Source organism: Labrus bergylta, chromosome 16, assembly GCF_963930695.1.
Source record: "Labrus bergylta chromosome 16, fLabBer1.1, whole genome shotgun sequence".
NCBI lineage: Eukaryota > Metazoa > Chordata > Actinopteri > Labriformes > Labridae > Labrus > Labrus bergylta.
Genome location: NC_089210.1, coordinates 23,824,719 through 23,890,905, shown reverse-complemented (window position 1 = coordinate 23,890,905; position 66,187 = coordinate 23,824,719). Strand labels below are relative to the sequence as shown.

Here is a 66,187-nt window from a genome sequence, read left to right as displayed (position 1 = left end):
TGGAGAGCTGTAGCCTGGTTGTTCAAAGTAAAACAAATATTTGCTTCTTCGATGTCAGCAGGCCAGTATGTTCCTACGACCAAAACCAAATCAATTGATGGCCAACGAGCTTTATCCCTGGAGGATATGAAAGTGGCAGAAAGAAGATCATTTCCCATGAGCGACAGCATTTCTTTCATTTTAAACTTATTAACTTAATGAAAGGCTTTAAAGTAGACAACTCCATCTGTAAACTGGAGAAGAAATAAATTGCTTATATGTGACACGTTCCAAATGATGGAGCAGGTCACATATGAGCACAGCTGTGATGATCGTTGACATGGCTGAATCACAGGCGTGCTGATATTCAGAACAACAGCACTCCCTCCCGTGTTATATTGCTTAACTGTATAAAGTACTGTATTACACTGAGCAATGTTGGTGAGAATGTTTTACACTGATAAGAAAAAACAATCACTTTCTAACTCAGGGGCTCACTCATCCTCACCTTCTGATCATCTGTATATTCTTCTAGAGTTTTATTTCTTGAGTTTATGAAGAGAAGATTTTACACTCACAATATGAGACACCAACACATGTCACAAGAAAGTCAAATATTCCATCAATTACAAGAATTTGCTTTGAGATATCAACTTTTCTAGCTTGATTTGTTGCCACTAAGGCTGCACGGTGGTGCAGTGGTTATCACTGTTGCCTCACAGTGAGGAGGTCCTTGGTTTGAATCCCTGTCAGACAGGAGTTTTTCTGTGTAAAGTCTGCATGTTCTCCCTGTGCATGTGTTGGTTGTCTCCGGGTACTCCAGCTACCTCCCCTCTGTTCAAATGACAGAACCAGATGGATAAAGCACCCAAAATTGCAGGATCACACAAGTGAGAATTCAGTAAAAGCAAAGTCTGATAACCAGTCTATGTCAGTACACAGGTAGGAGTAAAGAGGAGTAGACTAATCCAAAAATGACAGGCAACAGACAAAAATGAGATGGTAGGCAAGGTAAATAAAAACACTACAAGGCTCACTGGAAGAAAAAGGCTGGTACTAGGTGACACAAGGAACACACTACGAGCTGGCAACATGATGGAGGAAACAGAGATTATATCTCACTTTTATAGACTTGCTTTTATGTGATTTCTCCTTTAGATCTATCTCTTCCTTTTATTAATTGTATTGCTTTTAACCTTTTTATCTTCCTCTTCTTTAAATGGTTTAGCCTTTAAATGTATCCCTTCCTGTATTCATTTACTGCTCTTATTCTTTTTAAATTCCTACTCCATTTATCGTTTAACTCTTCAGCTCTCTGTTGCTTTATTCATTTAACCAATGTCCTGTTTAGCCCTTCTTTTTATCTTCATTCTGTGTTTACAGCCTGTGATGTGATGTCGTCCCACTCTCCCTCAATTTTAATTTTGTTCTCTCCTGGTTGATTTTAAACTCATTTTTCCTTCATTGTACTGAACTGCCTCTCCATACCTGCCTGTTGAATCTGTCTTATTCCTGTTATTTGCATCTTTAAAATGTTGCTCTCTTTGTTTGGCCCCTCTGTTGATCTCTGTTCTGTTGTTGTGTTTCTGTATTTGCTTTGTCTGTCACAGCACTTTGTAAACATTTTTTTAAAAAGTGCTATATAAATGAAGCTATTATTATTATTATTATTATTATTATTATTATGTCAGACACAGGTGAGCACAATCAGGACAGGGAGGCACAAGGTGGGAAAACACGAGGAGCAGGATCTAGAAGGCAGAGACAGTATGTACAAACTAAAACAGGAACTGACAATAATACTAAATAAATGGGTAGAAACAAAACATGACCTAGGTAGCTATACGGGTTGTGTCACCAAAGACATGCTCGTTAGGTTAACTTGTGATTCTAAATTGCCTAAAAGGTGTTCATGTGAGTGTGGCTGGTTGTCGGTTGTAACACACCTCTCGCCTAATGACAGCTGGATCGTCTCCCGCCCCCCGAGACCCCTAATGGGAAAAGCATTAAAAGATAATGGATGGATGGATTTGTTGCCACATTCTTGAAGAGAAGTAAACTTTAGTGTGTACTGTAAGTGTATACAATTCCTGAAAATGTATTTTACCTCTATCCATGAAGTCATTTTGTTCTAATTCAGGCTTGAAAGGCAAATATAAGTGAGTACTGAGTATCAACACAGTGTGATAGATTCATTAAGGACACCACTTAATAGAACTCTACTTACATCAATTAAGGATGAAAAAGGAGTTTGAAATGATTCAGTCGATTATTGATTCATTTGGTTGTTTGATGAAAAATGAACAAAGGAATCAATTCTGATGCAGCTCAATAACAGATATGAATTAGTTGATAAGGAATCATATGATGACACAAGTTGAAATGACAAGCATGATGATTGAAATAAGTGTTGAGTGTGTAAACTCCTCTTCTTCTTCTCCTCTGTCTTTAATGATGTGTTTCCAATTAATTATTCTCAAGAGTCATTATAAATATGCAACATGCTGTCTTAGTCAGAAGTCATTTCATAAGAATAAAACATTTCATGATATATACAATGAGAAATATTAAGAGATTAAAAAAAAACATGAACCCTGTAGTAAATGATAAGATCTGAGTGTGTAAACTCCTCTTCGTCCTGTTCCTCCTCCTCCTCCTCCTCCTCCTCCTCCTCTTCCTCCTCTTCCTTCTCCTCCTCAGTGTCTTTATAAGCTTCAGTGTCTCTTCTCCTCACACTCCAACCCTGCTCACCTCTCAGCTGGACAGTAAGGGACGTTTACAGCACACACTGACAACATGCTGGGGACCCTGTGCACTCTCATCACTGCTCTAACATGTAAGAGATTCTTCTCAGTCCTTTCACACACCATCATTTCACACACAAACCTTTCACTCATGTCTTTTTCTCTGTGTGTGTGTTACAGATGTTGATGCAGTGATAGTGCTGACCCAGACGCCTGCTGTCCACACAGTTTCTACAGGACAACAAGTTGATCTTCAATGTAACATCCAGAGAGCTGATGGATATTATGTCTCCTGGTACAAACAGGTTCCTGGTGAAGCTCCTCAGTATGTTCTGAGATTTTACCACTCTCAAAACTCACCTGACTTTGGATCAGGATTCTCCTCAGACAGATTCAACTCTAAATCTTCATCAAACATAGATGATCAGTTCATCAATATAATAACAGAAGATGATTTCTTAGAGAGAGAACATTTCATGAGAAGTGTGATGAAAGTAAGATAACCTAAGAAATGTTCAATCTGAAACATTCTTTATACTCAACCTGTTTACTGCACAAACTCAAATACACAAGTGTGAGAACACATTACACTTCAAATCATGTAGACTTTATTTCTTCATTAGATTATGAACACTGATCTCAAAGACATGAGGAGGCCTCTAAAGACAACAGGAACAACAACATGACAAACAGGAACAAACAGACATAAATCCTGTCTGTTATTAATGAATGAAAACAGTGCTGAGTGTGTAAACTCCTCCTCCTCTTCCTCCTCCTCTTCCTCCTCCTCCTCCTCCTCCTCTCCTCAGTGTCTTTATAAGCTTCAGTGTCTCTTCTCCTCACACTCCAACCCTGCTCACCTCTCAGCTGGACAGTAAGGGACGTTTACAGCACACACTGACAACATGCTGGGGACCCTGTGCACTCTCATCACTGCTCTAACATGTAAGGAGGCTGACTTACTGCAGCTTTGAGCTCATGTTGGATTCATCAGTCTGTGTGTTTCTCTTGACTCCATGTCATCTTGTTGTTTCCAGGTGTGAGTGCTGTGACGCTGGTGACACAGAAGCCTCCTGTTGTGACTCTGAGGAGAGGAGAGACAGCCACCATGGACTGTAACCTGGGGACTGTGACTGGTAGTGCTGCTCGTTGGTACAAACAGATTCCAGGAGGAGTTCCTCAGTTTATTCTGAGCAACTATGACAGCTGGAGCTCTCCAACCTATGGCTCTGGTTTCTCCTCTCCAAAGTTCACATCCACTCATCAGTCACAAACAGATTATCGTTTGATCATCAGCACTGTGGAGGAGAGAGACTCAGCAGTTTATTACTGTAGCACATGGGACACCTCTGTCAATGAGTACGTATCACAGTGATTTACACCGTGACAAAAACCTCCTCACTGAACACTTTGAGTCTCTAAGAATATCTACTAATTCTCCCTGTAACTACACAAGACTTTAGGATGATCACTCAGTGTCCTTAATGTTTTTACTTATCAATTAATTAAAATTAACTACAATACAATAACATGATAATGCAAAGAAGAGTTGATTAAATCCCACTAGGGGCTTGTAAAGTGGGGTTCTCTACAAAGACTATAAAAAGACTAAACAATGCTTATTTTTCAACTAATATTTAAGAAATTCCATAAAGATCAACAAAATGCATTGAGGTAGCCTTTTGTAAATACCGAGCTATTGCAGGAGTGTATTGAAACAAAAGTGTATTGAAAGTCATCAAACAGAATTAAAACCTTCTTTCAAAGGTTGAAGAAGTTACAAACACTGAGATTAATATCAGAACCAGATAGAGACAGGGACTCAAAAGCAGACTCACATGTAGATGAGTTCAGAAAAAGGCAGAGTTTAATTACGGTCCAGGTCAGTACACAGGAAGGCAAATCTTCAAGGCAAACAAAGCCAAAGGGAGCAGGCAAAAGGCAAAACGGTAAGGCAGACACAGTCAAAAATCACTATAAAGCTACAAGGAAACATGCTGGAACAAGGTGACACACAGGAACACACTGCGAACTAGCAACATGAGGGAGGAAACACAGGGATATATACACACAGACAATCAGGGGATAACGAGACACAGGTGAGCACAATCAGGACAGGGAGGCTCAAGGCAGGAAAACATGAGGAGCAGGATCTGAAAGACAGAGACAAGGGTAAGTACAAAATAAAACAGGAACAGACAATAATACTAAATAAATGATTAAAAAACAAAACATGACACTAGGTAACTTTACGGATCCTGTCAGTGTCACATGACTTTGGAAACCTGCTGCTGACATGAGAAGCGAAGGCCAAGCAGCAGGGCGGATGCACACACACAGACGGCATACCGCATTTCAGCAACAAACTACATGTGAGAGAGAGACTTTGAGAACACGAGTAACCTATTCATAGCTTTCAGTGACGTCATCAGCACGGAGGGCTGGAGGGCAAAAAAACACTCAGGGAAGTAATGGCCATCGTTGAAAACCCTGTAGAACTGCATCACTGGCTTTTAATTTAACATCTCCTAAAACGACACATGTTTACATCACCTGACAACCATAGCAAAACCATATTAAGATAAACTTTTTTTTGGGCACTTGCGATACTTTAACGATACTTTAACGATACTTTGCGATACGGGACACTATTTATATCGCTCGAAACGGCAAAGTCTGTGCCGGTGTAACGTTTAAAAGAGTTACCATGATAACTGGTGACTGTCAGCCGAGTGAGTCTGGTTGTCGTACGTTACGTGTCCTATCAAAAGCCTATTTGTTTGGCTTTCATTTAAACATATCTCATAAACAATTTTGACATTATGCTAATACAAAAACGGAACAAAGAGGTATTTGTTAGGACACTTTCAGTCGCGTTTGTCTGAATGTCATCAGTTAACATGGTCACTCTTTTAACCCGTAACACCAGAACGTCACTTCAGTGATATTGCTGATAAATAGAGGAGAATCCCTCCCCTTACATCACTGTACAAACATACAGGCAGCTTTATGTATTATTGATCGGGGTCGATAATGCTGCTGTTTGAGAAGTGAAGGGCAAGAAGTTCCTTATCATTCAAGCATCGTGAGTGCTACATAGCTAACATTAGTTAGTTAGCTAGCGATAGTATCAGGATAGTATCAGCTGTCAATCTTAGTGTTCTGGGGCAGTAATTTGAGTTAAGGGTAGGAATATTTAGAATTAGTCAACACTATAATTGATTTCAGGATGAGGAGAAGTCTGATGTTTCCCCCCACAGGGGCTGTGGAGGGTCTAACTTAATTAATCCACAAATGTCCTCCTTTCTGTTTTTTTCTCAGATTAAATTCTGTAAAAGCAAAACTCGGGCTCGTCTCCTCACCAGTTAGTGTATCTATTAGACAACACTTGTATTTAATTTGAAAAAATGTCAAATAAAACAGATAGAAACACGTAGGGGGCCACTGAGACCAGTAACTTCTCAGTAGCGTACTGTGGTAGAGAGACTTTCTTGCCCTCCAGGTGGGCGGTTCCATACGAGTGTGACGTCACGTGAAAGCTATGAATATAACATACCAGGTCTCAATCAAACAACCAATCAGGATTAGCCTGCATGTAATTAGCCAATCACAGCAACTCTATGAAGAGATTATTTGCATTGCAAACATGTTGTCATGACAACAGTTGACTACATTCTATGAGAATGTCCATGTTGTTTGTTTCAACTTTAAATTTCAAATCAAAATAAAATAAAGACCAAAGGAATGGAATGTAATGATGTCACATATAATTTAGACTATAGACCAGAGGATTCGATTATACAAAAGGATTAGTGTTTTGGAAACTGTTTTACAAACCTTATTCATTTTCACTTCAAATTGCAACCAATAATGACTTGCAACAATACAACCATGAGACTTGGATTCAGTCGTGAAGCCCCAAAGAACCACACTGGTGCTCGTCGCTACCGCACAGTAGCTCCTACCTCTCAGGTAGATGAATCCCTGTTTGGGAACAAAATCATGCTTGACAGACGTGGTAAATCAAATTCTTCTAGAGAGTCCATCGTCTTGTCATCATCTGAGTGGCAGCCGATTCTCTCAGCATCCAAGATTACTGCCAAGGTTGAAATGAATGCTCATCAGAGGAAGAGGGAGGAGGAGTATAAAGCAGCAGAATCCATCAGGCATAGATTAATTGAGGTAAATAATATCCGCAAGCAGAACATGCCACCTTCTCAGATGGAGATTCAGGCCCAGGACCGTTCAAAGAAGACGTTGGAGCGGGCCAATACTCTCATTATGATGCAAGAAGATGAGATCAAGGAGCTCAACAAGGTGATTCTGGCTACTCAGTGTCAAGAGATACGTGAGGTCCAGATCATGGAGAAGAGACGGATCCAGGCCGAGTTGGCAGAAGAGGAGAAGCTCCTGAATGTCACGGTAGAGATGGAGCGCCTCAAAGCCATAGAGGCCATTGAGCAAGCTGATGCACTCCACAAACAAAAGCTAAACAGAGTGATGAAGCATAATCTCAACCAAGTATCACAAAACATTCATTCAAACAAGCAGGTGCAGGATGAGATGAAAAGACAGGAGGAACAGACAGTACAAGAGAGAGAGAAGAAATGGAAACTGGAGGACCTCAAAGCCCTGGAGCAGAAAAGAGAGGCACAACAGCATCTACACGAAGAGCGTAAGCACATCAAAGCAATGAAAATGCTCGCCAAGACGCAGAGGATGGAGGAGGAGAAGCTGGCTGACATTGAAAACGCAGAGTTCATCCAGAAAAAAATGAAGCAGGAGGCTGAACAGAAAGCAGCGCAGAAACGCAAAAAGAAAGAGAGGGAGTTGGAGCATGCTAAGATGTTTGCTCGGCAGAAAGAAGTTAGAGACAACAAGGCAAAGCAGGATGAGATCCACACTAAGAGGATCAAAGAAATGGAAGACATCAAATGGAGGAGAAAAGAGAAAGATCTGGCTGCAAAGACAGTACAAGAGGAAGCAAAGATGCGCACCGATCGCTTGGAGCAGTCGCACTCCAAACAGTACTACCAGAGTAGAGAGGTCATGCTTCAGAAAGAAGAGTTTGAGCGGGTGTTAAAGGCGTCACAGTACAGCCTCAGTAAAGAGAAGGAGGAAGAGGAGAAGAAGCGTAAGAACGCAGCAAACTACTTAGAGGCCTTACAACATCAGAAAAAGGAACAGGATCACTCGGCCATTGCAAATCGCGAAAAGATCATGAAAGAGGCTCATGATTTGATTGAAGCAAATAAGCTGAAACGTGTGCAAGTTGATGAGACTAAACAACACAAGCTGAAGGAGTTAAAGGCTACAGGACTCTCTGAAAAATACTGCAGTGTGGTGGAAAGGAAAGTTAACAACAAGAAGACACTAAAAGACCAAAGAGCCAGTGATAAGACACACAGTACAGAGGGAACACTCCTTAATACCATGGGGCAGATGACGCAGGGTGGAAAAGGAAGTGAGAGGCAATATAAGAAACATTTAAATTTGCTTGCTGCTGAGGAGGTAGAAAGTGAGAGACAGGACAGACAGCAAAACAACATAGCCATTATCCAGCATCAGAATGATAAGGAACAACATCAGAAAAAGGAACGGGATCACTCAGCCATTGCAAATCGCGAAAGACTCCCAAGACAACATCAAAGACAACAAGCTGAGGCCAAGAAAATCAATCAAATTCAGCTCACTTCTAGAGATGACCTTGTCCAGAAGCCCTTCCACCTCCCACCTATTCATAATGCTGTTGAACACCCTGTCAGAGGAAGGGTCAGTCCCATTTTTTGCAAGCAGGATCACAACAAGACGGGGCTCGGATATGAAGAGACCAGGATTAGTGATCTGCGACCGACCCGCTTCTCAACTGCACCCTCTCTCTCTAAGGGCCGGCTGACCTCTGCAGGGCAACCAAACTTCCGCCTTCCCCCTATCCACAGATAGTTCAAGGAGAGAAGCCTGAACTACAAAATTCCTTTCCTGTCCCACCCACCTCATTCCTCACCATTTCTCTCCAACATTCCCCTTTCCTCCTAACTTTGCTCCATCTACTTCATCTCTTCTTATTCTACTTGTACTTTTCTTCTTCTGTTGCACGTGGGTTTTCTCCGGGTACTCTGGTTTGTCCCAACAATACAATATTAGATATAACAATTAGGACCTTAAATTAGTAAAACTTAAATAATAATATATAATAATAAATAAATAAAAGAACAAAAATATTGTTATTGACTTGAAGCTGTATGAAATAAAATCCTTGTCAATTATTCTTTTGGTCTGCTGTGACTTTATTCATTCTAGTTTGTTTTATTGTTCTGCATTTCTTTATGATCGTGCCTTAACAATGGCAAGGTATTGAAAAATAAATTCATTATTTTTAGCTTCCGATACACCAGTCCCTGATCCAATGGTTCTCATCTGATGACACCTCAATAAAGGTTTTTGACAAAACACACTTTGATACATATTTTGTAAATTGCTAAATGTTTTTTCTAAGAAAAATAATGAAGAAATTAAGATTTAAGTTTGATATGTTTGCTACATTACTTTATTGCTTTATTTATGTTTTAACTCAGTGCTGATTTGCCTTTTCAGAATATTGATAGCATTTACATTTTTAAAACATGGTATGTGATTCATTATCTTTGTAGAAATAAGGGGGAACTTGTTGCAGATCATTGCTGAAAACAAAGTATCTTTCAGAGGCAGAGTTCTGAGGAGTTCCTCAATATATTCTGAAGAACCATCATTCATATATCGTTATGATATATGAATGACGATATACCATATATATCGTTTGATCATCAGCACTGTGGAGGAGAGAGACTCAGCAGTTTATCACTGTAGCACATGGGACAGCTCTGTCAGTGAGTACGTATCACAGTGATTTACACCGTGACAAAAACCTCCTCACTGAACACTTCTGCTTTTGAATCTCTTTCACATTTAACGCTCCTTGAAACTGTTCTACTCAAGAATTTGTAATGACATCAAACAAGTGTCCTAAATGTATTCTGGACAGAAAACCTCATCTCATTTATTACTACACATAAGAAGAAAAACTTTAGTCAACCAAGAGGAGCTTGTATTTAGAATATAAATCACACAAGTGAAGAGAAAAGAAAAGAAACCATCTTGTGATGTTTGTGTTTTAAAATAATGACAAACACTATCACCTCCAAATGAATGTGACATGAATATGATATTAGTGTGTGCAGAGTGAAGGGAACTTTAATAGGATGCAGAAGAAGATCATGTTTGTGTCTCATTATGAGTTTCTGTTGATTTTTATGACTAATAACAGAAATAACAGGACAGATTTACAGCTCAGAAAAAAGATTATGAAACATTTTAATCAGCTCAACTAACAGAGATGGACTTTATGTTTTATACATAAACTTTTGTTGGACCCTCAGGTTATTTACTAGATTCAGAACTCCAAAGACAACAACAACATGACAAACAGGAACAAACAGACATAAATCCTGTCTGTTATGAATGAATGAAAACAGTGCTGAGTGTGTAAACTCCTCCTCCTCCTCCTCCTCCTCCTCCTCTTCCTCTTCCTCCTCCTCCTCCTCCTCCTCCTCCTCAGTGTCTTTATAAGCTTCAGTGTCTCTTCTCCTCACACTCCAACCCTGCTCACCTCTCAGCTGGACAGTAAGGGACGTTTACAGCACACACTGACAACATGCTGGGGACCCTGTGCACTCTCATCACTGCTCTAACATGTAAGGAGGCTGACTTACTGCAGCTTTGAGCTCATGTTGGATTCATCAGTCTGTGTGTTTCTCTTGACTCCATGTCATCTTGTTGTTTCCAGGTGTGAGTGCTGTGACGCTGGTGACACAGAAGCCTCCTGTTGTGACTCTGAGGAGAGGAGAGACAGCCACCATGGACTGTAACCTGGGGACTGTGACTAACAGTGCTGCTCATTGGTACAAACAGATTCCAGGAGGAGTTCCTCAGTATATTCTGAGCAACTATCACAGCTGGAGCTCTCCAAGCTATGGCTCTGGTTTCTCCTCTCCAAAGTTCACATCCACTCATCAGTCACAATCAGATTATCGTTTGATCATCAGCACTGTGGAGGAGAGAGACTCAGCAGTTTATTACTGTAAGACATGGGACACCTCTGTCAAAGAGTGGGTATCACAGTGATTTACACCGTGACAAAAACCTCCTCACTAAACACTTCTGCTTTTTGTCACTGCACTTAACTTTGACCACAATGAAGCCACAAAAGAAATTCAACGCTATTAATATTACAATGCATACATTTCAATACACTATTATTCATCTTGTGTGATTTTTTCAATGTTGGTTAAATATTCTCTGGTTAAAGAATTATCATGTTGTGTCTCCAGTTCTTTGAGTCAGCTCTTGTCTCACATGTTCATCAACAGGTCCAGAACTGATGCACAAACACAACATGTCTACATTCCCTGAGCAGATAGATTCAAAGGAACACTTGCTGTGTTTTTCTTAACTTCTCAAGTGTGCTTCTCTTATCTGACAAACAAACTGTCTGTAACCTTGTAATCAAAAAGAAGAGGTGTCATCTCTTCTTTTTACCCGTCCTGTCTGCTGTCTTATAAGATCAGGGGGAGTTTCAGTCCATCAACCTGACTGGAGTTTGTCCAGTATATCTATTTGAATAAAATATACTCTCCATCACATCCAGCTTACTGCTCAGTATAGACTGCAGCTTGTTGCATGTTGCACAGAGCCTAGACATCTACCAGTTCTCCTGACACAGGGTCTGTGTGAGTCAGGCTGGGACCACAGGATCACATACGAGGTTTCATTTGAAGTATTATAGTAGAGGAGCTCTGGAGCAGCAGACAGTTTGCTTCCACCTTCACATGTGCTGCAGTCTTCAGTCACTGTCTGTCCAAAGAGAGGAATTGTGATACTGACATGTTCTCTCTGTATGTTCTGTCTAATTCACAGGCATACAATCACTGGGTTAGTGACAGTGTTTCACATTGATTGGGAAACAATTGATTTAATACACACAAACACACACACATTCTCACCTTGTCATTGTGTGTGTTTGTGTGTTCTTTACTATGGTGTTGTATTTTCTGTAGCAGCAGCCTCTTCGTTATGTCTTGTGTTCATGCAGAGAAGATTTTACACTTCACAGAATATGAGACACCAACACATGTAGAAAGTAAGTCGATAAACCACCTTTACAAGAATCTCTTTAAACATTTCTCTTGTTTGATTTGTTGTGTTTAAGAAAAGTAACCCTTTTTTGTACTCAACATACCATTTTATGAAAATGCACTTTACCTTTATCCATGAAGACAGATGAAAACTACTGGCAATGTGGAGTCACCAATTGACCTATTGAGCATGTCTGGACTGTGGGAGGAATCCAGAGTACCTGGAGAGAGCCCACGCATGCACAGGAGCAAACTCCAAACAGAGAGGCCCTGTCCAACATACAATTCAGACTTGAAAAGCTCCTGTTTCTAGATTATGAATTTCATAGCAACAAAATTGATTCATTATCAACGGCCACCTCTTCATAGAACTCTATTCACATTTACATCGTGTTATAAAGGTTTCTTTTTGGTACAATCATGAAGAAACTTGAACAAAACAAGAAAGGATACTAAACAAAGTGTTCTTCAGGGTGAAAAGAGTTTGATAAAAGTCCATCAGTGTTGTTGTAATGTGAGCAGACTGATGAAAGAATGACATGTTGACAGTGAAAGTTGCTCTCAACAGGATGTTTCAGTTCCACTCCCCTCGAGTCAGGAGGTTTTTGTACAGCCATGTATACAAACTGAATCACTGTGGTATTCGGACAAGGCACCAAGCTGATTGTGACGAGTAAGTACTTTGAAACTCATCATGAAATGAGAGAGATTTGATCATTCTTATTCAAACTGATCAGTAATCATCATTTGTTATTTAACTCATTGTTCAGATATATTTTTGTGTGAACAACACACATTTATATTTAGTTCTCTTTCTGACACCAGACTATGTCTTGGAATGAAACGGAAAGCTTTCAAAAAGGTTTCAACATTTGTATGAAATAGTTTCTGTCAATTCTGAAGTATGTTGATGTTTGAGGAATGTTGAACAGTTCAGATCAAATTACAAAATGTGACAATTCATGTCCAAATATAAACGGCATGTTTGATCCTTTCTAAACCTTTGTTGAATCATCTCTAAAATGTTTCTTACAATGTGATATGAAGAATTCAAACTTCTAAACTTCTCGTGTTTCAAATGTTTAAAGTTTTTGATGAGTTAGTTTTTTTAATTAAAAACATGCTCTGGATTATTTCCTCATTTCTAAGTGTTAGATAGTTGGTTAGAAAAAAGAATTGAATTGTTATTTCAGGACAGTTGTTTCATATTTCACAAAGTATTTTTCATGGCACACAAAGTGTCTTTATGATATTGTTACTGTCATAACAAATGATCCTGGTTGATGAATGACTCATCATTTTGATCATCATTTCATGATGTTTTTACATGTGATGACAACATTCTTTACTGCAGCCTGTTTGTCAAACTCTGAACAAAACTAATGAGTTGATGGTCTCTGTCATACTTTGTATTGAATGACTTCACTTGTACTCATGTGTTCAATGTCCTGTGTGTGTGTGTGTGTGTGTGTGTGTGTGTGTGTGTGTGTGTGTTTCAGGCTCCAGCCTCTCTCCTCCTGTCCTCACAGTCTTCCCTCCGTCCAGTGCTGAGCTCCAGTCCAACAAAGCCTCTCTGGTCTGTCTGTCCTCTCAGTCTGTGCCTTTTGCAGATGTGAGCTGGTCTGCTGCTGGGAGTCCAGTGAGCAGTGGGATCTCTACCAGCACGGCCGTTCAGCAACCAGACCAGACTTTCCAAATCAGCAGCTATCTGTCCATCCAGACGTCAGACTGGAACATGGACAAGGTCTACACATGTCGAGTGTCTTTGGGCTCCCAGACTTCAGAGAAAACCATCAACAAGTCCCACTGTTCCACTGAAGACCAGTAGAGGAGCAGAGGGACCATTTCTAATCTGCTTCTTGACTCTTTGTGCTGTTTGCTCATTACAAGGTTCACATCTTACAGTATATGTCTGCATGCTTGTAATACATGTTGTGGCCTTTAGGTGGAGGTGATGGATCAGCTTTGCAACGTGCTACAGATTCATTAATTATGCAATACAAAATGTGATTAATGAAGAATTTTCTTTAATTGAACTCATGAATAAAAATAACAAAAAAATAAAAAATGATTGAACTGTTTATTTCCTCATTACTGATGTTTGTCTTATCAACAGGTTATTAATCAACACAAAAACATTTCATTGATTCAGTCTTTAAATAATAAAACAGTATTTGAAGATGTTTCTATTTTAAATAGGTCAACCTGTGCATCAACAAAGAGCTTTTTCAGTTTATTGTATATTTGCCTCGTTTTAGTTTCTTGCATAGGAAGTGTTATTAGAATAATCAGATAAAATGAACAAATGAAACTGAGATTTCATCCTCCATCAGTGAAGCATCACCTCTCTGCTCCTCCCTCTCCTCCTCCTCAGGATGCACCTGCAGGCCTCCTCTCCTTATTCATAGCTGCATGCAAATGAAGAGGTCAAAGGTCAGCTCACTGTAAAACTGTCTCTGACCTGAAATACACTGATGTTTCATTTGTGATCAATTGGTTAATCAGACAAATACCTTAACAATGTCCTTAAATGTAGAAACTTGTAGGATCGGTTAAAATGTAAAAATAATAAATAATAATTTTGATCATCTTTACATATTTAAATCCTTTAAAGATTTAGTTTTGAGTGGCTGCACCATACTGATGCTGATTATAAGGCACCATAAGGCTGTGTATATTTAATCATAGCTTAATCTTTTTTGCAGGACCTGCCTTGAAGTAGATTCTGACAAATGAAATCCAGAAACATAGATACTTGTGCAAAGATAATTGTTTTCTTTTAAAGGGTTAAAAATAATGCACAGACAAACAGTAAGTGGATGACAAGTACTTCAATACATCACATTCTGTCATCACTTACAGATTGGTTTTCTTAAACATAACATATGGAAGAAAAAAACTCTAAGGCTTGACTTCAACCACAAGGGGGAGACAACTCTTGATGCATTTATGTGTGCATGTTTGAAAAGAGTCAGTTAAAGTGCAGTCAATTATCTTAAGATTCATATTTGATTGATTTAGAGGTTTTTGTATCAGCTATAAGTTTATACAAAAGACAAAGACAAAGCGTCTTGTGCACTGCAGGGGTTAAATATACCAGAAATGTATTTCACCAGTGTGACATTTTGATCACGACTATACTCCTCATCAGACGGTCTGATTTGTCTTCAGTGATTTTTTTGGGTCGACTCTGCACCTGCCCTATTGATTTGTATGTGTGTATTTTCCTGATTGTTTTGAGTATATACATACAAACATTTTACCTAAGACAAAATAAACTCAACAGATTTGTATCTAATTAAGAATGCTTTTATTTCAAATAATCCATGCACAATAAAGCAAAGCTGTGTTCACACCAACAGTTATGCATAAAAAAAATGCTGATCAATCTATTCATCGTCTTTGGTCAAATTCTTCTCTGAGGTGTGGGAGCCCAGAGGAACTTAACACTTGAGAAGGTTTAATGGACAGATAGACACAACATGTATTACAAGCATGCAGACATATACTGTAAGATGTGAACCTTGTAATGAGCAAACAGCACAAAGAGTCAAGAAGCAGATTAGAAATGGTCCCTCTGCTCCTCTACTGGTCTTCAGTGGAACAGTGGGACTTGTTGATGGTTTTCTCTGAAGTCTGGGAGCCCAAAGACACTCGACATGTGTAGACCTTGTCCATGTTCCAGTCTGACGTCTGGATGGACAGATAGCTGCTGATTTGGAAAGTCTGGTCTGGTTGCTGAACGGCCGTGCTGGTAGAGATCCCACTGCTCACTGGACTCCCAGCAGCAGACCAGCTCACATCTGCAAAAGGCACAGACTGAGAGGACAGACAGACCAGAGAGGCTTTGTTGGACTGGAGCTCAGCACTGGACGGAGGGAAGACTGTGAGGACAGGAGGAGAGAGGCTGGAGCCTGAAACACACACACACACACACACACACACACACACACACACACACACACACACACACACACACACACACACACACACACACACACACACACACACAGGACATTGAACACATGAGTACAAGTGAAGTCATTCAATACAAAGTATGACAGAGACCATCAACTCATTAGTTTTGTTCACAGTTTGACAAACAGGCTGCAGTAAAGAATGTTGTCATCACATGTAAAAACATCATGAAATGATGATCAAAATGATGAGTCATTCATCAATCAGGATCATTTTTTATGACAGTAACAATATCATAAAGACACTTTGTGTGCCATGAAAAATACTTTGTGAAATATGAAACAACTGTCCTGAAATAACAATTCAATTCTTTTTTCTAACCAACTATCTAACACTTAGAAATGAGGAAATAATCCAGAGCATGTTTTTAATTTAAAAAACTAACTCATCAAAAACTTTAAACATTTGAAACACGAGAAGTTTAGAAGTTTGAATTCTTCATATCACATTGTAAGAAACATTTTAGAGATGATTCAACAAAGGTTTAGAAAGGATCAAACATGCCGTTTATATTTGGACATGAATTGTCACATTTTGTAATTTGATCTGAACTGTTCAACATTCCTCAAACATCAACATACTTCAGAATTGACAGAAACTATTTCATACAAATGTTGAAATCTTTTTGAAAGCTTTCTGTTTCATTCCAAGACATAGTCTGGTGTCAGAAAGAGAACTAAATATAAATGTGTGTTGTTCACACAAAAATATATCTGAACAATGAGTTAAATAACAAATGATGATTACTGATCAGTTTGAATAAGAATGATCAAATCTCTCTCATTTCATGATGAGTTTCAAAGTACTTACTCGTCACAATCAGCTTGGTGCCTTGTCCGAATACCACAGTGATTCAGTTTGTATACATGGCTGTACAAAAACCTCCTGACTCTCACTAATGAGGGGAGTGGAACTGAAACATCCTGTTGAGAGCAACTTTCACTGTCAACATGTCATTGTTTCATCAGTCTGCTCACAATACAACAACACTGATGGACTTTTATCAAACTCTTTTCACCCTGAAGAACACTTTGTTTAGTATCCTTTCTTGTTTTGTTCAAGTTATTCTGCTTTTCTTGGATTGACTTAGTCAACATCTCATGTATGCAGCAGTCAGTCTGTCACTGAAGTTTTTGTCACAGTGTGAATCACTGTGATACAGCTTGAGAAGCAGAGTCGTCCCATGTCTGACAGAAATACTGAGCAGAGTCTCCTGTCTCTGCTCTCTTTATGATGAACTGATAATCTATGTTTGATGAAGATTTAGAGTTGAATCTGTCTGAGGAGAATCCTGATCCAAAGTCAGGTGAGCTGTCAGAGTGGTGAAATCTCAGAACATACTGAGGAGCTTCACCAGGAACCTGTTTGTACCAGGAGACATAATTACTATCATCTCTCTGGATGTTACATTGAAGAACAGCTTGTTGTCCTGTAGAAACTGTGTGGACAGCAGGCGTCTGGGTCAACACTATCACTGCATCAACATCTGTAACACACACACACAGAGAAAAAGACATGAGTGAAAGGTTGGTGTGTGAAATGATGGTGTGTGAAAGGACTGAGAAGAATCTCTTACATGTTAGAGCAGTGATGAGAGTGCACAGGGTCCCCAGCATGTTGTCAGTGTGTGCTGTAAACGTCCCTTACTGTCCAGCTGAGAGGTGAGCAGGGTTGGAGTGTGAGGAGAAGAGACACTGAAGCTTATAAAGACACTGAGGAGAGGAGAGGAGGAGGAAGAGGAAGAGGAGGAGGAGTTTACACACTCAGCACTGTTTTCATTCATTAATAACAGACAGGATTTATGTCTGTTTGTTCCTGTTTGTCATGTTGTTGTTGTCTTTGGAGTTCTGATGATCTTCTTTGAATCTAGTAAATAACCTGAGGGTCCAACAAAAGTTTATGTATAAAACATAAAGTCCATCTCTGTTAGTTGAGCGGATTAAAATGTTTCATAATCTTTTTTATGAGCTGTAAATCTGTCCTGTTATTTGTGTTATTAGTCATAAAAATCAACAGAAACTCATAATGAGACACAAACATGATCTTCTTCTGCATCGTATTAAAGTTCCCTTCACTCTGTACACACTAATATCATATTCATGTCACATTCATTTGGAGGTGATAGTGTTTGTCATGATTTTAAAACACAAACATCACAAGATGGTTTCTTTTCTTTTCTCTTCACTTGTGTGATTTATATTCTAAATACAAGCTCCTCTTGGTTTTCAATGTTTCCAGAGATAAAGAATGAATCTGTGTGTTTAGTTTTGTATCTTTTCCATTATGTATTACAATCAAAGCTATTTTTTCATCGATAAAAATATAGTTTTAGTAGCTTTAACCAACTTAACTTCAGTCCAACTGTTTATATCAACATGCAGAAAAGATGAACATAGACACTGACTAAAGTTTTTTCTTGTTATGTGTAATAATAAATGAGACGAGGTTTCTGTCCTTTAAGAATACATTTAGGACACTTATTGGATGTCACATTCTAGAGTAGAGCAGTTACAAGGAGCGTTAAATGTGAAAGAGACTCAATGCAATATTTTAAGATAGTTTGAGGCTTAGGTGTCATTTTGATAACCTTTCTGGCGACAAATGTACATTGTATCTTCATAATCTTCGTTCAGTTTATGTTTATGATCTTTAGTTTGTTCGTTTCTACTAAGATTCTTTCAGGTCTCGCTTGAAAATCGTTGGACTGTTACGTTTTCTACTGTTGCTATGGTGGTAGCTATGGATGCTATCAACAACGAACCTGAAGGAAGTGGACGTTCGGTTTGCGGCTCATAAAACGGGTTACATCAGACCAGAGACATCAAACTAAGCTCCTATGCAATAACTAATGATTTCTGTTACATTTTCATGGATGTCTTACATTACAACCAAATTTAATAAAACGATTGGAACAGATCGATGCATATTAGCAACATTATAAACTATAACATGTAACAATACATAAAGACAATACTATACAGTTTGTGTGATTTATATGATTTCATTGTTTCATGGAACAACTGTTAGCAGGTTATCCATGTTCAGTTATCGTCGACGACGTCATCATCGGAGGTTGTGATGTAGCTGAGCATGATGCTAACTTAAAGAGAGTGCTTGAAAGAGTAAAAGAAATAAACCTCAGGCTTAATCCAGCAAAATGCAAATTTCACCTGGACCACGTTGGCTATGTAGGTCACGTCTTCACAAGTGGAGGACTTAAAGCAGACCCTGCTAAAACTGCAGCCATCACAGACATTCCAGTCCCCACAGACGTCACCTCACTACAGCGTTTCCTTGGTATGGTCAACTACCTTGGCAAGTTCATCCCGAACTTCAGTGACATTGCCTCACCACTGAGAAAACTGACTCACAAAGAAACTGCATGGTGCTGGTTCCAGCAGCATCAGGAAGCATTTGAACGTCTCAAGTCGTGTCTGTCAAGCCCACCTGTACTGTCATATTATGATGTTACTAACATGCGATGCATCTTGTTATGGACTAGGAGCTGCATGCCTTCAAAACGGCAAACCCGTTGCCTTTGCATCACGTACCCTCACGGACACAGAGACTCGTTATGCTCAAATTGAGGAGGAGCTGCTAGCTGTCGTGTTTGCCTGCACAAAGTTCAGAGACTATGTTTATGGTAAGCCCATAACGGTGGAAACAGACCACCAACCTTTGGTGACAATCCTAAAGAAGCCGATCAACTCTGCCCCTGCCCATCTCCAAAGAATGATGCTACACTTGCAAAGCTATGACATCACCTTAGTCTACAAAAAAGGTAAACACATGTACCTCGCAGACACCCTCTCACGAGCCCCGACTACAAAAGTTCCCCAGAGCCCTGCTGAAAATGACACTTTTGAAGTTATGTCTGTTAGTTACATTTCCACAGCCCGCCTGGAAGAACTTAGAAAGCACACAGCGGAGGATGAGGTGCTACAGACTCTCACTGCAGGCATTCAGTGAGGTTGGCCCTCAAGAGAGAGCCAGCTCCTGCCTGCTGTGCGTCCCTTCTTCCCCTACAGAGATGAGCTGACAGTCGAGGGTGGAATCATCATAAAAGGACACAAAACTGTCATTCCCCAGTCCCTGCACAGAGAGTACATTAACATTGTGCACAAAGGACACCCCGGTGCTGAAGCAACAAAACGCAGAGCTAGAAGCGTCATATTTTGGCCAACAATGTCAAAACACATCACTGAAGAGTTGCTTTCATGTGCAGTGTGCAACAGCACCAGATCTCATCAGCAAAAGGAGCCTCTTAAGCTTCATCCAGTTCCAAGCCTCCCATGGTCCACAGTGGCAACAGACATTTTCGATTGGCATGGTAAACATTACCAAGTGCTGGTCGACTCTTATTCAGGTTGGTTTGAAATTGACCTTATCCACAACATGACGTCATCAGCTGTGATCACAAAATTAAAAAGACACTTTTCAGTGCATGGCACACCTCACACCCTGCTCTCTGACAATGCCAGACAATACACCAGTCAGCAGTTTAAGGATTTTGCAAGACAATGGGATTTTGAACATCTCACAAGCAGCCCTGAGTACCCTCAATCAAACGGACTTGCAGAGAGAGCTGTCCGCAGTGCCAAGCAACTGCTGGAACAATCTTACAGAGACGATTCTGATGTGTTTCTTAACCTTCTAAACCTCAGGAACATCTCCCGTGATCCTACACTTGGTTCTCCAGCTGAACGCCTGATGTCACGTCAGACACGTACAGCTATTCCTGTGAGCACCAAACTGTTGCAGCCTACCCCAAAAAATACCCAGCAAATGAATGCCCATCTTCTCAACAAAAGGCTCACTTTAAAGCGCCACTATGACACTTCAAGTCGCCCTCTCAGACCTTTGTCAGAAGGACAAGTTGTCAGAATGCAGGCTCCCAAAGGCTACAATTAACTTGGAATCGTGAAAATGGTGAGCAAAGAGCCTCGTTCCTACATCATCCAGTCCAACGGAAGAACATACAGGAGAAATCGCCGCCACATCCTTCCTGTTGCAGAGCCACCACCGCCACGTATACAGAGGACTTCGAGCCCCAGAACACGAACCACTCTGCATTGGATAATGTTCCCTCCACAGCTGACAGAGTCATACACACTGAGACCTCATCACAAATCCCCTCGAAGGCCACTTCACACAGACAGAGAACCCCCTCAGTAATTACAGTAACACCCCTTACATCTCACGCTCAGGACGCATTTGCAGACCAACTCCAAAATACATTCAGTAAAATGAACTAAAAAAAAAGAAAGAAGTAAAAGGGACAGTAAAATGTGTGTTTCATTTTGTTGAGTATTTTGAAAAAGAGAAAACTTAACAGAAATGTCATGATTCTGTGATAGTTACAAGTTAAATGTGGAAATGTTATTGAAAAGTCCATAAGTTTCTACAAAGCTGTATGATGTACATGTTAGCAGTACAGTAAGACAGAATAGTTTTATGTTGATTTTGCAAAGTGTTTTTTTGCTTCTGATAGAGCTAAAAGCAAAATGTAAGGATGTAGATCATTCGCTAAATGATCGTTCTGTTTGTTTACTACAGGCCACCGTAGCAGGCGCGTGTTTATCCTGATCAGCACCACTAGAATGCGCAGTTATAACATGTCATGCCTGATGAATGACACATGTCTACTCTCGGTTAATAAATGAACCACTGGCAATTAATAAATTGTCTTCTTATTCACATGCACGCACTGGATGCAACAAAGACAATTCAACAACAGGCAAAAGAAAATGTAGGCATGTCACAATTTTAAAGCCCTTACTGTGAAACTACTACGTTTTGCGCTGTGGACAAACATAGGTATTACACATTTTGACATGAGACTGGGTTGGCAAATTCCCATGCCCCCCCAAGAAGCTCTGCGAGGGTAAAGAGCTGATCCACTGTCCCACGACCAGGACGGAATCACCATTGTTCTTCCTGTATCCGAGGCTCAACAATCGGCTAGAGCCTCCTTTCCAGCATATAACAGAAAACTATTTGAATGGTGGCTTCATGGTTTTCAAAATGAAGTGTCATGAAAATGAAAGAAAAAGAGTCTGAAAACACTGAAATATGTTATGTCTTCATGTTTACTGATGGTTAATAAATGGTTAATGTTTTTTTGTTTTTTTACATCAAAGTGGTCTATCAAGAATACACTGAGGACACTGGCTGGTAGTTACAGGGGGCTTTAGTTAATGTGTCAGAGAGTCAAAAAGCAGAAGTGTTCAGTGAGGAGGTTTTTGTCACGGTGTAAATCACTGTGATACGTTCTCATTGACAGAGCTGTCCCATGTCTGACAGTAATAAACTGCTGAGTCTCTCTCCTCCACAGTGCTGATGATCAAACGATAATCTGATTGTGACTGATGAGTGGATGTGAACTTTGGAGAGGAGAAACCAGAGCCATACTCTGGAGAGCTGCTGTGATAGTTCCTGAGAATATACTGAGGAACTCCTCCTGGAATCTGTTTGTACCAAAGAGCATAACTGTTCGTCACAGTCCCCAGGTTACAGTCCATGGTGGCTGTCTCTCCTCTCCTCAGAGTCACAACAGGAGGCTTCTGTGTCACCAGCGTCACAGCACTCACACCTGGAAACAACAAGATGACATGGAGTCAAGAGAAACACACAGACTGATGAATCCAACATGAGCTCAAAGCTGCAGTAAGTCAGCCTCCTTACATGTTAGAGCAGTGATGAGAGTGCACAGGGTCCCCAGCATGTTGTCAGTGTGTGCTGTAAACGTCCCTTACTGTCCAGCTGAGAGGTGAGCAGGGTTGGAGTGTGAGGAGAAGAGACACTGAAGCTTATAAAGACACTGAGGAGAGGAGAAGAGGAGGAGGAGGAGGAGTTTACACACTCAGCACTGTTTTCATTCATTAATAACAGACAGGATTTATGTCTGTTTGTTCCTGTTTGTCATGTTGTTGTTGTCTTTGGAGTTCTGATGATCTTCTTTGAATCTAGTAAATAACCTGAGGGTCCAACAAAAGTTTATGTATAAAACATAAAGTCCATCTCTGTTAGTTGAGCTGATTAAAAATGTTTCATAATCTTTTTTATGAGCTGTAAATCTGTCCTGTTATTTCTGTTATTAGTTATAAAAATCAACAGAAACTCATAATGAGACACAAACATGATCTTCTTCTGCATCCTATTAAAGTTCCCTTAACTCTGTACACACTAATATCATATTCATGTCACATTCATTTGGAGGTGATAGTGTTTGTCATGATTTTAAAACACAAACATCACAAGATGGTTTCTTTTCTTTTCTCTTCACTTGTGTGATTTATATAACTCCAAGTCATTGAACCTTTCTTTAAAAAAAAAGACTCTGCGCCAAATGTTTATGTGAGTAAATATTTCACTTGTTCACTCGTAGGTGTCTTTTCTGAGATTTTGGACAAAAATGTGCTCTTTATAAACTTTCATCTTCTCTTAAGGGACTACCATGCTTTATGTCTGTTGTCCTGATGTTTCCTGCAGATGATGGGGCTGTTCCTCCTTAACAGCATGGCCTGACTTTCAAGTTGTCAACTTGACTTGGCTCTCCTTTGTCTTCTACCAGTAAACAATGTTCCAATTTAATGTGAGCTTATGGAAAATCAAAGTACCAAAGCTCTTTGACAGGTCATGCAGTCATTTAAAATAATTTAGTCATTTGTACTTTCCTTCATATCTCTACTTGTGTGAAGGATCCAGCCCCTGTCAGATGCTCTGGGAGATCTCTACAAGCACTTCAACGCTCTAAAAGATGAGCTGGCGAGGCTCTCTGCAAAGTTTGACAGCGTGGAGGGTTTTGTGGACGATCTAAGGAGCGGCAGATTCACTCTGCCTCGGCGGCCGGTGCAGAGGATTCCCCCCAGCGTTGGACTCAGGGCTCCACTGCGAGCACAGATGAGAGCTCCTGTACGGGGGATTATTAAGGGGCCGAGGAGGAGAGGGCCACAGACACCTTAGTCTTCTTGTCCAGAAATGCTGATGTATCAAAAAATGAGATGATATGATTGTATATTTTACAGAAAATGTTGGCTTATATTATTTGTACTATATGCATGGTGTATGAATATGATGGTTTTAAAGCTTTCAAATATTTATCTTTTTATACAAAGTTAATTTTAGCCACAAGGTGGCAGCATTTATCAAACCACCTGAATCTTCATCCTGCTGTTGTGAGTTGTGAGAAATATAAAGGAACATAATGGTTATAAAGCTGGTCTAGAACTCTGCTTTATTACAATATATACATTTATCACACTATGAATGGTGTTTTGGGGGAGTTTCCCCAACTTCATTCTGAACAGATTAATGAGCAAATCTTATGAATAAGCATATGGTGCACTATAATGAACTACACCTCTCGCTGTTATTTAAGGCAAAGCACCACATGTGGGCAACCAGTGGGAATCATTTGATCTTAAGAGTGTAAAGAATGTTAAAATCACAGTCCAACATGTGAACAGGACAACACGGGAGTCAAACCAGCAATGCTGGAAAACAAAATCCAATTTATCAATAATTCTATTCTCATAGTTCTACTTATTTATAGATTCAAATTCAAAATTGATTAAGGAAAATAAAATATTTAATTAAACCCTGTTTCTGCCATTTCCCTTTTCTTGTTCCAGCCAGTCTGTCACATATGAAAAACAAGGAACTGGAACCCAATTGAAGAAAACCAAAACAATATTTATGAACAAAAGATCAAACGCCCAAAACCAAAAACGTACTTTCTTAACAAAAAAATCCAAATGAAGAAAATAAGCCACGTAGACATCTGGCAAACTGACAAGGGGAACATCTGACTACAAAAAGGAAGGAACACTGAGACTAAATACACAGGGGTAATCAAACACAGGTGAGACAAAGCACACAGGTGAAGACAATGAGGGCAATCAGCACTGGAGGGAAACACACACAGAGGCAGGAAGAAATACAAGACAAGAACCACTGGGGACAAGAACTACAAAATAAAACAGGAAACACTAGAGAAGACTAGGAAGACACAGAGAACTCAATAATTTAACAATACTAGTACAGAGAAACACAAGGATAAGAAATTACAAAATAAAAACACCTACAGACTAAACTAGGAAACATTAAGATAACACACAAGGGAAACAAGCAACACCAGAAGAATGAGAACTAAAGCAAGAAAAATAAATCTAAACTCTGAAATACACAAAATACAAAACTAAACCAGACCAAATCATGACACAGTCAGAATAAAACAAAACACTTTGATTCATGTGGAAAACTATTTATACAATATTCTCTGTTTGATCTTATTCAGGACATGATAAAGTCTGTGGACTGAGCACTGACATGTAATTAATAACAGGTCACTAAGCATACTGATTGGTTGATTAAATGTAAGTGGGTAGTGGGTAGTAACAATGCCATGGCATTAAAACCAACCTTTTTACACATTGTTAAAACAAAGATTTATACACACACATTGAAGACAAAAGTAAAGAGACCCTGCATATTAAAGAAAAAGGAATAAAACTGTCACTCTCAGTTTATTATGAATTAGAAGTAGATAGACTAAAAGTGAACACACATAAACCAGGCTTACACACACACACACACACACGCACACACACGCGCACACCGTAATATTTACAGTCTATGGCGCACACACACGCGCACACACACACGCGCACACACACACACACACGCGCACACGCACACACACACACACACACACACACACACACACACACACACACACACACACACACACACACACACACACACACACACACATGCACAAACATGAACCTCTCAACATGCACTTATGGAGAGATACCAGAGTGAAGTGTTTGAACGAAAGCACAACCGAGCAGTTTTTGGGGTCCAGTGTCTTTTTGGTTGAGGAAAGTAAAACAACCTGGACTAACAACCTATATACAAGGGTAGAATATTTCTCTATGTATCCAGATAAAACTAAAGGTAAGCTCTGATTTAATATAACTGTTACTGATTTAAGAGACGAACCGAAACGTGAACGCAAACATCAACAACCAGCGGTGGTGTAATGTACCGTATTTTCCGCACTATAAGGCGCACTTAAAAGCCTTTAATTTTCTCAAAAACGACAGTGCGTCTTATAATCCGGAGCGCCTTATATATGGATCAATTGGTTAATTGGTTGATCCATACTGGTTGTACACGGCGCTCAGCGACACTGACTCGGATAATGACGAGAGGGAGCCGGGCATGTTGGATGCCGTACTCGCCCAACTGTTCAATTCGGATACTGAAGAAGAAGAATTCGAGGGATTCGTGGACGGGGAATGAACTGAAAAAGTGAGCTTTACGTGTTATACGTAACTGAACAATGTTGAGTTATGCACGTTTGAATTAGCGGTATCAGACTGTGTTTCTTTTACGTGTTTACAACTGAACAAGGCTGGGAGATATTGTGAATATGCACATTAACGTTTGAACAACGTTGAGTTATTGTGAATGCACTACGTATAAAACGTAGTGCATTCACAATAATACTTTCCTAATAATACCTGTACGTAGTTTTATACGTATTTATATTTATATATTCACAATATCTCCCAGCCTTGTTCAGTTGTAAACACGTTCTATTCTATGCGCCTTATAATCCGGTGCGCCCTATATATGAAAACAGTTCCAAAATAGGCCATTCATTGAAGGTGCGTCTTATAATCCAGTGCGCCTTATAGTGCGGAAAATACGGTAATATTAACCGAGCATCATGCTGCTTAAACGTGATAAATATTCTGCATTGTCTTCCACACATCATATTGATCATATTGTAAATTTAATGACGCTCATTGAGAATTTGTTCTAAAAATTGACAAAACCTGACAAACATTGCGGTGATTGTGACTGTGTCTGTATTTAACACCTTTGAAAGGAAGGTGTTAATGCAGGAGACCACTGTTACACACAACATGCTGCTGTTATTGTAGTTAAGAGGAGACACAGGCACAATAAAAGAAGACATAAAGATCACGTTTTTCCCCACACATGTTAATATGTTTTAAATGTCATGCATTTATTTTTGATTTCGCTTCAATAATGGTTAACGAAGAGAAACACCAGGATTAAACTACAGGCTGTTGTTGCCTTTTTATAGCCAAAGAAAACTGAACATCCACAGCCTCTGTATTCAAAAGAATTTTAACATTGACATTAATGTCTTCTTGTTTCCCTCTTTTCGCCAACATTATATTTTAAACAGGGATTTCCTTTTTCTCGGGTTGTGCGCCTCTCCCCCAGCTCGCCCCCTCTGGTGAGCTCCTCTCCATTAATGTGCTCGTCTCCTCCCTCTAAAGCTGCTGCTACTCTGTAGGACGCTTTGATTGGGCCACCTCACCAATAAAATACTATTTTATATTTTATAAGCAGTTTGTCACCACACTGCACAATTTTAACAAAGCTTTACCACACAGTCACACCATCCGCACAGCTGATCCAGGATTTACTGTAGCATCTTTTACAGCACTAAAAGGTCATGTACAGGCAAACAGAGAGAAGGGAAAAGAAACAATCTGTGCTCTCAAATAACAAAGCAGTCTCAAATCTTTGAGGAATTACAGCTAAAAAAATTCTACTTTGCATACAGTACATCCTCTGATAAATAAAGTGAAGTACTTTGATTGCATTTCTGTGGTGTTCCTGTAGGTGACCATGATGCAGCCAGACTGAAGCAGCAGGTTGTGAAGGTGGACGCCATCACCTTGTCTTTGCAGTGCTGATTCTGAAGAGAACGCCTTCACATAGCACTCAAAGGTAAAATGATCTCTCATATGATTGGACCGTGTTATTGTAACCGCTATCAGCATCAGAGTAATTTTAGTAACAATTTATAGTCCTTCTTAAAATGTAAGGAAGACTAGCAGAAGATTTTAACAGCCTCTATGGTTCTGCAAGAAGTCTAGTTCATGTTTAAATTGTTCTTCTTTCTGTCTTCAAGGAAATCAATGCCCAAAGAAAACAGCAGTCCAGAGTCTGATTCCAGCTCCGGTGAGGTTCTGCACACAAATTGGCTGTCTGATTATATGAAAATATTTAACATTAGTTTAATTTATCAGGCTGGCCCATGTGATGACAGTTTAAAATAATCTTCAGTAGAAAGTGACAGGAACACTTTTGTCTTAAAACATAAATTCATAAAGCTGATCATATTATTGGATTCATCATGTATTATTATTTAATTTGTTTTTCCTCTTAAATAGTTCTCCTGTCTTTAAAGTAAACTTTAGAACCTGAAGTTTAGCAGAACCTGAGGACAGATCTGATTTCAGGTCTGAAGCATAAACATCACAGTAAAATTCATTATACTTTACATTTAACTCCATGATTGTTTTTCTTTATTACAGAAGATGCCCTCAGATTCAGATCCATCAGCAACCCCTGACAACATGGAGGACTCGTCCCCTGAGCGTTTCCTGTCCTCTCTCGATGGAGTTCTTCTCTTTAGTCATTAACTCTTGAAAACAGCAGCACAACATGCCAGACTGTTTGACAAGTCTGTGATTGAATAAATTGAAATGGAATCTCATGCGTATCTTGCTATGCTTATTGGCTTTAAATGTTTAATATTAAATAAGTTTGAAGGCCATTTATCTCAGACGAGCCCGGCTGTGACAAGCTGAGCTCGTCTGTTAGCTTTGTTGTTGTTGGTCAAGAAGAAATGAATGTCAGTTCAAGGCCTTTTCAAATGTGAGCTATAAACTTAACTGCTAAATTATTTTACTGTGACCAACACGTTGTAGTGCTCCAGTTAATCAGAGACAGTCATGTCAGATTGAAAAAAACTTCAATAAACAACCCCTGGCTTCATTAACCATGTGGAAAAGAAGTAAGGGAGACCATCAGGTCAAACTGCTGGGACATCAAATAAAGTATAGAGATCCTGGATGATTTGACTGTTAAAATATGATGGAAAAGCAAATCCAACACAACCCTTCAGCATCTGGCCTTTCAAACACATGGCAACATCATGTAAAGAAAAATAGCACCATTGAACATTGACCAGGATCTCTGTGTTTTATCTGAGGATGACTGTGGTAGCCTTCTCACTGTTCACTGTCACAAAGCACCAGACTCTGTCCACCTTCTTCAGATGTCGATCAGCTCCTCTGGGTGATGGCAGAGAGGACTCTTCATCTGGGAGAGCTGCTGGTGTAAGGTCATTTCTACCACAGTGGATGAGCAGGGCATCTGGCACAGCTCTTAGTCCAAGCACAGGTGAAAAAAGGAGGAGGTTCCTTCAAACTATGTAACCCTAGCCTGACCTCTGTAACAGGTGTGCAGATGAAGGTTGAAATGAGTCATTTTTAGGTTCTGTTGATTGTAAAATGGAAAAGAAAACATCACCTTTCTATTTAACATTTAGCTGGTGTATGACTCAGTGTGATTTTTATTTTAGAAGACTGTATTGTTAACAATAGCTTGTTTTGACAATCCTCTTATGAAACTTCAAAAAAAGCTTGCGCTTTAACTTACGCTTCACCTCTGTGGAAGATGTCAGACTTGCTGCTTTTATCTCTTCTTTGCCTAAATGAAGATACATAAAACAATTGATTTACTGTTCACTTAAATATTTTAGAAAAGCAGACAGGTGATAAACCTCGAGGCTCGCTCACATTAAAATTGTTGGTCTCCCTGAAAAGATCGAGAATGGTCGCCTAACAGAGTTTATTCCTGAGCTTCTCGGTGCAGGTAACTTTCCAAAGCCACTTGAAGTTGATCGTGTGCACCGTATGGGTAAGCTACTCTCTGGTAAAGACGTGCAGCCGCGCGTAATGATTGCCTGGATCCATCATTTCCAGATGAAGGAGAAGATACTGCAATTGGCCCGTCAACAATTTCCTCTGTGCAACAATGGCAAAGCAATTCATATCTTTCCCGATTACCCGGCGGAGGCGATGAAGGAACGGCAGGCATTCGATGGTGTCCGTAGGAGTCTTCGGGATGCTGGTGTAAGGACAGGCTTCATTTAACCGTCAAGGCTGCATGTAACCCACGGTGACTTGGACAAGGTGTTTTCATCGCCGCAGGAAGCTGAGGGTTTTGCAAAAACTTTGATTTGAACATTGGCTGCCCATTTACTGACCTGGCATGGTATGACCTTCTGGTATGTGACTCTTACTGTGCAGTTATTTAGGCATGGACATTTTCATGACCACTACTATGTTTGTTTACATTGCTTGAGAGGGAGCCATGAGGTTACAATGTTAGCCTAGCTTTAGCTTGACGGTTCATATGGTCCGGCAACCCCTGTGTGAGTATTTTGGGTCTTTGCTCTCACTTTGTTTGGGAAAGTGAGGCGGGGCAAGGGGGGTAATGTTCTTAAGGTTCTGGTTTGCATTGTTTCTTTATTATTTTTGTTTTCTAAGGGCTGCATGTATGTATATTGACACAGTTTTAATTAGATATGCATCCTAGTTTACTTCATTTACTTTATTACTTTACATTACTTTTACCAGCTGGAATGTCCGGGGAATGGGGCACGTAATTAAACACGCATGTTCTCTCATTTAAAGGCCCTCTCTGCTGATATTGTTTACTTGCAGGAAACACATATTAATCCTATAAAAGATCAATTACTAAGGTGTACCTGGGTCAACCAGGTCTTCCAGTCAACGTTCTCCAGTAAGGCCCGGGGAGTGGCAATTTTGATTCGTAAAACTGTTCCATTTAGGCATGTTTGTGCTCTGAGTGACCCTAACGGCAGATATGTTCTGGTGACAGGCTACATTTATTCATTCCATGTTACACTTTTGAATATTTATGCCCCAAATTTTGATGACCCAACCTTCTCCAGAAAGATATTTGGTTTACTCTCCAACCCCTCAGATACGCATATTATAAGCGGTGGCGACTGTAATTGTGTGCTTGATAGTTTTTTGGACAGGTCGGCAAATACAACCCAATTACCTGCATCCTCCATGATGTTAAAGAATTTAATGTCTTCTATGAATCTAGTCGACATCTGGAGACTGCAGTATCCCACAAACAGGGATTATTCTTTTTTTTCCACCAAGACGTTTTCAAGGATAGATTTTTTTCTTACTAGACTCCAGTTTGATATCTAATGTGATCTCTACAAAGTATCAATATATTTTAATTTCAGACCATTCTCCAACCTCACTAGTCCTCGACCTTAACCATAAGAAACAACAGTACAACTAGCGCTTTCGCTGCTCTCGGATGCATCATTCGACCAGTTTATGTCTGCTAAAACTAGTTTCTGGAAACTAATGATAACTCTGAGGTTAGTGACTCTACCTTGTGGGAAACTTTTAAGGCAGTGAGCAGAGGGCATATCATTTCATTTGAAACTGCAATAAGAAGGGAAAAGCGAAAGCGACTATTAGAGATCGAAGGTCAACTATCGCAGTTGGAAACAACTTATAGGTCCTTCTCGAACCCTTCTATTCTACAGAATATCCTAAAGTTGAAGTATGAATATAACACTATTTTATCTGACCAAGTGCGGGACCAGCTGTTTAAATTAAGGCAAAAACATTTTGAACTAGGGGAAAAAATATTGTCCCGGCAGCTGAGAGGTTTACAGGCCAGTAGAGCCATTCATAAAATTAGATCAAAATCTGGGGAAATGGTTGTGGACCCAAAGGGCATTAATGATCGATTTAAGGAATATTACCAGCAATTATATATGTCAAAAGCAAATGGAGACGCCTCGAGTTGGCTGGGAGGTCTAGATCTCCCTAAGCTGAGCAAGGCTGCACATGATGCTATAAACTCAGACATCACCATTCAAGAAATTTTAGATGCTATAAGATCATTTCCTAATGGTAAGACTGCAGGCCCGGACGGTTTCAGCATTGAACAGTATAAAAAATACTCTGAGAAGATGTTCTCTCCTGTTGAGGCTGTTTACCCACTCATTTGAAGCACATACATTTCCAAACACTCTGTATGAGGCCAATATCTCATTAATACAAAAAGAGGGCAGGGATGAGACAGAACCTTCATCTTTTCGACCTATTTCCTTGTTAAACTCTGACATGAAGATTTTTACAAAATTATTAGCAAATAGGTTAAAAAATCATATAACTTCCATTGTCCATGCTGATCAAACGGCTTTGTCCCTAACAGGTTTTCTTTTTTCAAAGAATGATGGGTCGCATAAATGCTATTAAAATAGCATTCTCCCTTCCGAGATTTCTGTACCTTTTTCAAAATCTCCCCATTTTTCTGACAAGATCTTTTTTCAAATCATTAGATTCAATAATTATGCCTTTCATTTGGGGTTTTAAAGCTCACAGAATATCAAAAATACATCTACACAAGTCAAAAGAGAGAGGTGGGTTAGGATTGCCGTGCTTTCTGCATTATTACTGGGCGGCAAATCTGAGAGCCCTTGTATACTGGCAGGAAGGTTATGGGAGAGAAGTTTCAACAAACACCCCGGCTTGGGTTGCCATTGAAAAGAACAATGTTGAAAATAGCTCGCTTACAGCTCTTCTTTTCTCATCATCTGGACTGCCTGCAACAACAAAAGTCAATAACCGAATAATCCTTAACTGCCTGAAAATATGGCAGCAAATTAGGAGGAGCTGCAAATTGCCGGACACCTCTACTCATACGCCAGTTTATCGTAACCATGCATTCCTACCATCCATTTCAGATTCTACTTTTGACATTTGGAGACTAAAAGGTATAGTCACTTTAAAAGATCTGTATATTGATAAACAATTTGCCTCATTTACTCATCTTAAAAACAAGTTCTCTCTTCCTTCTACACATTTTTTACGTTATTTACAAATAAGGAACTATGTACATCAGTGTGTGCCTAACTTTGAGTCTCTCCCTGAAGAAAAAAGGATTTACAAGCTATTGCTGATCCCACCCAATTCAAGAAATTTAGTTTCTGAACAAGTAAATTCTGCCACTCTCCACCTGAAAAGTGCCTGGAAGGAGGGTCTGGAGATACAGATTGATGATGACGTGTGGGAGGAGAGCCTGAGCAGAATCCAATCATGTTCCATTAATGCTCGCACCAGTTAATTCAATTTAAAGTAATACACAGGCTCCATTATTCTAAATCTAAACTGCATAGGATTTTCCCCACAATCTCTTCTTTGTGTGATCGCTGTAAATCTGCTGAGGGCTCCCTGTCCCACCTTTTTTGGACATGTCAAAGGCTGTACACATTTTGGTGTGAGATATTCAACTGGTTTTCTGTAATGTGTGGCTGTGTGTTCAAACTTTTTTTGATTATCTTGCCCGACTGGACAGAGTTCCCGGACAATAACTGATTTTACTGCTCACCGCTTACCTCTTAAACGTTTGTCTTAAGAAATATTGTGCTAGTGATGCAATGTAGCATAATGTCCTGCAAAGTAAGCCCTGTTTTTTTTTTTTGGTTTGTTTTTCTGTCTGACTTTATTCTTTATATTCTGTAAAACTTGGTTTAAACACACACACACACACACACACACACACACACACACACACACACACACACACACACACACACACACACACACACACACATGATTTGCAAGTCTTGACTTCAGCAGAAGTGAGTCATCATTCTGTAATGTCTCCCTCTCTCATCTACAGGATGCACCTGCAAGCCTCGTGTCCTCATTTGACCTCATGTAAATTAGGGGTTGAGGACCTTTCTGTTACTTTATGCTTGACTGGAAACATGCTGATGTTTTAATGAATAATAATTCAAAAGTTTGGGTTTCTAATATTGTACATATTTACAGGCCACACATGTTAACATGTCACAAGTGATTCAGAGATATATTGGCAAACTACCTTTAAATATAGAACATATACATTTATAAGAGACAATACAGATTCACTCTCATTGTAAACTTGGCAGTAATACACTGTATATATTTGAGTTTTGAAGTGAGGCAGAAAAAAAAAAGCTAAAACAGTTAGATTGAATCAAAGCTCCTCCTCCTGTCACTCACTCTCAGTCTCTGTGCTGTATTAAATGGCTCCTCCAGCTCCTCCTCTCCTCATCCTCCAAAGCCTCTAATCTGTCAGCAGTGAGCTCACTTTCCAAGTTCCAAGGCCATTCTCAGCACACACTGACAACATGCTGGGGACCCTGTGCACTCTCATCACTGCTCTAACATGTAAGGAGGCTGACTTACTGCAGCTTTGAGCTCATGTTGGATTCATCAGTCTGTGTGTTTCTCTTGACTCCATGTCATCTTGTTGTTTCCAGGTGTGAGTGCTGTGACGCTGGTGACACAGAAGCCTCCTGTTGTGACTCTGAGGAGAGGAGAGACAGCCACCATGGACTGTAACCTGGGGACTGTGACTAACGATTATGCTCATTGGTACAAACAGATTCCAGGAGGAGTTCCTCAGTATATTCTCAGGAACTATCACAGCTGGAGCTCTCCAAGCTATGGCTCTGGTTTCTCCTCTCCAAAGTTCACATCCACTCATCAGTCACAATCAGATTATCGTTTGATCATCAGCACTGTGGAGGAGAGAGACTCAGCAGTTTATTACTGTAAGACATGGGACAGCTCTGTCAGTGAGTACGTATCACAGTGATTTACACCGTGACAAAAACCTCCTCACTGAACACTTCTGCTTTTTGAGTCTCTTTCATATCTAACGCTCCTTGTAACTGCTCTACTCTAGAATTTGTAATGACATCAAACAAGTGTCCTAAATGTATTCTTAAAGGACAGAAACCTCATCTCATTTATTACTACACATAAGAAGAAAAAACTTTGTGGTCAGATCTCTCATGATACTCCTGAAGTAAAATTGAACATCAATGTAAATATTTGAGCATGAACCTTGGTGCAACACAAACATAAGACAAATTGAGCTCTACTCCTTGTGGACATTATTGTGGAGAGCTGTAGCCTGGTTGTTCAAAGTAAAACAAATATTTGCTTCTTCGATGTCAGCAGGCCAGTATGTTCCCACGACCAAAACCAAATCAATTGATGGCCAACAAGCTTTATCCCTGGAGGATCTGAAAGTGGCAGAAAGAAGATCATTTCCCATGAGCGACAGCATTTCTTTCATTTTAAACTTATTAACTTAATGAAAGGCTTTAAAGTAGACAACTCCATCTGTAAACTGGAGAAGAAATAAATTGCTTATATGTGACATGTTCCAAATGATGGAGCAGGTCACATATGAGCACAGCTGTGATGATCGTTGACATGGCTGAATCACAGGCGTGCTGATATTCAGAACAACAGCACTCCCTCCCGTGTTATATTGCTTAACTGTATAAAGTACTGTATTACACTGAGCAATGTTGGTGAGAATGTTTTACACTGATAAGAAAAAACAATCACTTTCTAACTCAGGGGCTCACTCATCCTCACCTTCTGATCATCTGTATATTCTTCTAGAGTTTTATTTCTTGAGTTTATGAAGAGAAGATTTTACACTCACAATATGAGACACCAACACATGTCACAAGAAAGTCAAATATTCCATCAATTACAAGAATTTGCTTTGAGATATCAACTTTTCTTGTTTGATTTGTTGCCACTAAGGCTGCACGGTGGTGCAGTGGTTAGCACTGTTGCCTCACAGCAAGGAGGTCCTTGGTTTGAATCCCTGTCAGACAGGAGTTTTTCTGTGTGGAGTTTGCATGTTCTCCCTGTGCATGTGTTGGTTGTCTCCGGGTACTCCAGCTTCCTCCCCTCTGTTCAAATGACAGAACCAGATGGATAAAGCACCCAAAATTGCAGGATCACACAAGTGAGAATTCAGTAAAAGCAAAGTCTGATAACCAGTCTATGTCAGTACACAGGTAGGAGTAAAGAGGAGCAGACTAATCCAAAAATGACAGGCAACAGACAAAAATGAGATGGTAGGCAAGGTAAATAAAAACACTACAAGGCTCACTGGAAGAGAAAGGCTGGTACTAGGTGACACAAGGAACACACTACGAGCTGGCAACATGATGGAGGAAACAGAGATTATATCTCACTTTTATAGACTTGCTTTTATGTGATTTCTCCTTTAAAGATCTATCTCTTCCTTTTATTAATTGTATTGCTTTTAACCTTTTTATCTTCCTCTTCTTTAAATGGTTTAGCCTTTAAATGTATCCCTTCCTGTATTCATTTACTGCTCTTATTCTTTTTAAATTCCTACTCCATTTATCGTTTAACTCTTCAGCTCTCTGTTGCTTTATTCATTTAAACAATGTCCTGTTTAGCCCTTCTTTTTATCTTCATTCTGTGTTTACAGCCTGTGATGTGATGTCGTCCCACTCTCCCTCAATTTTAATTTTGTTCTCTCCTGGTTGATTTTAAACTCATTTTTCCTTCATTGTACTGAACTGCCTCTCCATACCTGCCTGTTGAATCTGTCTTATTCCTGATATTTGCATCTTTAAAATGTTGCTCTCTTTGTTTGGCCCCTCTGTTGATCTCTGTTCTGTTGTTGTGTTTCTGTATTTGCTTTGTCTGTCACAGCACTTTGTAAACATTTTTTTAAAAAGTGCTATATAAATAAAGCTATTATTATTATTATTATTATTATTATGTCAGACACAGGTGAGCACAATCAGGACAGGGAGGCACAAGGTGGGAAAACACGAGGAGCAGGATCTAGAAGGCAGAGACAGTATGTACAAACTAAAACAGGAACTGACAATAATACTAAATAAATGGGTAGAAACAAAACATGACCTAGGTAGCTATACGGGTTGTGTCACCAAAGACATGCTCGTTAGGTTAACTTGTGATTCTAAATTAAAAGGTGTTCATGTGAGTGTGGCTGGTTGTCGGTTGTAACACACCTCTCGCCTAATGACAGCTGGATCGTCTCCCGCCCCCCGAGACCCCTAATGGGAAAAGCATTAAAAGATAATGGATGGATGGATTTGTTGCCACATTCTTGAAGAGAAGTAAACTTTAGTGTGTACTATAAGTGTATACAATTCCTGAAAATGTATTTTACCTCTATCCATGAAGTCATTTTGTTCTAATTCAGGCTTGAAAGGCAAATATAAGTGAGTACTGAGTATCAACACAGTGTGATAGATTCATTAAGGACACCACTTAATAGAACTCTACTTACATCAATTAAGGATGAAAAAGGAGTTTGAAATGATTCAGTCGATTATTGATTCATTTGGTTGTTTGATGAAAAATGAACAAAGGAATCAATTCTGATGCAGCTCATTAACAGATATGAATTAGTTGATAAGGAATCATATGATGACACAAGTTGAAATGACAAGCATGATGATTGAAATAAGTGTTGAGTGTGTAAACTCCTCTTCTTCTTCTCCTCTGTCTTTAATGATGTGTTTCCAATTAATTATTCTCAAGAGTCATTATAAATATGCAACATGCTGTCTTAGTCAGAAGTCATTTCATAAGAATATAACATTTCATGAGATATACAATGAGAAATATTAAGAGATTAAAAAAAAACATGAACCCTGTAGTAAATGATAAGATCTGAGTGCATAAACTCCTCTTCCTCCTGTTCCTCCTCCTCCTCCTCTTCCTCTTCCTCCTCCTCCTCCTCTCCTCAGTGTCTTTATAAGCTTCAGTGTCTCTTCTCCTCACACTCCAACACTGCTCACCTCTCAGCTGGACAGTAAGGGACGTTTACAGCACACACTGACAACATGCTGGGGACCCTGTGCACTCTCATCACTGCTCTAACATGTAAGAGATTCTTCTCAGTCCTTTCACACACCATCATTTCACACACAAACCTTTCACTCATGTCTTTTTCTCTGTGTGTGTGTTACAGATGTTGATGCAGTGATAGTGCTGACCCAGACGCCTGCTGTCCACACAGTTTCTACAGGACAACAAGTTGATCTTCAATGTAACATCCAGAGAGATGATGGATATTATGTCTCCTGGTACAAACAGGTTCCTGGTGAAGCTCCTCAGTATGTTCTGAAATTTTACCACTCTCAAAACTCACCTGACTTTGGATCAGGATTCTCCTCAGACAGATTCAACTCTAAATCTTCATCAAACATAGATGATAAGTTCATCAATATAATAACAGAAGATGATTTCTTAGAGAGAGAACATTTCATGAGAAGTGTGACGAAAGTGAGATAACCTGAGAAATGTTCAATCAGAAACATTCTTTATACTCAACCTGTTTACTGCACAAACTCAAATACACAAGTGTGAGAACACATTACACTTCAAATCATGTAGACTTTATTTCTTCATTAGATTATAAACACTGATCTCAAAGACATGAGGAGGCCTCTAAAGACAACAGGAACAACAACATGACAAACAGGAAGAAACAGACATAAATCCTGTCTGTTATTAATGAATGAAAACAGTGCTGAGTGTGTAAACTCCTCCTCTTCCTCCTCCTCCTCCTCCTCCTCTTCCTCCTCCTCTCCTCCTCCTCAGTGTCTTTATAAGCTTCAGTGTCTCTTCTCCTCACACTCCAACCCTGCTCACCTCTCAGCTGGACAGTAAGGGACGTTTACAGCACACACTGACAACATGCTGGGGACCCTGTGCACTCTCATCACTGCTCTAACATGTAAGGAGGCTGACTTACTGCAGCTTTGAGCTCATGTTGGATTCATCAGTCTGTGTGTTTCTCTTGACTCCATGTCATCTTGTTGTTTCCAGGTGTGAGTGCTGTGACGCTGGTGACACAGAAGCCTCCTGTTGTGACTCTGAGGAGAGGAGAGACAGCCACCATGGACTGTAACCTGGGGACTGTGACTGATAGTTCTGCTCGTTGGTACAAACAGATTCCAGGAGGAGTTCCTCAGTATATTCTCAGGAACTATCACAGCTGGAGCTCTCCAAGCTATGGCTCTGGTTTCTCCTCTCCAAAGTTCACATCCACTCATCAGTCACAAACAGATTATCGTTTGATCATCAGCACTGTGGAGGAGAGAGACTCAGCAGTTTATTACTGTAGCACATGGGACACCTCTGTCAATGAGTACGTATCACAGTGATTTACACCGTGACAAAAACCTCCTCACTGAACACTTTGAGTCTCTAAGAATATCTACTAATTCTCCCTGTAACTACACAAGACTTTAGGATGATCACTCAGTGTCCTTAATGTTTTTACATATCAATTAATTAAAATTAACTACAATACAATAACATGATAATGCAAAGAAGAGTTGATTAAATCCCACTAGGGGCTTGTAAAGTGGGGTTCTCTACAAAGACTATAAAAAAGAAACTGTAACAGCAGTGACGGAATAATTTGTACACAATGCTTATTTTTCAACTAATATTTAAGAAATTCCATAAAGATCAACAAAATGCATTGAGGTAGCCTTTTGTAAATACCGATCTATTTGTGTATTGAAACAAAAGTGTATTGAAAGTCATCAAACAGAATTAAAACCTTCTTTCAAAGGTTGAAGAAGTTACAAACACTGAGATTAATATCAGAACCAGATAGAGACAGGGACTCAAAAGCAGACTCACATGTAGATGAGTTCAGAAAAAGGCAGAGTTTAATTACGGTCCAGGTCGGTACACAGGAAGGCAAATCTTCAAGGCAAACAAAGCCAAAGGGAGCAGGCAAAAGGCAAAACGGTAAGGCAGACACAGTCAAAAATCACTATAAAGCTACAAGGAAACATGCTGGAACAAGGTGACACACAGGAACACACTGCGAACTAGCAACATGAGGGAGGAAACACAGGGATATATACACACAGACAATCAGGGGATAACGAGACACAGGTGAGCACAATCAGGACAGGGAGGCTCAAGGCAGGAAAACATGAGGAGCAGGATCTGAAAGACAGAGACAAGGGTAAGTACAAAATAAAACAGGAACAGACAATAATACTAAATAAATGATTAAAAAACAAAACATGACACTAGGTAACTTTACGGATCCTGTCAGTGTCACATGACTTTGGAAACCTGCTGCTGACATGAGAAGCGAAGGCCAAGCAGCAGGGCGGATGCACACACACAGACGGCATACCGCATTTCAGCAACAAACTACATGTGAGAGAGAGACTTTGAGAACATGAGTAACCTATTCATAGCTTTCAGTGACGTCATCAGCACGGAGGGCTGGAGGGCAAAAAAACACTCAGGAAAGTAATGGCCATCGTTGAAAACCCTGTAGAACTGCATCACTGGCTTTTAATTTAACATCTCCTAAAACGACACATGTTTACATCACCTGACAACCATAGCAAAACCATATTAAGATAAACTTTTTTTTGGGCACTTGCGATACTTTAACGATACTTTGCGATACGGGACACTATTTATATCGCTCGAAACGGCAAAGTCTATGCCGGTGTAACGTTTAAAAGAGTTACCATGATAACTGGTGACTGTCAGCCGAGTGAGTCTGGTTGTCGTACGTTACGTGTCCTATCAAAAGCCTATTTGTTTGGCTTTCATTTAAACATATCTCATAAACAATTTTGACATTATGCTAATACAAAAACGGAACAAAGAGGTATTTGTTAGGACACTTTCAGTCGCGTTTGTCTGAATGTCATCAGTTAACATGGTCACTCTTTTAACCCGTAACACCAGAACGTCACTTCAGTGATATTGCTGATAAATAGAGGAGAATCCCTCCCCTTACATCACTGTAGGATGAAAGTCTACAAACATACAGGCAGCTTTATGTATTATTGATCGGGGTCGATAATGCTGCTGTTTGAGAAGTGAAGGGCAAGAAGTTCCTTATCATTCAAGCATCGTGAGTGCTACATAGCTAACATTAGTTAGTTAGCTAGCGATAGTATCAGGATAGTATCAGCTGTCAATCTTAGTGTTCTGGGGCAGTAATTTGAGTTAACGGTAGGAATATTTAGAATTAGTCAACACTATAATTGATGTCAGGATGAGGAGAAGTCTGATGTTTCCCCCCACAGGGGCTGTGGAGGGTCTAACTTAATTAATCCACAAATGTCCTCCTTTCTGTTTTTTTCTCAGATTAAATTCTGTAAAAGCAAAACTCGGGCTCGTCTCCTCACCAGTTAGTGTATCTATTAGACAACACTTGTATTTAATTTGAAAAAATGTCAAATAAAACAGATAGAAACACGTAGGGGGCCACTGAGACCAGTAACTTCTCAGTAGCGTACTGTGGTAGAGAGACTTTCTTGCCCTCCAGGTGGGCGGTTCCATACGAGTGTGACGTCACGTGAAAGCTATGAATATAACATACCAGGTCTCAATCAAACAACCAATCAGGATTAGCCTGCATGTAATTAGCCAATCACAGCAACTCTATGAAGAGATTATTTGCATTGCAAACATGTTGTCATGACAACAGTTGACTACATTCTATGAGAATGTCCATGTTGTTTGTTTCAACTTTAAATTTCAAATCAAAATAAAATAAAGACCAAAGGAATGGAATGTAATGATGTCACATATAATTTAGAGTATAGACCAGAGGATTCGATTATACAAAAGGATTAGTGTTTTGGAAACTGTTTTACAAACCTTATTCATTTTCACTTCAAATTGCAACCAATAATGACTTGCAACAATACAACCATGAGACTTGGATTCAGTCGTGAAGCCCCAAAGAACCACACTGGTGCTCGTCGCTACCGCACAGTAGCTCCTACCTCTCAGGTAGATGAATCCCTGTTTGGGAACAAAATCATGCTTGACAGACGTGGTAAATCAAATTCTTCTAGAGAGTCCATCGTCTTGTCATCATCTGAGTGGCAGCCGATTCTCTCAGCATCCAAGATTACTGCCAAGGTTGAAATGAATGCTCATCAGAGGAAGAGGGAGGAGGAGTATAAAGCAGCAGAATCCATCAGGCATAGATTAATTGAGGTAAATAATATCCGCAAGCAGAACATGCCACCTTCTCAGATGGAGATTCAGGCCCAGGACCGTTCAAAGAAGACGTTGGAGCGGGCCAATACTCTCATTATGATGCAAGAAGATGAGATCAAGGAGCTCAACAAGGTGATTCTGGCTACTCAGTGTCAAGAGATACGTGAGGTCCAGATCATGGAGAAGAGACAGATCCAGGCCGAGTTGGCAGAAGAGGAGAAGCTCCTGAATGTCACGGTAGAGATGGAGCGCCTCAAAGCCATAGAGGCCATTGAGCAGGCTGATGCACTCCACAAACAAAAGCTAAACAGAGTGATGAAGCATAATCTCAACCAAGTATCACAAAACATTCATTCAAACAAGCAGGTGCAGGATGAGATGAAAAGACAGGAGGAACAGACAGTACAAGAGAGAGAGAAGAAATGGAAACTGGAGGACCTCAAAGCCCTGGAGCAGAAAAGAGAGGCACAACAGCATCTACACGAAGAGCGTAAGCACATCAAAGCAATGAAAATGCTCGCCAAGACGCAGAGGATGGAGGAGGAGAAGCTGGCTGACATTGAAAACGCAGAGTTCATCCAGAAAAAAATGAAGCAGGAGGCTGAACAGGAAGCAGCGCAGAAACGTAAAAAGAAAGAGAGGGAGTTGGAGCATGCTAAGATGTTTGCTCGGCAGAAAGAAGTTAGAGACAACAAGGCAGAGCAGGATGAGATCCACACTAAGAGGATCAAAGAAATGGAAGACAGCAAATGGAGGAGAAAAGAGAAAGATCTGGCTGCAAAGACAGTACAAGAGGAAGCAAAGATGCGCACCGATCGCTTGGAGCAGTCGCACTCCAAACAGTACTACCAGAGTAGAGAGGTCATGCTTCAGAAAGAAGAGTTTGAGCGGGTGTTAAAGGCGTCACAGTACAGCCTCAGTAAAGAGAAGGAGGAAGAGGAGAAGAAGCGTAAGAACGCAGCAAACTACTTAGAGGCCTTACAACATCAGAAAAAGGAACAGGATCACTCGGCCATTGCAAATCGCGAAAAGATCATGAAAGAGGCTCATGATTTGATTGAAGCAAATAAGCTGAAACGTGTGCAAGTTGATGAGACTAAACAACACAAGCTGAAGGAGTTAAAGGCTACAGGACTCTCTGAAAAATACTGCAGTGTGGTGGAAAGGAAAGTTAACAACAAGAAGACACTAAAAGACCAAAGAGCCAGTGATAAGACACACAGTACAGAGGGAACACTCCTTAATACCATGGGGCAGATGACGCAGGGTGGAAAAGGAAGTGAGAGGCAATATAAGAAACATTTAAATTTGCTTGCTGCTGAGGAGGTAGAAAGTGAGAGACAGGACAGACAGCAAAACAACATAGCCATTATCCAGCATCAGAATGATAAGGAACAACATCAGAAAAAGGAACGGGATCACTCGGCCATTGCAAATCGCGAAAGACTCCCAAGACAACATCAAAGACAACAAGCTGAGGCCAAGAAAATCAATCAAATTCAGCTCACTTCTAGAGATGACCTTGTCCAGAAGCCCTTCCACCTCCCACCTATTCATAATGCTGTTGAACACCCTGTCAGAGGAAGGGTCAGTCCCATTTTTTGCAAGCAGGATCACAACAAGACGGGGCTCGGATATGAAGAGACCAGGATTAGTGATCTGCGACCGACCCGCTTCTCAACTGCACCCTCTCTCTCTAAGGGCCGGCTGACCTCTGCAGGGCAACCAAACTTCCGCCTTCCCCCTATCCACAGATAGTTCAAGGAGAGAAGCCTGAACTACAAAATTCCTTTCCTGTCCCACCCACCTCATTCCTCACCATTTCTCTCCAACATTCCCCTTTCCTCCTAACTTTGCTCCATCTACTTCATCTCTTCTTATTCTACTTGTACTTTTCTTCTTCTGTTGCACGTGGGTTTTCTCCGGGTACTCTGGTTTGTCCCAACAATACAATATTAGATATAACAATTAGGACCTTAAATTAGTAAAACTTAAATAATAATATATAATAATAAATAAATAAAAGAACAAAAATATTGTTATTGACTTGAAGCTGTATGAAATAAAATCCTTGTCAATTATTCTTTTGGTCTGCTGTGACTTTATTCATTCTAGTTTGTTTTATTGTTCTGCATTTCTTTATGATCGTGCCTTAACAATGGCAAGGTATTGAAAAATAAATTCATTATTTTTAGCTTCCGATACACCAGTCCCTAATCCAATGGTTCTCATCTGATGACACCTCAATAAAGGTTTTTGACAAAACACACTTTGATACATATTTTGTAAATTGCTAAATGTTTTTTCTAAGAAAAATAATGAAGAAATTAAGATTTAAGTTTGATAAGTTTGCTACATTACTTTATTGCTTTATTTATGTTTTAACTCAGTGCTGATTTGCCTTTTCAGAAATTTGATAGCATTTACATTTTTAAAACATGGTATGTGATTCATTATCTTTGTAGAAATAAGGGGGAACTTGTTGCAGATCATTGCTGAAAACAAAGTATCTTTCAGAGGCAGAGTTCTGAGGAGTTCCTCAATATATTCTGAAGAACCATCATTCATATATTGTTATGATATATGAATGACGATATACCATATATATCGTTTGATCATCAGCACTGTGGAGGAGAGAGACTCAGCAGTTTATTACTGTCAGACATGGGACAGCTCTGTCAGTGAGAACGTATCACAGTGATTTACACCGTGACAAAAACCTCCTCACTGAACACTTCTGCTTTTGAATCTCTTTCACATTTAACGCTCCTTGAAACTGCTCTACTCAAGAATTTGTAATGACATCAAACAAGTGTCCTAAATGTATTCTGGACAGAAAACCTCATCTCATTTATTACTACACATAAGAAGAAAAAACTTTAGTCAACAAAGAGGAGCTTGTATTTAGAATATAAATCACACAAGTGAAGAGAAAAGAAAAGAAACCATCTTGTGATGTTTGTGTTTTAAAATAATGACAAACACTATCACCTCCAAATGAATGTGACATGAATATGATATTAGTGTGTACAGAGTGAAGGGAACTTTAATACGATGCAGAAGAAGATCATGTTTGTGTCTCATTATGAGTTTCTGTTGATTTTTATGACTAATAACAGAAATAACAGGACAGATTTACAGCTCATAAAAAGATGAAACATTTTAATCAGCTCAACTAACAGAGATGGACTTTATGTTTTATACATAAACTTTTGTTGGACCCTCAGGTTATTTACTAGATTCAAAGAAGATCATCAGAACTCCAAAGACAACAACAACATGACAAACAGGAACAAACAGACATAAATCCTGTCTGTTATTAATGAATGAAAACAGTGCTGAGTGTGTAAACTCCTCCTCCTCTTCCTCTTCCTCCTTCTCTCCCTCCTCCTCCTCCTCTCCTCAGTGCCTTTATAAGCTTCAGTGTCTCTTCTCCTCACACTCCAACCCTGCTCACCTCTCAGCTGGACAGTAAGGGACGTTTACAGCACACACTGACAACATGCTGGGGACCCTGTGCACTCTCATCACTGCTCTAACATGTAAGGAGGCTGACTTACTGCAGCTTTGAGCTCATGTTGGATTCATCAGTCTGTGTGTTTCTCTTGACTCCATGTCATCTTGTTGTTTCCAGGTGTGAGTGCTGTGACGCTGGTGACACAGAAGCCTCCTGTTGTGACTCTGAGGAGAGGAGAGACAGTCACCATGGACTGTAACCTGGGGACTGTGACTGACCAAATAGCTTGTTGGTACAAACAGATTCCAGGAGGTGTTCCTCACTTTATTCTGAGCAACTATCACAGCTGGAGCTCTCCAAGCTATGGCTCTGGTTTCTCCTCTCCAAAGTTCACATCCACTCATCAGTCACAATCAGATTATCGTTTGATCATCAGCACTGTGGAGGAGAGAGACTCAGCAGTTTATTACTGTAAGACATGGGACAGCTCTGTCAATGAGTACGTATCACAGTGATTTACACCGTGACAAAAACCTCCTCACTGAACACTTCTGCTTTTTGTCACTGCACTTAACTTTGACCACAATGAAGCCACAAAAGAAATTCAACGCTATTAATATTACAGTGCATACATTTCAATCCACTATTATTCATCTTGTGTGATTTTTTCAATGTTGGTTAAATATTCTCTGGTTAAAGAATTATCATGTTGTGTCTCCTGTTCTTTGAGTCAGCTCTTGTCTCACACGTTCATCAACAGGTCCAGAACTGATGCAAAAACACAACATGTCTACATTCCCTGAGCAGATAGATTCAAAGGAACACTTGCTGTGTTTTTCTTAACTTCTCAAATGTGCTTCTCTTATCTGACAGACAAACTGTCTGTAACCTTGTCATCAAAAAGAAGAGGTGTCATCTCTTCTTTTTACCCGTCCTGTCTGCTGTCTTATAAGATCAGGGGGAGTTTCAGTCCATCAACCTGACTGGAGTTTGTCCAGTATATCTATTTGAATAAAATATACTCTCCATCACATCCAGCTTACTGCTCAGTATAGACTGCAGCTTGTTGCATGTTGCACAGAGCCTAGACATCTACCAGTTCTCCTGACACAGGGTCTGTGTGAGTCAGGCTGGGACCACAGGATCACATACGAGGTTTCATTTGAAGTATTATAGTAGAGGAGCTCTGGAGCAGCAGACAGTTTGCTTCCACCTTCACATGTGCTGCAGTCTTCAGTCACTGTCTGTCCAAAGAGAGGAATTGTGATACTGACATGTTCTCTCTGTATGTTCTGTCTAATTCACAGGCATACAATCACTGGGTTAGTGACAGTGTTTCACATTGATTCGGAAACAATTGATTTAATACACACAAACACACACACATTCTCACCTTGTCATTGTGTGTGTTTGTGTGTTCTTTACTATGGTGTTGTATTTTCTGTAGCAGCAGCCTCTTCATTATGTCTTGTGTTCATGCAGAGAAGATTTTACACTTCACAGAATATGAGACACCAACACATGTAGAAAGTAAGTCGATAAACCACCTTTACAAGAATCTCTTTAAACATTTCTCTTGTTTGATTTGTTGTGTTTAAGAAAAGTAACCCTTTTTTGTACTCAACATACCATTTTATGAAAATGCACTTTACCTTTATCCATGAAGACAGATGGAAACTACTGGCAATGTAGAGTCACCAATTGACCTAACGAGCATGTCTGGACTGTGGGAGGAATCCAGAGTACCTGGAGAGAGCCCACGCATGCACGGGAGCAAACTCCAAACAGAGAGGCCCTGTCCAACATACAATTCAGACTTGAAAAGCTTCTGTTTCTAGATTATGAATTTCACAGCAACAAAATTGATTCATTATCAACGACCACCTCTTCATAGAACTCTATTCACATTTACATCGTGTTATAAAGGTTTCTTTTTGGTACAATCATGAAGAAACTTGAACAAAACAAGAAAGGATACTAAACAAAGTGTTCTTCAGGGTGAAAAGAGTTTGATAAAAGTCCATCAGTGTTGTTGTAATGTGAGCAGACTGATGAAAGAATGACATGTTGACAGTGAAAGTTGCTCTCAACAGGATGTTTCAGTTCCACTCCCCTCATTAGTGAGAGTCAGGAGGTTTTTGTACAGCCATGTATACAAACTGAATCACTGTGGTATTCGGACAAGGCACCAAGCTGATTGTGACGAGTAAGTACTTTGAAACTCATCATGAAATGAGAGAGATTTGATCATTCTTATTCAAACTGATCAGTAATCATCATTTGTTCTTTAACTCATTGTTCAGATATATTTTTGTGTGAACAACACACATTTATATTTAGTTCTCTTTCTGACACCAGACTATGTCTTGGAATGAAACGGAAAGCTTTCAAAAAGCTTTCAACATTTGTATGAAATAGTTTCTGTCAATTCTGAAGTATGTTGATGTTTGAGGAATGTTGAACAGTTCAGATCAAATTACAAAATGTGACAATTCATGTCCAAATATAAACGGCATGTTTGATCCTTTCTAAACCTTTGTTGAATCATCTCTAAAATGTTTCTTACAATGTGATATGAAGAATTCAAACTTCTAAACTTCTCGTGTTTCAAATGTTTAAAGTTTTTGATGAGTTAGTTTTTTCAATGAAAAACATGCTCTGGATTATTTCCTCATTTCTAAGTGTTAGATAGTTGGTTAGAAAAAATATTTTTAATTGTTATTTCAGGACAGTTGTTTCATATTTCACAAAGTGTCTTTATGATATTGTTACTGTCATAAAAAATGATCCTGATTGATGAATGACTCATCATTTTGATCATCATTTCATGATGTTTTTACATGTGATGACAACATTCTTTACTGCAGCCTGTTTGTCAAACTGTGAACAAAACTAATGAGTTGATGGTCTCTGTCATACTTTGTATTGAATGACTTCACTTGTACTCATGTGTTCAATGTCCTGTGTGTGTGCGTGTGTGTGTGTGTGTGTGTGTGTGTGTGTGTGTGTGTGTGTGTGTGTGTGTGTGTGTGTGTGTGTTTCAGGCTCCAGCCTCTCTCCTCCTGTCCTCACAGTCTTCCCTCCGTCCAGTGCTGAGCTCCAGTCCAACAAAGCCTCTCTGGTCTGTCTGTCCTCTCAGTCTGTGCCTTTTGCAGATGTGAGCTGGTCTGCTGCTGGGAGTCCAGTGAGCAGTGGGATCTCTACCAGCACGGCCGTTCAGCAACCAGACCAGACTTTCCAAATCAGCAGCTATCTGTCCATCCAGACGTCAGACTGGAACATGGACAAGGTCTACACATGTCGAGTGTCTTTGGGCTCCCAGACTTCAGAGAAAACCATCAACAAGTCCCACTGTTCCACTGAAGACCAGTAGAGGAGCAGAGGGACCATTTCTAATCTGCTTCTTGACTCTTTGTGCTGTTTGCTCATTACAAGGTTCACATCTTACAGTATACGTCTGCATGCTTGTAATACATGTTGTGTCTATCTGTCCATTAAACCTTCTCAAGTTTTAAGTTCCTCTGGGCTCCCACACCTCAGAGAAGAATTTGACCAAAGACGATGAATAGATTGATCAGCATTTTTTTATACATAACTGTTGGTGTGAACACAGCTTTGCTTTATTGTGCATGGATTATTTGAAATAAAAGCATTCTTAATTAGATACAAATCTGTTGAGTTTATTTTGTCTTAGGTAAAATGTTTGTATGTATATACTCAAAACAATCAGGAAAATACACACATATAAATCAATAGGGCAGGTGCAGAGTCGACCCAAAAAAATCACTGAAGACAAATCAGACCGTCTGATGAGGAGTATAGTCGTGATCACAATGTCACACTGGTGAAATACATTTCTGGTATATTTAACCCCTGCAGTGCACAAGACGCTTTGTCTTTGTCTTTTGTATAAACTTATAGCTGATACAAAAACCTCTAAATCAATCAAATATGAATCTTAAGATAATTGACTGCACTTTAACTGACTCTTTTCAAACATGCACACATAAATGCATCAAGAGTTGTCTCCCCCTTGTGGTTGAAGTCAAGCCTTAGAGTTTTTTTCTTCCATATGTTATGTTTAAGAAAACCAATCTGTAAGTGATGACAGAATGTGATGTATTGAAGTACTTGTCATCCACTTACTGTTTGTCTGTGCATTTTTTTAACCCTTTAAAAGAAAATAATTATCTTTGCACAAGTATCTATGTTTCTGGATTTCATTTGTCAGAATCTACTTCAAGGCAGGTCCTGCAAAAAAGATTAAGCTATGATTAAATATACACAGCCTTATGGTGCCTTATAATCAGCATCAGTATGGTGCAGCCACTCAAAACTAAATCTTTAAAGGATTTAAATATGTAAAGATGATCAAAATTATTATTATTATTTTTACATTTTAACTGATCCTACAAGTCTCTACATTTAAGGACATTGTTAAGGTATTTGTCTGATTAACCAATTGATCACAAATGAAACATCAGTGTATTTCAGGTCAGAGACAGTTTTACAGTGAGCTGACCTTTGACCTCTTCATTTGCATGCAGCTATGAATAAGGAGAGGAGGCCTGCAGGTGCATCCTGAGGAGGAGGAGAGGGAGGAGCAGAGAGGTGATGCTTCACTGATGGAGGATGAAATCTCAGTTTCATTTGTTCATTTTATCTGATTATTCTAATAACACTTCCTATGCAAGAAACTAAAACGAGGCAAATATACAATAAACTGAAAAAGCTCTTTGTTGATGCACAGGTTGACCTATTTAAAATAGAAATATCTTCAAATACTGTTTTATTATTTAAAGACTGAATCAATGAAATGTTTTTGTGTTGATTAATAACCTGTTGGTAAGACAAACATCAGTAATGAGGAAATAAACAGTTCAACCATTTTTGTTTTTTTTTGTTATTTTTATTCATGAGTTCAATTAAAGAAAATTCTTCATTAATCACATTTTGTGTTGCATAATTAATGAATCTGTAGCAAGTTGCAAAGCTGATCCATCACCTCCACCTAGAGGTCACAACATGTATTACAAGCATGCAGACATATACTGTAAGATGTGAACCTTGTAATGAGCAAACAGCACAAAGAGTCAAGAAGCAGATTAGAAATGGTCCCTCTGCTCCTCTACTGGTCTTCAGTGGAACAGTGGGACTTGTTGATGGTTTTCTCTGAAGTCTGGGAGCCCAAAGACACTCGACATGTGTAGACCTTGTCCATGTTCCAGTCTGACGTCTGGATGGACAGATAGCTGCTGATTTGGAAAGTCTGGTCTGGTTGCTGAACGGCCGTGCTGGTAGAGATCCCACTGCTCACTGGACTCCCAGCAGCAGACCAGCTCACATCTGCAAAAGGCACAGACTGAGAGGACAGACAGACCAGAGAGGCTTTGTTGGACTGGAGCTCAGCACTGGACGGAAGGAAGACTGTGAGGACAGGAGGAGAGAGGCTGGAGCCTGAAACACACACACACACACACACACACACAGGACATTGAACACATGAGTACAAGTGAAGTCATTCAATACAAAGTATGACAGAGACCATCAACTCATTAGTTTTGTTCACAGTTTGACAAACAGGCTGCAGTAAAGAATGTTGTCATCACATGTAAAAACATCATGAAATGATGATCAAAATGATGAGTCATTCATCAATCAGGATCATTTTTTATGACAGTAACAATATCATAAAGACACTTTGTGTGCCATGAAAAATACTTTGTGAAATATGAAACAACTGTCCTGAAATAACAATTCAATTCTTTTTTCTAACCAACTATCTAACACTTAGAAATGAGGAAATAATCCAGAGCATGTTTTTAATTGAAAAAACTAACTCATCAAAAACTTTAAACATTTGAAACACGAGAAGTTTAGAAGTTTGAATTCTTCATATCATATTGTAAGAAACATTTTAGAGATGATTCAACAAAGGTTTAGAAAGGATCAAACATGCCGTTTATATTTGGACATGAATTGTCACATTTTGTAATTTGATCTGAACTGTTCAACATTCCTCAAACATCAACATACTTCAGAATTGACAGAAACTATTTCATACAAATGTTGAAACCTTTTTGAAAGCTTTCCGTTTCATTCCAAGACATAGTCTGGTGTCAGAAAGAGAACTAAATATAAATGTGTGTTGTTCACACAAAAATATATCTGAACAATGAGTTAAATAACAAATGATGATTACTGATCAGTTTGAATAAGAATGATCAAATCTCTCTCATTTCATGATGAGTTTCAAAGTACTTACTCGTCACAATCAGCTTGGTGCCTTGTCCGAATACCACAGTGATTCAGTTTGTATACATGGCTGTACAAAAACCTCCTGACTCTCACTAATGAGGGGAGTGGAACTGAAACATCCTGTTGAGAGCAACTTTCACTGTCAACATGTCATTCTTTCATCAGTCTGCTCACATTACAACAACACTGATGGACTTTTATCAAACTCTTTTCACCCTGAAGAACGCTTTGTTTAGTATCCTTTCTTGTTTTGTTCAAGTTTCTTCATGATTGTACCAAAAAGAAACCTTTATAACACGATGTAAATGTGAGTATAGTTCTATGAAGAGGTGCTTGTTGATAATGAATCAATTTTGTTGCTGTGAAATTCATAACCTAGAAACAGGAGCTTTTCAAGTCTGAATTGTATGTTGGACAGGGCCTCTCTGTTTGGAGTTTGCTCCCGTGCATGCGTGGGCTCTCTCCAGGTACTCTGGATTCCTCCCACAGTCCAGACATGCTCGTTAGGTCAATTGGTGACTCTACATTGCCAGTAGTTTCCATCTGTCTTCATGGATAAAGGTAAAGTGCATTTTCATAAAATGGTATGTTGAGTACAAAAAAGGGTTACTTTTCTTAAACACAACAAATCAAACAAGAGAAATGTTTAAAGAGATTCTTGTAAAGGTGGTTTATCGACTTACTTTCTACATGTGTTGGTGTCTCATATTCTGTGAAGTGTAAAATCTTCTCTGCATGAACACAAGACATAATGAAGAGGCTGCTGCTACAGAAAATACAACACCATAGTAAAGAACACACAAACACACACAATGACAAGGTGAGAATGTGTGTGTGTTTGTGTGTATTAAATCAATTGTTTCCGAATCAATGTGAAACACTGTCACTAACCCAGTGATTGTATGCCTGTGAATTAGACAGAACATACAGAGAGAACATGTCAGTATCACAATTCCTCTCTTTGGACAGACAGTGACTGAAGACTGCAGCACATGTGAAGGTGGAAGCAAACTGTCTGCTGCTCCAGAGCTCCTGTACTATAATACTTCAAATGAAACCTCGTATGTGATCCTGTGGTCCCAGCCTGACTCACACAGACCCTGTGTCAGGAGAACTGGTAGATGTCTAGGCTCTGTGCAACATGCAACAAGCTGCAGTCTATACTGAGCAGTAAGCTGGATGTGATGGAGAGTATATTTTATTCAAATAGATATACTGGACAAACTCCAGTCAGGTTGATGGACTGAAACTCCCCCTGATCTTATAAGACAGCAGACAGGATGGGTAAAAAGAAGAGATGACACCTCTTTAAAACAACATGTTCAGAAGGTGTTTGGTTCTTTTCATCAGTCTGCTCAGGCTCAATCTAAGATCACTAAATGGTATTACATTTTAATCAAGGCATATTATGCAACTGAAACTCTTTTCTTTGTGTTTCTGTTTCATGTAGATCTTCTCTGTGAGGTCAGCTGGTGGGGGGGGGGGGCAGACGAGGTTACAGACAGTTTGTTTGTCAGATAAGAGAAGCACATTTGAGAAATTAAGAAAAACACAACAAGTGTTCCTTTGAATCTATCTGCTCAGGGAATGTAGACATGTTGTGTTTTTGCATCAGTTCTGGACCTGTTGATGAACGTGTGAGACAAGAGCTGACTCAAAGAACAGGAGACACAACATGATAATTCTTTAACCAGAGAATATTTAACCAACATTGAAAAAATCAGACTAATAATAGTATATTGAAATGTATGCACTGTAATATTAATAGTGTTGAATTTCTTTTGTGGCTTCATTGTGGTCAAAGTTAAGTGCAGTGACAAAAAGCAGAAGTGTTCAGTGAGGAGGTTTTTGTCACGGTGTAAATCACTGTGATACGTTCTCACTGACAGAGCTGTCATATGTCTGACAGTAATAAACTGCTGAGTCTCTCTCCTCCACAGTGCTGATGATCAAACGATAATCTGATTGTGACTGATGAGTGGATGTGAACTTTGGAGAGGAGAAACCAGAGCCATACTCTGGAGAGCTCCAGCTGTGATAGTTGCTCAGAATAAACTGAGGAACTCCTCCTGGAATCTGTTTGTACCAACGAGCAGCAATGTTAGTCACAGTCCCCAGGTTACAGTCCATGGTGGCTGTCTCTCCTCTCCTCAGATTCACAACAGGAGGCTTCTGTGTCACCAGCGTCACAGCACTCACACCTGGAAACAACAAGATGACATGGAGTCAAGAGAAACACACAGACTGATGAATCCAACATGAGCTCAAAGCTGCAGTAAGTCAGCCTCCTTACATGTTAGAGCAGTGATGAGAGTGCACAGGGTCCCCAGCATGTTGTCAGTGTGTGCTGTAAACGTCCCTTACTGTCCAGCTGAGAGGTGAGCAGGGTTGGAGTGTGAGGAGAAGAGACACTGAAGCTTATAAAGACACTGAGGAGAGGAGAGGAGGAGGAAGAGGAGGAGGAAGAGGAGGAGGAGGAAGAGGAGGAGGAGGAGTTTACACACTTAGCACTGTTTTCATTCATTAATAACAGACAGGATTTATGTCTGTTTCTTCCTGTTTGTCATGTTGTTGTTCCTGTTGTCTTTAGAGGCCTCTTCATGTCTTTGAGATCAGTGTTCATAATCTAATGAAGAAATAAAGTCTACATGATTTGAAGTGTAATGTGTTCTCACACTTGTGTATTTGAGTTTGTGCAGTAAACAGGTTGAGTATAAAGAATGTTTCAGATTGAACATTTCTCAGGTTATCTCACTTTCGTCACACTTCTCATGAAATGTTCTCTCTCTAAGAAATCATCTTCTGTTATTATATTGACTCTTGAGATTGTAAACACATCATTCCTGTGATTCTGTGACATGTTTCCAACATCATGAAGTTTGTCTCTTCTTCTTCTTCTCTTTCTAAAGTGAACTTTGACACACTTTTCTGTTTCCAGACAAACATTTGGCCTGAGGCTGAAGGATGAATCAAACAGAATCAGGATTTCATCAGTCTAATCAAACAATGTGAAATCTCTCCTCTGAGCTTTAAACTTCCTCATGGTCATTCATTTTGTAGTCGTTATAGTTCAAATTATTTTGATTAACTTGATAAATTTAAAGAAAACAATCATATGAAGGTTTTTTTTCTTTCTTATTTCCTTGTTTGCTTTATATTCTAAATGCCAGCTGCTCTTGTTTTTTTATGTTTCCAGAGGTAAAGAATTCATCTCTTTGCTCGTCCTTGTTCTTCACTTTTTTTGGCACAAATTGCTCTATGTTGTAAATTAGAAAAAGAAAAAGGGCATGAAACAAATACTGACATTTGTGGTTTCTTTATGTTTGTTAATGAGATACATTTCTTAGTTTTTTTCCATCTAAATGGCAATTTTAGAATATATTGAGGACACTGTTTGATACTAATGATACATTGTGTGGAGTGTATTTACAGCGAGCATTATTCAATGTGAAAGAGAATCAAAAAGCAGAAGTAGTTAGTGAGGAGGTTTTTGTCACGGTGTAAATCACTGTGATACGTTCTCCTTAGCAGAGTTATCCCATGTGCGACAAAAATAAACAGCAGAGTCTCCTGTCTCTGCTCTCTTTATGATGAACTGATAATCTATGTTTGATGAGGATTTAGAGTTGAATCTGTCTGAGGAGAATCCTGATCCAAAGCCAGGTGAGCTGTCAGAGTGGTAAAATCTCAGAACATACTGAGGAGCTTCACCAGGAACCTGTTTGTACCAGGAGACATAATATCCATCAGCTCTCTGGATGTTACATTGAAGAACAACTTGTTGTCCTGTAGAAACTGTGTGGACAGCAGGCGTCTGGGTCAACACTATCACTGCATCAACATCTGTAACACACACACAGAGAAAAAGACATGAGTGAAAGGTTTGTGTGTGAAATGATGGTGTGTGAAAGGACTGAGAAGAATCTCTTACATGTTAGAGCAGTGATGAGAGTGCACAGGGTCCCCAGCATGTTGTCAGTGTGTGCTGTAAACGTCCCTTACTGTCCAGCTGAGAGGTGAGCAGGGTTGGAGTGTGAGGAGAAGAGACACTGAAGCTTATAAAGACACTGAGGAGAGGAGGAGGAGGAGGAGGAGGAAGAGGAGGAGGAGGAAGAGGAAGAGGAGGAGGAGTTTACACACTCAGCACTGTTTTCATTCATTAATAACAGACAGGATTTATGTCTGTTTGTTCCTGTTTGTCATGTTGTTGTTGTCTTTGGAGTTCTGATGATCTTCTTTGAATCTAGTAAATAACCTGAGGGTCCAACAAAAGTTTATGTATAAAACATAAAGTCCATCTCTGTTAGTTGAGCTGATTAAAAATGTTTCATAATCTTTTTTCTGAGTTGTAAATCTGTCCTGTTATTTCTGTTATTAGTTATAAAAATCAACAGAAACTCATAATGAGACACAAACATGATCTTCTTCTGCATCGTATTAAAGTTCCCTTCACTCTGTACACACTAATATCATATTCATGTCACATTCATTTGGAGGTGATAGTGTTTGTCATTATTTTAAAACACAATCATCACAAGATGGTTTCTTTTCTTTTCTCTTCACTTGTGTGATTTATATTCTAAATACAAGCTCCTCTTGGTTTTCAATGTTTCCAGAGATAAAGAATGAATCTGTGTGTTTCTCTTTATTTATCAATCAGTGGGGTATTTCTGCACTGAGCTCAGTCCAACTGTTTATATCAACATGTAGAAAAGATGAACATAGACACTGACTAAAGATTTTTCTTCTTATGTGTAGTAATAAATGAGATGAGGTTTCTGTCCTTTAAGAATACATTTAGGACACTTATTGGATGTCACATTCTAGAGTAGAGCAGTTACAAGGAGCGTTAGATGTGAAAGAGAGTCAAAAAGCAGAAGTGTTCAGTGAGGAGGTTTTTGTCACGGTGTAAATCACTGTGATACGTGCTCACTGACAGAGCTGTCCCATGTCTGACAGTAATAAACTGCTGAGTCTCTCTCCTCCACAGTGCTGATGATCAAACGATAATCTGTTTGTGACTGATGAGTGGATGTGAACTTTGGAGAGGAGAAACCAGAGCCATAGCTTGGAGAGCTATATGAATGATGATTATACAAAATAAACTGAGGAACTCCTCCTGGAATCTGTTTGTACCAACAGGCTTCACTGTTAGTCACAGTCCCCAGGTTACAGTCCATGGTGGCTGTCTCTCCTCTCCTCAGAGTCACAACAGGAGGCTTCTGTGTCACCAGCGTCACAGCACTCACACCTGGAAACAACAAGATGACATGGAGTCAAGAGAAACACACAGACTGATGAATCCAACATGAGCTCAAAGCTGCAGTAAGTCAGCCTCCTTACATGTTAGAGCAGTGATGAGAGTGCACAGGGTCCCCAGCATGTTGTCAGTGTGTGCTGTAAACGTCCCTTACTGTCCAGCTGAGAGGTGAGCAGGGTTGGAGTGTGAGGAGAAGAGACACTGAAGCTTATAAAGACACTGAGGAGAGAAGAGGAGGAAGAAGAGGAGGATGAGGAGGAGGGAGAGGAGGAGGGAGAGGAGGAGGAAGAGGAGGAGAGGAGGAGTTTACACACTCAGCACTGTTTTCATTCATTAATTAAACACATCATGCAGATTTCTAACATCATCTTGGATCATCTCTAAGATACTTTTTCACGTTGTCTACAAACCAACATGTTTTCACTTGACTAAAGAAGTTTGCTGATGTCCTGATTGTGTCATTTTATTTAGTTTCATAGTTAATAATAAAAATGTTTAATTCTCTGTGACCTTAAATGTAAAATTCTTCTTGATGTCATTGTGTAAACAGACTCACACTTATAGAAACACATCCATCCATCCATCCATTTTTTTCCTCTTGTCCGAGGTCGGGTCGCGGTGGTAGCAGGCGCAGTAAGTCAACCCAGACTTCCCTCTCCCCAGCAACACTTTCCTGCTCCTCCTGGGGGATTCTGAGCCATTCCCAGGCTAGACGGGAAGTATTATCCCTCCAACGTATTCTGTTTTTTTTAAATACTTTTTATTTGATAGTTTTGAAGAAAAACAACATAAACTGTCAGAATGAGCATATATACATTTGTAAATGGTTTGTATAGAAGATCTACATATAAGTGCATCATCTATACAGGCATGGATAAATATTTCTGTTAGCTCATTCTACGACAGAAAAGAAGACTGAGCAGAAAGGAAGGGAAAAATAAAAAATAAAAGAATAAAATAAAAGAGAGTAAAAGAACAACAGAGCATATTAACTTATCAAAAAAATAAAATAAAAAATGTATTCTGGGCCAAGAAAACCTCTAAAGGGAGGTGTCCAGGAGGTGTCCTTAACAGATGCCCAAACCACCTCAACTGGCTCTTTTCGATGTGGAGGAGCATCGGATCTACTCCGAGCTCCCCCCGAATGTCCGAGCTCCTCATCCTATCTCTTGGGCTGAGCCCAGCCATCCTCTGGAGGAAGCTCATTTCGGCCGCTTGTATCCGCCATCCTATTCTTTCGGTCACTACCCATAGCTCATGACAATAGGTGAGGGTTGGAACGTAGATCGACCGGTAAATCGAGAGCTTTACCTTCAGGCTCAACTCCCTCTTCACCACAACAGTCCGGCACAACGCCGCCTTGATTCAATCTAACTGTTTTTTTTTCTGCCTCACTACAAAACTCAAATATATACAGTGTATTACTGCCAAGTTTACAATGAGAGTGAATCTGTATTGTCTCTTTTAAATGTATATGTTCTATATTTAAAGGTAGTTTGCCAATATATCTCTGAATCACTTGTGACATGTTAACATGTGTGGCCTGTAAATATGTACAATATTAAAAACCCAAAGTTTTGAATTATTATTCATTAAAACATCAGCATGTTTCCAGTCAAGCATAAAGTAACAGAAAGGTCCTCAACCCCTAATTTACATGAGGTCAAATGAGGACACGAGGCTTGCAGGTGCATCCTGTAGATGAGAGAGGGAGACGTTACAGAATGATGACTCACTTCTGCTGAAGTCAAGACTCGCAAATCGTGTGTGTGTGTGTGTGTGTGTGTGTGTGTGTGTGTGTGTGTGTGTGTGTGTGTGTGTGTGTCTATAAGAATAATCCACTGCTCACTCTGTCTTCTTATTATTAATCAAGTGCTGCCCTCTAGTGTACTGTAGACTATATTTCCCCATAGGGGTTGTCATTAAGTTGTGCAGATTGACCACATAAAGACAGTGTGTGCTGAGGATGACGTGGGAAAAGTTAAAGGAAAATAATAATACATGGGCTGGTAACTTGAGGGTTGGCCCGGTTCAAGTCCCTGTTGGATCAAAGGCAGAGAGTTTGGTTGTTTTACTTTCCTCGACCAAAAAGGCACTGGACCCCAAAAACTGCTCGGTTGTGCTTTTGTTCAAACTCTTCACTCTGGTATCTCTCCATCAGTGCATGTCGAGAGGTTCATGTTTGTGCATGTGTGTGTGTGTGTGTGTGTGTGTGTGTGTGTGTGTGTGTGTGTGTGTGTGTGTGTGTGTGTGTGTGTGTTTGTGTGTGCGTGCATGATTTGGTCTGGTTTAGTTTTGTATTTCGTGTATTTCAGAGTTTAGATTTATTTTTCTTGCTTTAGTTCTCATTCTTCTGGTGTTGCTTGTTTCCCTTGTGTGTTATCTTAATGTTTCCTAGTTTAGTCTGTAGGTGTTTTTATTTTGTAATTTCTTATCCTTGGGTGCGTTCGAATTGTCATTTTTGCTTAGGAAGGTTCCTAACTGAGTGAAATGAAGCATTTAAGTGGCGGCCATGATAAGAGCTGTTCAAATTCTCTAAAAGTTAAGGAAAGGTGGGTCAATGCTTCCTTTATAACCTCCTTTAGCTCAGGATAGCATTGGACCATCCTTTACCAAAGGAGATGAGATATGCCGCCCCACAATTCCTTACGGCCGCATCATTTAAAGCGAGTCGCACATCCGACTGTTCACGAACATTAACGATGACAGAAAATTGACACAGATCATGTAAGGGATTCAATTCAATTCAATTCAATTCAAAAAACTTTATTTGTCCCTGGGGGCAATTCAAAAGCACACAGAGCAGTAAAATAACAACAGTGCAGGTAGACGAAACATTTTAACCTAAATATAAAGTGACTTATTTCCGATATTTCAATCGGGGAGGGGGGGCGTCAGGAGTTGAGGAGCTGGACAGCCCTGGGAACAAAGGTTGTTCTTCTCCTCTGTGTCCTGCAGCAGGGACAGCGAAGCCGGCATCCTGAGGGGAGCCACTCAAACGCTGGGAAGAGAGCGTGTGAGGGGTCCTGCATAATCCCACCTGCTAGCCTGATTGTCTGTTGCTCATAGATGGATGTCAAAGTCCTTACAGGTAGTCCAATGATCTCAGAGCAGACTGTGACCGTGCTCTGCAGGCGGTTTCTGCTCTGGAGGGTGGTGGAGTGGAACCAGCAGGTTATAGAAAAAGTAATAATGCTCTCAATGAAGGAGTAGTAGAAGGTCAGAAGAATGTTCTTACTGACTCCAAAGGAATTGAGCTTCCTTAGGAGGTATTTTCGCTGCTGACATTTCCTGAGAATCTCCTCGGTGTTGGAGGAGAATTTCAGCAGGCTGTCAAAGATGGTACCCAGGTACTTATACTCCTCTAGTTTAACAGGATTCTCATGGATTGTGGTAATTGCAGCTGCAGCCAGTTCCCTCTGCTTGTTGGAGAAGGTCACCACCATGTCTTTGGTCTTGCTCACGTTCAGTTCGAGGCAGGAGCTGTCACACCACTCCACAAACTCCTGAAGAACTGGTCCATGGTGCTGAGAGGGGCCTGACAGCAGAGACAGGAGAACTGTGTCGTCCGCGTACTTCACCAGGTGACAGTTTGGCTGTGTGGTTCTGCAGTCATCAGTGTAGAGGATGAAGAGCAGAGGTGAGAGCACGCAGTTGAGCCAGTTGAGGTGTGTTGGAGGTTGGAGAAGGTGTTGTTGACCAGAACTCTCTGTGATCTGTTGGTCAGAAAGTCCAATATCCACAAGATAAGCTGGTCGTTCAGATGGAAGCAAGTTGAAGGTTTGTCAGCCAGGATGTGAGGCTGCAGGGTGTTGAATGCAGAGGAGAAGTCTGCAAACAGGAGTCTGGCTGAGGTGTTGGGTTGCTCCAGGTGTTTTTGAACAGTGTCTATTATGAATGTTTTTGCATCATCGACACCTCTGCCTGCACGATAAGCAAATTGTAGCGGGTCCATCTGGGAGTCGGTTTCTCTGATGATGTGTTGTTTTATGATCCTCTCCATGGCCTTCATCACCAGAGGCGTGAGGGCCACAGGCCTGAGGTCATTCAGTGATTTGGCGGGGCTTTTCTTGGTGATGGGGATAACTGTGGAGTGTCACTGCTCGGCACAGTGCTATAGGATGCAGCCACTGATGTTGTCTGGACCAGGTGAGCTGCTCTCCCTTGTCCTCCTGAGGGCTCTCACCACATCCTCTCTGCTGAAGGTGAGTGCAGAGTCACTGGACTTGAGCATGGACACTGTTTCTTCCAGCTGTGTGGTGTTGTCCTTCTCGAATCTGGTGTAGAATGAGTTGAGATCGTTGAGGAGAGAAGTAAAGCTGCTGCCTGCAACCTGGATGGTTTTGATGTTGGTAGCAGCAGTGTTCACAGCAGCCATGTTTTTGAGGCCCTGCCAAGCTTTGCGGAGGTTCCCCTGTGTGAATTTCTCCTCCACTTTGTTCTTGTACTTGAGTTTGGCAGTTTTTGGCATGCTTGACTTCTCTGTTTACCTCCTTTTTCTCCATTTCTGAGCTGGTGAAGAAGACCCTTTTCTTCTTGTTGAGGATCTCCTTGAGCGCTTTGGTGATCCAAGGTTTATTGTTGGGGAAGATTGTGACTGTTTTGGAGGGGATGATGTTGTCCACACAGAAGGAGATATATGATGAAACTATATTTTGCATAAATGCAACAATTAATTTCATACAATCATACTTAGTTTGATGTTGATTTCTGAGTGGACAGGAAGGTGATTGGTTCACTTTTCTTACTTGTAGCCTGGTAGTCTATATTGCTTTTATTTCAATCCCAACCTTGTGGTAATTAGGATTATTTCACCGGCAAGAAGGCACAGGGGAAAGTTTTGTAGATGCGCTTTTAGTAGTTCATTTTCAGAACATTGTAGTTTCAACACGGTGGACCCACGTCATTAACCTCCGCCGGCCCGTCGCATTTAATGACATCGCCTAGTGGAAATGTGGTCGGATTGTCATAGCAGCGCGATCGCCTTTCCCTAAATCCTTTATGAATTCTCCTAACATCTTAATAATCCCCCGTACAGGAGCTCTCATCTGTGCTCGCAGTGGAGCCCTGAGTCCAACGCTGGGGGGAATCCTCTGCACCGGCCGCCGAGGCAGAGTGAATCTGCCACTCCTTAGATCGTCCACAAAACCCTCCACGCTGTCAAACTTTGCAGAGAGCCTCGCCAGCTCATCTTTTAGAGCGTTGAAGTGCTTGTAGAGATCTCCCAGAGCATCTGACAGGGGCTGGATCCTTCACACAAGTAGAGATATGAAGGAAAGTACAAATGACTAAATTATTTTAAATGACTGCATGACCTGTCAAAGAGCTTTGGTTCTTTGATTTTCCATAAGCTCACATTAAATTGGAACATTGTTTACTGGCAGAAGACAAAGAGAGCCAAGTCAAGTTGACAACTTGAAAGTCAGGCCATGCTGTTAAGGAGGAACAGCCCCATCATCTGCAGGAAACATCAGGACAACAGACATAAAGCATGGTAGTCCCTTAAGAGAAGATGAAAGTTTATAAAGAGCACATTTTTGTCCAAAATCTCAGAAAAGACACCTACGAGTGAACAAGTGAAATATTTACTCATGTAAACATTTGACGCAGAGTCTTTTTTTTTTAAAGAAAGGTTCAATGACTTGGAGTTATATAAATCACACAAGTGAAGAGAAAAGAAAAGAAACCATCTTGTGATGTTTGTGTTTTAAAATCATGACAAACACTATCACCTCCAAATGAAAGTGACATGAATATGATATTAGTGTGTACAGAGTGAAGGGAACTTTAATAGGATGCAGAAGAAGATCATGTTTGTGTCTCATTATGAGTTTCTGTTGATTTTTATGACTAATAACAGAAATAACAGGACAGATTTACAGCTCATAAAAAAGATTATGAAACATTTTTAATCAGCTCAACTAACAGAGATGGACTTTATGTTTTATACATAAACTTTTGTTGGACCCTCAGGTTATTTACTAGATTCAAAGAAGATCATCAGAACTCCAAAGACAACAACAACATGACAAACAGGAACAAACAGACATAAATCCTGTCTGTTATTAATGAATGAAAACAGTGCTGAGTGTGTAAACTCCTCCTCCTCGTCCTCTTCCTCTTCCTCCTCCTCTCCTCTCCTCAGTGTCTTTATAGGCTTCAGTGTCTCTTCTCCTCACACTCCAACCCTGCTCACCTCTCAGCTGGACAGTAAGGGACGTTTACAGCACACACTGACAACATGCTGGGGACCCTGTGCACTCTCATCACTGCTCTAACATGTAAGGAGGCTGACTTACTGCAGCTTTGAGCTCATGTTGGATTCATCAGTCTGTGTGTTTCTCTTGACTCCATGTCATCTTGTTGTTTCCAGGTGTGAGTGCTGTGACGCTGGTGACACAGAAGCCTCCTGTTGTGACTCTGAGGAGAGGAGAGACAGCCACCATGGACTGTAACCTGGGGACTGTGACTGATAGTGCTGCTCGTTGGTACAAACAGATTCCAGGAGGAGTTCCTCAGTTTATTTTGTACAATCATCATTCATATAGCTCTCCAAGCTATGGCTCTGGTTTCTCCTCTCCAAAGTTCACATCCACTCATCAGTCACAATCAGATTATCATTTGATCATCAGCACTGTGGAGGAGAGAGACTCAGCAGTTTATTACTGTCAGACACATGACAGCTCTGTTAATGAGTTGGTATCACAGTGATTTACACCGTGACAAAAACCTCTGCTTTTGTAACTGTTGTTAACTTTGACCACAATGAAGCCACAAAATAAATGAAATACTGCTGTACAACATGTGTTCAATGAGTTTTACTGAGTGTGTACAACATTATGTTCTTACTAAAAACATACAAAGAAAAACCCTAATTATTTATGAAGTGCATTTTCAAATAAACACGTCAGCTTTTAATCAAAGTGAGTAAGGAGACACAAAACCACTTTTTATCTGCTGATGATTAAGGAGTTCGGGGAATGTTTCAGCTCAACTGTTCTAATTTATTTTGGTGTATTTTCTCCACTTTGATGAAGTTTATTTATAATCAATGTTGGTTGAAGACTTGGACATCCAGCCCCTTCCTCGTGTTAAGTCTCAGAACTGTAATTCTTTGAAACACATCCTTCACTCATTCACACACTCTCTGTACACCTGACGTCAGCTCAGTCAATAGTGGTTTAGTGCTCACGCTTTAGGCTTCAGATGGGATCTGGGCCCTTTCCGAATTGTCACAGTTCAGTATGCAGTACGTACTATTCAGTATGGAGTTTCAGTAGACTGACCTTTTGTGGTCATTCAGTATGCATTTTTTGGGTCCATCTCAGTATACTGAACATTTCAGCATGGATACTAACTTCTGGGTTTCATGCAGTATGGATCGGATGCGTGCTTTCAGGAAATGAATTGTATTTTACCACCCACAATGCTGTGCAAAATTAAACGATAATCGTCACATCACGTCCGCCTCCAAATCAAAACCAACAAGATCGGATTCATTTAATCAATTTTTAATCTAGAGTTAAAGTCCCGACTGAAATCACTACTTTCAATTAACAACAGAAAATAACACAAATATCTGCATTATTATAAAACCTTTCCCCCTCTATTTAAATAATGATTTCACTATTTAAATGTGTCTTTATTGGTTTATTTTATATTCTGTATATTACTGTCTTTCATTTGCACTTTCCTGCATGTACTGTATGTTATTTAGTTATTTAATCTGTCTTTTACTTGATTTACATTGTGATATTGTTTTTTGTTTACCTGACTGTATATGAGCATTACTCTTCTTAAATAAAGCTAAAAAAAACAGGTGGATGCAGCCGGTTCGGGAAACGTAAATGACGTCACTTCCATACTGAATGAATCAGAAGAAGTAGGAACAAATATCTGCCTACTGTGTGTGCATACTGAATCGTAGATACTAACAGTATGCAGCACAGATAGTACGTACTGCATACTGCCTACTGAAAGATTGAGTATGTACTTGGCAATTCGGATACGGCCAAGGTCTCTGTCCCTGAAGGGGCTCGTTAGGCTAACTGGGTACATCTGGGGGCCCAGGTGTGGACAGCTTGGAGTCCAGGCTGCAACAGTCTGGCCCTTTCTGAATAGAGAGTTTCAGTATACTGAACTCTCATGGTCATTCAGTCGGTACTGTTTGGGTCCACCTCAGTATACTGAACATTTCAGCATGGATACTAATGATGTGGATTCCCTTGTTGTTGATATGTTTGATGATGAAGAAATTCGCCGTTGACACTGACTTGCTTACATAATGATAATTTTATTGACAAACAAGTTACAGCATCGCCAGGCTCACCATGGTTTGACCTGGGAGAGACACAGCCAAAAGTGATCTCCCCCAAACACACAGAAACTCTGGTACTTATGGACACACCCCCCAGGAGAACAACATGGGGACATCTGTTTGTTTTCAGGACACCCCTCTTACTACAACTGCGGGGGTTTCTGTCTTAGATATATGTATGTCATAAACTCAGAGGACAACACAGGTCACAGAAACAATCTCTTGTCCAGATGTCCCTGGGCAACTCTCTGGACACAGGGGCCCCATTGTACACATTCCACTGAGAGGGCTCCTGTCGTAGATTTAGGATTTCCGGGTAACTCAAAGAACATCACCGGTCTCAAATATAATTACTACAAACTGTCGTTTTGCACATTCTTAATAAGAAACAGAGCTGACCTAATTTCCAGATATGTCAGACACTTCACTAACTTCCGGGTTTCATGCAGTATGGATCGGATGCATCCTTTCAGGAAATGAATTGTATTTTACCACCCACAATGCAGTGCAAAATTAAATGTAAATCAACACTTCACGTCCGCCTCCAAATCAAAACAAACGAGCGTGGATTAATTAAATCAACAGAAAATAACACAAATATCTGCATTATTATAAAACCTTTCCCCCTCTATTTAAATAATGATTTCACTATTTAAATGTGTCTTTATTGGTTTATTTTATATTCTGTATATTACTGTCTTTGATCTTTCCTGCATGTACTGTATGTTATTTAGTTATTCAATCTGCTTTTTACTTGATTTACATTGTGATATTGTTTTTTGTTTACCTGACTGTATATGTGCATTACTCTTCTTAAATAATGCTAAAAAAAAACAGGTGGATGCAGCCGGTTCGGGAAACGTAAATGACATCACTTCCATACTGAATGAATCAGAAGAAGTAGGAACAAATATCTGCCTACTGTGTGTGCATACTGAATAGTAGGTACTAACAGTATGCAGAACGGATAGTACGTACTGCATACTGCCTACTGAAAGATTGAGTAGGTACTTGGCAATTCACATGCACCGACTCGCTCTCTCTCTCTCTCTCTCTCTCTCTCTCTCTTTTCATTCTCTGGAGGGTTAGCAGGGCCTCTCCTGCTTCCTGTTTCTTCTACTTTTTGCTCTCATGCTAATTGAGCCGTTTTCCTTTCTGGAACTACACAACCCTATACACAACAATTCTTCACTCGTGAAAACGCTGCACCACTAAATCCCTTTAGCTCCACATCTCATTCCTGTTTCTT

General features: G+C 40.0%; 7 protein-coding genes across 9 annotated transcripts in view; 5 read left to right on the top strand and 2 right to left on the bottom strand.

Moving 5' to 3' along the window:
• The first annotated feature begins 6,614 nt into the window (after positions 1-6,614).
• LOC136183049 (cilia- and flagella-associated protein 45-like) lies at positions 6,615-8,666 on the top strand. Its single transcript, XM_065964819.1, has one exon. It carries the CDS (start codon positions 6,615-6,617, stop codon positions 8,664-8,666), a length of 2,052 nt encoding a protein of 683 aa, XP_065820891.1.
• Positions 8,667-10,601: 1,935 nt separating this feature from the next.
• Positions 10,602-13,974, top strand: LOC136183076 (immunoglobulin lambda-1 light chain-like). Its single transcript, XM_065965018.1, has 3 exons — positions 10,602-10,875; positions 12,537-12,566; positions 13,393-13,974. Exons 1-3 carry the CDS (start codon positions 10,617-10,619, stop codon positions 13,719-13,721), a joined length of 618 nt encoding a protein of 205 aa, XP_065821090.1. The 5' UTR covers positions 10,602-10,616; the 3' UTR covers positions 13,722-13,974.
• A 1,206-nt stretch (positions 13,975-15,180) lies between these two features.
• On the bottom strand, positions 15,181-22,642 carry LOC136183069 (immunoglobulin lambda-1 light chain-like). Of its 2 annotated transcripts, none has more exons than XM_065964974.1 (4): positions 22,556-22,642; positions 22,141-22,463; positions 16,682-16,715; positions 15,181-15,807 (listed from the first exon to the last, which is right to left on the bottom strand). In XM_065964974.1, the coding sequence occupies exons 1-4, from the start codon at positions 22,593-22,595 to the stop codon at positions 15,479-15,481; spliced, it is 726 nt and encodes a 241-aa protein (XP_065821046.1). In that variant the 5' UTR covers positions 22,596-22,642; the 3' UTR covers positions 15,181-15,478. The 2 variants fall into 2 exon arrangements, with proteins under 2 accessions (XP_065821046.1, XP_065821045.1); XM_065964973.1 differs by lacking the exons at positions 22,141-22,463; positions 22,556-22,642 and adding exons at positions 17,032-17,357; positions 17,448-17,555.
• An 11,243-nt stretch (positions 22,643-33,885) lies between these two features.
• LOC110005480 (immunoglobulin lambda-1 light chain-like) lies at positions 33,886-48,773 on the top strand. The gene is made up of 4 exons (XM_065965078.1): positions 33,886-33,990; positions 34,083-34,412; positions 47,280-47,309; positions 48,148-48,773. Exons 1-4 carry the CDS (start codon positions 33,951-33,953, stop codon positions 48,474-48,476), a joined length of 729 nt encoding a protein of 242 aa, XP_065821150.1. The 5' UTR covers positions 33,886-33,950; the 3' UTR covers positions 48,477-48,773.
• LOC114917304 (cilia- and flagella-associated protein 45-like) lies at positions 41,353-43,729 on the top strand. The gene has a single exon (XM_065964749.1). It carries the CDS (start codon positions 41,353-41,355, stop codon positions 43,402-43,404), a length of 2,052 nt encoding a protein of 683 aa, XP_065820821.1. The 3' UTR covers positions 43,405-43,729.
• A 1,217-nt stretch (positions 48,774-49,990) lies between the features above and the next one.
• On the bottom strand, positions 49,991-56,798 carry LOC109993726 (immunoglobulin lambda-1 light chain). 2 transcript variants are annotated; one of them, XM_020646795.3, is made up of 4 exons: positions 56,705-56,798; positions 56,287-56,612; positions 51,369-51,402; positions 49,991-50,560 (listed from the first exon to the last, which is right to left on the bottom strand). In XM_020646795.3, the coding sequence occupies exons 1-4, from the start codon at positions 56,742-56,744 to the stop codon at positions 50,232-50,234; spliced, it is 729 nt and encodes a 242-aa protein (XP_020502451.2). In that variant the 5' UTR covers positions 56,745-56,798; the 3' UTR covers positions 49,991-50,231. The 2 variants fall into 2 exon arrangements, with proteins under 2 accessions (XP_020502451.2, XP_020502443.2); XM_020646787.3 differs by lacking the exons at positions 56,287-56,612; positions 56,705-56,798 and adding exons at positions 54,879-55,204; positions 55,293-55,425.
• Positions 56,799-61,889: 5,091 nt separating this feature from the next.
• Positions 61,890-66,187, top strand: part of LOC109993774 (immunoglobulin lambda-1 light chain) — a 9,003-nt gene continuing 4,705 nt past the window's right edge. The window contains exons 1-2 of the mRNA XM_065964818.1: positions 61,890-61,899; positions 62,995-63,072. Coding sequence (XP_065820890.1) covers positions 61,890-61,899; positions 62,995-63,072 — 88 coding nt within the window. The remainder of the gene's footprint in view (positions 61,900-62,994; positions 63,073-66,187) is intronic.

Coding starts and splice junctions, on each gene's coding strand:
- LOC136183049 (XM_065964819.1), top strand. CDS start 6,615: ATGAGACTTGGATTCAGTCGTGAAGCCCCAAAGAACCACACTGGTGCT.
- LOC136183076 (XM_065965018.1), top strand. CDS start 10,617: ATGGACTGTAACCTGGGGACTGTGACTAACAGTGCTGCTCATTGGTAC. Junction 10,876..12,536: donor CTCTGTCAAAGAGTGGGTAT/CACAGTGATTTA, acceptor TCACTGTGGTAT/TCGGACAAGGCACCAAGCTG. Junction 12,567..13,392: donor CACCAAGCTGATTGTGACGA/GTAAGTACTTTG, acceptor TGTGTGTTTCAG/GCTCCAGCCTCTCTCCTCCT.
- LOC136183069 (XM_065964973.1), bottom strand. CDS start 17,487: ATGCTGGGGACCCTGTGCACTCTCATCACTGCTCTAACAT. Junction 17,358..17,447: donor TCTCATCACTGCTCTAACAT/GTAAGAGATTCT, acceptor TGTGTGTTACAG/ATGTTGATGCAGTGATAGTG. Junction 16,716..17,031: donor ACGACTCTGCTTCTCAAGCT/GTATCACAGTGA, acceptor TGAATCACTGTG/GTATTCGGACAAGGCACCAA.
- LOC110005480 (XM_065965078.1), top strand. CDS start 33,951: ATGCTGGGGACCCTGTGCACTCTCATCACTGCTCTAACAT. Junction 34,413..47,279: donor CTCTGTCAGTGAGTACGTAT/CACAGTGATTTA, acceptor TCACTGTGGTAT/TCGGACAAGGCACCAAGCTG. Junction 47,310..48,147: donor CACCAAGCTGATTGTGACGA/GTAAGTACTTTG, acceptor TGTGTGTTTCAG/GCTCCAGCCTCTCTCCTCCT.
- LOC114917304 (XM_065964749.1), top strand. CDS start 41,353: ATGAGACTTGGATTCAGTCGTGAAGCCCCAAAGAACCACACTGGTGCT.
- LOC109993726 (XM_020646795.3), bottom strand. CDS start 56,744: ATGCTGGGGACCCTGTGCACTCTCATCACTGCTCTAACAT. Junction 56,613..56,704: donor TCTCATCACTGCTCTAACAT/GTAAGGAGGCTG, acceptor TGTTGTTTCCAG/GTGTGAGTGCTGTGACGCTG. Junction 51,403..56,286: donor ACAGCTCTGTCAGTGAGCAC/GTATCACAGTGA, acceptor TGAATCACTGTG/GTATTCGGACAAGGCACCAA.